We start from the raw sequence: 72,089 nt of genomic DNA, 5'->3' as shown, positions 1-72,089 counted from the left end.
ATGAAGAGCAGCACAACATTTAAATCATTCGCCGGGTTAGGAAACCAACCAAACGATAAATGCAACCCACATGAATATCCAAAGGACAAGCCCACTTAACAATGTTGTGTCGTTTTGTATTCACGCAGGTTAAACACACAATGGCAGGAATGTTACAGGAACTCGATTCGGACTCCTTTGCCACGGGTTTGGAAAGAATTCCACTGCGATGGTGATCAATTTTTAATTACACTTTCTGGCAGCGTAATAATATGGTGATTCGTTTTCCTGACAGGAACCTGGAAGATCATTATGCAGCATGAATAATTCAGAGAAGCAAAGTTCTTGTTGACAAGAATAGTAATAGTTTTTGCATTTTTCCCCCTCGCCCAAGGGGATCTTGTTGACACCCCTAGCTAGAGTTAAGACATGCCAAAAGACTTCAGCCACAGGCCATGGGTAGGTTGGAAAAAAACACACTTGGAATGGAGTTTGGAAAGTAGATTTGAAAATTTTGTTAGGGCAAGCAAAATAACGTTTGTCAGCTGAAATTTCTTTTAAAAGTTTGAATAAGCATTATTTATTTCATTAACATATTGTTCATATGGGTCTTTATAAAACAACAACACACAATTGTGCTGTGTGGATACATTCTCCATCAAGCTTATTGGTAAACGAAATACGACCTAATTTTCATGATGGAAATGTTGCCTTTGCTGATAATGTGCATTTTACAGCAGGCTGCACAGCGAAGTGGTGGTTTCTGCATTCCATTGTGCAGCAAGCAGGCTACATTTCCAACCCACAGGGAGGTGCATGGAAAAAGTTAACACTCTCCAGACTGATAATTGATCTGGCCGCAGCGTGGAGCCATCAGATGACCACTTCGCTGTACAACCCATGTGAATCCACCTCTATTTATAACCTATATATTTTAATCTTTTATACGTAGCTATATGGAAATATACTGGATTTTCTTTTACATAAATGGATAATTTGTTATTAATTTTGCAAAACTGCTTGCTTCTGCCATTAAACACACACACACACCTTTCCCTGCAGCAAAACTATGCGTTTCAAAGTTGCAGTGTTTTTGTCTATTATTGAAGAAGAAGAAGAGTTTGGATTTGATATCCCGCTTTATCACTACCCGAAGGAGTCTCAAAGCGGCTAACAATCTCCTTTCCCTTCCTCCCCCACAACAAACACTCTGTGAGGTGAGTGGGGCTGAGAGACTTCAAAGTGTGACTGGCCCAAGGTCACCCAGCAGCTGCATGTGGAGGAGCCGAGACGCGAACCCGGTTCCCCAGATTGCAAGACTACAACTCTTAACCACTACACCACACTGGCTCTCTGGCTATTGATTACTCACCTGCCCCCTCCACAATCAAGGATATTCCGTTAAAGGAGTCCGGGGGTTTGGATTTCGTCCGAAGCCCAAGGAGAGGTGAGGGCCATGCCATGACCCACCGGGAGCCCCGAGGTAGAGCGTGAGCCAATTGCTATCAACCAAGCTCCCTCTTTGTCTGGTTACCCTTACCAGACTCCCTGCAAGGCGGGCAGGAGTCAGTTATAGTTTTGGATTCCAATACCGCTCACATTCTGTATTCAGTAAAGTTGTGGCCAAAATTTGCCCATTAACATTCATGTGTCATTGTGTCTTTATTACCTGGGGGGTGGACTGTGGCCTTGACAGCCAACCTGGGGTCTGAGGGAATCAGAATGAGGGAGCCACTTTTGCATCTGGAGCCCTAGCTATGCCTGCTCCAGGTGGCATAGCTAGGGCTCCTGAGAGGTCCAGCCTGCCTCCACCAAAATGCTTCTCACATTAAACCACTGACAGGTGGAACACCCACAGAGGCTTACTACTTGCCTCATATAGATTGGGGTCTTTACCACAGGGAAGTCCCCCACCCATTGAGCCTCTTTGGCTTGCCGATCAGAAGATCGGCAGTTCAAATCCCTGCAACGGGCTGAGCTCCCATTGCTCTGTCCCAGCTCCAGTGCACTTTTACTGCTATTACTGCTATTAAAATTTGAATACTGCCCTTCATCCAAAGATCACAGGGCAGTTCACAACATTACAACATAAAAACACAAAATGTATGGGACTCTTAATTTCAGGGTCGTGGGTTTGAGCCCCACACTGGGCAAAAGATTCCTTGCATTGTAAGGGGTTGGGCTAGATGACCCTCATGGTCCCTCCCAAAGTTGATTCTGATTCTCTGAAACCTACATCCCTCCTCCCATGGGTTTCATCTATTCTTTCACACATCACGTTTGTGAACATGCAAATACCATTCTGCCTCAACCACATTTGAAACCTCCCATGTACTCACACAAACATATACCAGCCAACATCCAAAAAATGACATCCATTCATATTTGTGCCCTGACTTCAATCCACAAAGATCCACTGGCTTCTGTTGACTGGCTTCCAAAGGTGAACTTCCATCAGCCAACATCCACAAATATCAGTCTGCTTTAGCCTTGCAGCCTCCACCAACTTCTGAATCCAAATGCCACTGGCTTGCATCCACCAACATCTGTCAGCTTCTCTTAGGTCCATCATGAGACATCAGCCAAGCAAGCAAACTTGCCTTATTATCACTCCCTAGCACCCCACTGCCAGAGGATTGCCTCCTTCCATTCACCAGTTTGCCTCCTCCAAGTGGAAGAAACTTGGGCAGTGCTGAATATCACATCCATTGCCAGGTGTGTCCGGCTGGAAACAGAAAAGGGCTTTCCCCTTGGCCTGCCTTTATATCCACTCAGTTGCCAAGTGATTTTGTGACATCACAAGAAACCCACAGCCAATGGCAACAGCTGGGGAGGCATCATCTTCATTGCTTTGAGCCTCACAATGGCAGGTGGACCTATCAGCGATTGTGTGCTTGTTTATTTGGGACATGGGTGGTGCTGTGGTCTAAACCACCAAACTTCTTGGGCGTCCCAGTCAGAAGATTGGTGGCTTGAATCCCCGCAACGGGGTTAGCTCCTGTTGCTCTGTCCCAGCTCCTGCCAACCTAGCTTTTCAAAAGCATGCCAGTGCAAGTGGATAAATAGGTACCACTGTTGCGGGAAGGTAAACGATGTTTCCATGTGCTCTGGTTTCCATCACGGTGTCCCGTTGTGCCAGAAGTAGTTTAGTCCTGCTGGCCACATGACCCGGAAAGCTATCAGTGAACAAACACTGGCTTCCTTGGCCTGGAAGCTGATATGAGTGCCACAACCCTTTGACTGGACTTAACCGTCCAGGGGCTCTTTACCTTTTACCTTTTTCCTTATCCCCTCTAATTACTACTTCAATGGAAATGTGAAAGAACTGCAGTCTTAGTCTTCCCCACAACTTAGAAGTCTGGGTCCTTATATGAAAACCCCCAAAATAATAAAGCTAAAACAGGTATTCCATTACTGGTCGGCTTACTCAAACAGGACTCTGGGATTTCTGACATCTGGAATTCCTAGGTTGTCCATGTGTCCTACTTTGCAGATGAACTGAAGGAATATTCTGTTCAAAGGCCTGTGCGAACCAAGCTCAATTCAAAGATAAAGAACTATAAGAAGGGAATGGACCTTGAAGTTGTCTGAAAGTTGGCACCCAGACAGCAGACCAAGGAGGCATACAGAGCACCCAATTGCAGCCTTCCCTGCTAAGGTGAGATATCTTGTTTCTATTTAAACTATAGTAATTATTTCCAACTGTTTATATGCATTAATTAATACATGCAGATTATATGCAAATCCATGTCTCTTTTTTGGTATTGCATAACTGGCCACTCTGAAGATTTTGCATTTTCAGTGTCCCAGGCAATAGGAAGAGGAATACCTCCCAGTTGTTGCTACTTCTTCTCCCACCACTGCTAATTTAGATTTCCATACCCTGGGGAGGTTTTGATCCTGCTTCAGTCCTGCTGATGTTATCAGGTACATAACAGGTTTCTAAATTATGGGATCAGGAGGTGGAGAAAGCTTTTTTGAGGGGAAGGGGGACAATTCATTTGCTGAGCCCAATTCCAAATGCAACTGAAAAAGTTCACCATAACAAACATGCACTACAAAATCTACCGTACACGCACGACTCATATATTTTCCTTTGCTATTGTTGTCATTGGTAAAACTTTGTGGCCCAGCAGTCAAGGGTTGCTTCAGATTGAAAAGATGGATGAAGCCCAAAAGGGTTGCTAATGGAGCACAGATACCCAGATGTCTGCAGAATTTGAAGATGCAAGGGGTGAGAATTATTTCACATTGTGTTGATGAGATATGGATTGCCAGCAATTAAAAATCAATTATCCCCAAGCAGCTGCGTTCATATTTCAGCAGAAATGGGGAAGCAGAGATTGGGGCTTCCCAGGGAAGCATTTCCTCCTCCCCCATGTTATATTAGCTCCATCCTTGATCCACTGCTACTCATGAAAATGAGAAGGGCTGCTCCTTGTTCTTTCTCACAGAAAGCTGCAGTCGTTCTTCACCCAAGTAGAGTTACTGGCAATAAAGGGATTCAACTCTGGCCTCTTGCATGTCCTCTCTTACAAGTAGATACACTGGCAGAGAATAGCACTAGTCAAGGCTTTCCCCCTCTGCTGGAACTTGCTGTAATGGCATTCCAGTACCTCTCAGCTGGGTCCCAGTTATGAGGGAGAGACCCAACAATGAGGAGACTTTCCCAGGAACCTGAAGAGGACATCCTCTATGGCAGGGGTCAGCAAACCTTTTCAGCAGGGGGCCAGTTCATTTTAATGTTCCCCCCCAAAATATAGTCCGGCCCCCCACAAGGTCTGAGGGACAGTGGGCCAGCCTCCTGCTGAAAAATCTTGCTGACCCCTGTGGTAGACTCTTATATTTGTTCTGCGGGGGAAAGCAGTTTTATTCTGTTTAGCAAGCAGAACGCTGAAGCACATAGAATATTCATTCAAGGACCTTGGAAGAAAAACAGAGTGAACATCTGAATTGATGTCCTCCTGCACCTCACTGTCAACTCTCCACAATAGAAACTATGACTAATGCTTCCAGCAATATTCCTGTTGCCGCCATGAACGTGTGTTTTTATAAACAGAGACTATTATTACAAAAACAGGAAGTGAAAAAGAAAGAACGAGAATGCAGTAACGGTAGCATTATCTCTCTTTGTTAAACTGTACAGATAAGAAGGGCAGGATTCACCAGTACAGTGGTACCTCGGGTTACATGCACTTCAGGTTACAGACTCCGCTAACCCAGAAATAGTACCTCGGTTTAAGAAATTTGCTTCAGGATGAGAACAGAAATCGTGCTCTGGCGGTGCGGCGGCAGCAGGAGGCCCCATTAGCTAAAGTGGTGCTTCAGGTTAAGAACAGTTTCAGGTTAAGAACGGACCTCTGGAATGAATTAAGTACTTAACCTGAGGTACCACTGTACAGGGCACAAGATGGTTGCTGAGAAAAGCAAACACTTTAGGTACAACTGATATAGCGGATTTTACCAGCAACGCCTTAACAAACACAGGGGTGCCCTGGTTGTAGGAATGGGGAGAATTCAAATCAGATTGCATTTAAACATGAATTTACCCATTTTACGCTTGATAAGATAATATGTGGACTGAAACACCACCACCCTTTGAAATTCGTACTTCTCTAAATTTTGCAATTCAGTTCTCCAGCCCAGCAATATGCACAAAAATGCATATACTAAAGTAAAGTGTGCGTGAAAATGCACATATTAGTGAAAATAACAGGGGGGAAATGCATTAGATTAGGGAAAATACAATGATGGGATAAAATATAAGGTACTTTGCGAAAATGTGTAAGGCAAAATTGCATACAAAAATGTGCACATATTAGAAATGCTGATGAATTTTCAGGATGACGATTTTTTATTATTTTATTATTATTTTTAAAAGGTGAATTCAGAAGCTGATGTGGAAATGTGGAGAATTGAAGACTGGCGACATGAGCAACCAAAATTGACAGGTTTGCCCAACCCTACCTGGTCAAAACATGTCTGAAAATGGAAAAAAAAATGTGCATGTTTTGGCAGCAGCGGCTGGTGAGCCAACACAATGGGAAGATGCTGCTATTGCCAAGTACAGCCAGTGGGTAGGGAAGTCTCCACACCCTTACTGGTGGGAACAAGGGTGGCAGAAGGCCACTGTAGTCAACACCATGAAAGGTGCAGGGCTGCTGGTGTATCTTATGTGTTCCTGGTGTGGCCAGTCAGTAGCTGCCAACCTACACAGCTTTGACTCTACAATTCCTGTTGCTGACAAGTCTGCTACCAAAAAGGGTGGGAATGGGGGTGGGCTTTCTTACCCTTGCTCACTTCTGAGCATCAATGGCCTCTTTCCAGTCCTTCCCATCCATCTGCTACCTCACTGGACGCTGGTGGTTCTAGGAATTAAACCTCAGTGTGTCATTGTGGCTAATACCCAACCAGAGTGGTGCACGCTCCAGTTATCTCCCACTTAGACTACTGCAATGCACTCTACGTGAGGCTACCTTTGAAGGTGAACTACAACTAATCCAGAATGCAGCAGCTAGACTGGTGACTGGAAGAGACCGCCAAGATCATATAACACCGGTCCTGAAAGACCTTCATTGGCTCCTAGTACGTTTCCAAGCACAATTCAAAGTGTTGGTGCTGACCTTTAACGCCCTAAATGGCCGCAGCCCAGTAGACCTGAAGGAGCGTCTCCCCCCCCCCCCCATTGTTCAGCCCGGACACTTAGGTCCAGTGCCGAGAGTCTTCTGGCAGTTCCCTCATTGAGAGAAGTGAGGTTACAGGGAACCAGGCAGAGGGCCTTCTCGGTGGTGGTGCCCGCCCTGTGGAACACCCTCCCACTCAATGTCAAAGAAATATACAACTATCTGACTTTTAGAAGACATCTGAAGGCAGCCCTGTTTAGGGAAGTTTTTAATGTCTGATGTTTTAATGTATTTTTAATCTTTTGTTGGAAGCCGCCCAGAGTGGCTGGGGAAACCCAGCCAGATGTGTAGAGTATAAATTATTATTATTAAGCAGGGAACCAATATTTCCTTCCTTCTTGCTTCTGTCATGTATTCATGATGTGATCTGCCTTGCACCCCTTGTTCCTCAGTTTCTTACCAGGTTTTTGATTGGGGAATCATAGAATATGTGAAGCCCTTTTTTATTTGGACAGCAAACAGGGAGCAGATAATGTTGCAGTTCTTACCGAGCGGCTAGACCAGAAAAGATGAATGAAGTGGTCCAACAGCACAGGAGCTCTCCAGAGTCACATGATAGGAAGCATATGATTATCTGAGCTGTACCAGGCTAAGTGGCAGGCATGGGTAGCAGAGGATACTTGAGAGCACTACTGAGCTACTGCCAATGGTGGTTCTAACTAAGGAAGCAGGGAGATGAGAGCTGGAAATGGAAGAGTGTGGGCAGCTTCCTTGTTCTGGATGCAGGTCCTGCAATCTAGGAGGCAAGCAGAAATGGAAGGGACACCAAGTTCCTCACCAGTGGAACTGGTCTTACCTATAGGCTTAGAGTGGTGTGGTTGTCTCAGGCAGATGTTTTTGGATATTATAAGGAAGTAGCTTTTGTCTTCAAGGAGAGAGAGTCCGCCCCTCTCTTTCCAGTCAGCTAATGTCACACCCAATCCACACTTTTACGTAAGTCAGCCTTCAGCTTTAATAATAACTTGAACAAAACTTGAACACCACACTACTCAGCTGCAGGAGAAGGATTCATGAATGGTTGGATCTGACTAAGATAAAAGAGATGTGGCGGTATTCAACTAAGTTTTACTCAAGAGCAGACCTATTGAAATCGATGCACCTGACTTGGTTGAATGCCATCCATGATATATGGCTGAGGTGAAAATGTAACCACAGACTTTAATAAGTCTGCAGAGAGGGAGTGGCAATTTGGAATAAATGTGATATATGTATACAGTGGTACCTTGGGTTAAGTACTTAATTTGTTCCAGAGGTCTGTTCTTAACCTGAAACTGTTCTTAACCTGAAGCACCACTTTAGCTAATGGGGCCTCCTGCTGCCGCCACGCCTCCGGAGCACAATTTCTGTTCTCATCCTGAAGCAAAGTTCTTAACCTGAAGCACTATTTCTGGGTTAGCGGAGTCTGTAACCTGAAGCGCATGTAACCTGAAGCCTATGTAACCTGAGGTACCATTGTATACATAAACATCTGAAATGCTTGTCTACAGAGCTTTATGTATTTATATTATATTGCTTAAACATAGAATTTAAAAATTCTTAAATCTGCAATCCCAGGCTTAATTACTTGGGAGTAAGTGTCATTGAATATTGCAAGACTTAACTTCAGAGTAAACATGCAAAGGATTATACTGTTAGACCATGCCTGCATACAAAGAATTGAGCTTGTTTGCAGCACAGTTTTATATTTAGCTTTGTCCCTATATGGGAGGTCAAAAATCATGTCACATAATATGCATGAGTGAATTCTAAAACTGCATCATGGAAATCGGTGACCTTTCGGAGAACCTCCTCTAGAATCACAAAAGTAATCTGAAAACTATAATGCAGTGTTAAGGAAACATGTTTAAAAATCCACCCCATTGTGGATAATTATGTGTTACTTTAGCTTATTTGCATAATATTGACGATAGACAAAGTCAACTTTGCAGCTGCCATAGCCTACTCTGTTTTGTTTCAGTGTATGAGCAAGATACTCATGGGGTCTAATGATAAATTTCTGCCCCTAAAAAGTGGTACTTAAGGCATAGCTACCCTTCCTAATTGTCATTCTTATACAATGGCTTCTATATTTTAGTTTTCTAAATTGAATTGGCATCTCCCACAATAGCACCAGCTAGGAGTGGAAGACAGGAGTGCCTGGCGTGCTCTGGTCCATGGGGTCACGAAGAGTCAGACACGACTAAACGACTAAACAACAGGAGTGGGAAAACACTTTCAGTTCCAGTAGAAAATATTATTGGTGTGTCAAATTATTTTGCCACTCGGATAATGTAGATCAGGGGTCAGCAAAGTTTTCCAGGAGGGGGCCGGTCCACTGTCCCTCAGACCTTGTGGAGGGCTGGACTATATTTTGGAAGGAAAAAAAATGAAAAATTCCTATGCCCCACAAATAACCTAGGCATTTAAAATGCATTTTAAATAAAAGCACACATTCTATTCATGTAAAAACATGCTGATTCCCAGACCATCCGTGGGCGGGATTTAGAAGGCAATTGGGCCAGATCCAGCCCCCGGGCCTTAGTTTGCCTACCCATGATGTAGATGCTTCAAGTCCTTTGTGAACTGATCTCCACCCCATTGATAGGCCTGGACAAACAGGACTCATGTAGTGGCCTGACATCATCACAGAAGGTCATCCACTGGAGTCATAGACACCAGTTCTACGGAGCTGAGGACAGCTCAACCTCCCCAAACAGAAAGTATGCAGGGATGAGGCTCAGCTCCCCTCCAATCTTGAGGGGCCAGGCCCCACTGGGCGTCCCTCTGGTGGCTGAGACCAAGCCTTCCTGCAGGGGTGGGGGACCTTGTTGGGCCTCTCCGTGGTGGTGGAAGGCTTCCCTGGGCTGATATAGATTAATTATACTGTTAACCTGTATTTAAGCACCATGCCTCAGTCAACGCCTAAGAATGCTCAACACAAGTTGATGGTGGGAAGCGACTTTCTGGATCTACTCAAAAACTTTTCCAGAGTTGAAAAGGACCTAAGTGTCTCAGAAAGAGCCTGAAGAATCTACACTGCAGAATTCAACCCTGAAAGCTGGTTAATTCTGTGGTTTGGTAGTGCCCTTCCCAGCTATACTATCAAGAGTGGATATTTCCACTACCCGGTGGGATTATGACTATTTTGAGTTCTTTAAATTAGTTCTTTCAATAATGATGAGTTCTTTAAAAGACTGAAATGGGCAGGCAATATAAGGCAGAATTTGTTGAATCTACAAGTCTTAAACGATTTTTAGTCAAATTTATGATTAACTAATAAAACCAGCAGAATGAGTACTTAATTTCCAATTATGGAAGCACTGATTGCTTCTAGATGTAGTGGCCAAAGAACTAATTTTTCAAGAAATAGCATTTTGCTTTTCTCTTTTTACAAAGAATGTAGGGAGATTAACAACCTATTGCATTGTTTGCATTTGTAGAACCATAGGGAGAATTTTAATATGTTGCCTCGTTCCTATTATTACATGAAAAAAAAACTCTCTGTGAAAACTGAGATTAAAAAGAGGTATAAAGAGAAAGAACTTTGAGAAATATAGCCTTTTCCCACAATAGCAGAGATTTTGAGATAACAATTTGTTTACTATCAGTAATTAGTAAGGTGTATACCACATATCTTAGTCTTCAGAAATTTGTACTTGTCAGATGTGGACCGTAAGGTCTGCTCTTAACATATATTGTTGCATCAAAATGTGTGTTCCAAGGGCATACTTTGGCTCCCAGTTTGTTTGATCTGTACTTGTATGACCTGTCATTCATGTTCAGTTCATCTAAGATTCATAATTCTAAATTGGAGAGCACAACAATTAGTATATTACTGTATGTAAATGGTGCTGTATTGTTATCTAAAGCTCTTGCGTATGATTGAACATGAGACCCTGTGCATACAATCACTGGAAATATGTATGAGATTTGAACCCCAAAATGCACAAACTCTCCAAGCATCCCTATTTTCCAGGGACAGTCCTGGATTTACAGAGGCCATCCCAATTTCTGATTTGATCCTGGAATGTCCCGCTTTTACTTAGGACATCCCTATCTTCATTGGAGAAATGTTGGGAGGATATGGATTGATCCAACCCCTGAGCCATCTGAAGGCAGCTCAGTATAGGCAGGGTTTGTTTAATGTATAATGTTTTATTATGTTTTTATATATGTTGGAAGTCACCCAGAGTGGCTGGGGCAACCCAGTCAGATGGGTGGGGTATAAATAGTAAAAAATATTATTTATGGAATAGGACGTCCCTATTTTCATCGCAGAAATGTTGGCGGGTATGCACTTAATATTTCACACGAGGAGTAAACATGGGTACATGAGTACTATGTTGCAACCAGGTCTGGAGTAGAGTATTCTTCCACATACCGTCAGCATGATCGAGTGGATATTGGGAATTATTGTACAAAGTCTTGCACAACTTTGTACCGTATTTCAGGACACAGCTTTGTGCACATCTGGTACAATGCTAAGTGCACAGTTAACAAGGCAGAGTGCTCACACATGACCAGAAAGCCCTCAGGCCTTTTAATTTAACTGAACACCCACAAAAAAACCCCAATTTTGGGTATTGCTGGGAGTGTACATTGTTTCCCAGCAGTGAAGCCTAGGTGGCACTATATGTTCATTGGTGGGTAGAGGAAACATGGCATGGCCTCATTCAACCCATCCAGTCTTTCGGAAAAGGTAAATACTGTCATTTGCTGAATTCCCTTCTGTACTGGAAAATGATTGTGCTCTAGAATGATATTAGATATTCCCATGTCTACTCAGAGGTCCCATTCAGTTCAACAGGGCTTCTACCCAGCAAGATGGGTATAGAATTTTGACATTATTCAGATGGAAAGACCACCTATCCTTTGACTTTTTAAAGATGTGTCTGTTAACAAACATAGCTTACAAATAGAAAAAAGAATGAAAAAACTGGGCGTAGAGAGAGGCTCAGAGTCAAAGATCTCCCATTCTCTTCCATTTCCTCCATCCCATCATCTCTTTCTTATCCAATTAATGCACCAACGTTCTCTCATCTACAATCACACATGTACCTACATATTGAACATTCACACATAATCAGATACACTAACATCTCGCGTTCTTGATCATGGTCCACATGATCAAATCTTTGTTTAATAAGCCAGGAAATGCACCCACAAGTAGCTTTGGAGCTTCACTCCTCCCTTGGGGCAATCAACAAAACAAAGCAAAAAGCTACTATTAACCATGGTTTCCTGTGACATGCAAACCACAGTTTAAAGATGGCTTGCAAACCTGGCTTGTTTGAAAGCATCACATGTAATGGGAAGCTGTGGTTAACTTGTTTTCTTCACCACCCATGCAGTGGAGGGGTGAATGTGTCCACATGCAGATGAAATGAGTGCTAATATATCCTAGTTATAATTATAATATAATATAATATAATATAATATAATATAATATAATATAACCAGGATCCAGTCATGCAAACATGGCAGCTGTGGAGGCAAGGAGACTGTCTTTCACTTTCTGCCCTACTGCCATTATCCATCATGATAACACATTCACACAAGTGTGGGTGTGGGTGTAGGTGGGTGTGGGTGTTGGGATCTCCTTAATTTATCCTCATATGTCTGGCAGATTCCTTGCCAGCCAGCAGAATCGATTCACACAGAGAGACCTACGGTTGTCAACATAGCTGTTCAGAGGTATCAGCTGTGCTGGCACCAGTGGCAGATAGAAGATTTCTAATCTGTTTCAGAATTGCCGTTCACTGCGTTCAGCGCAACCAGGTCCACCCACAAAGAGACCCTTCTTGTTGAGAGGTTCATTGGGTTGAGTGAATTGATTAGCTCCTGACCTCATCCCAAGGCCTGATTATGATTTTGGGATAAAGGCCAATAAGCAAACCTCTTCCTTGAAGCTATGATTGTGGGCTTAGGCAGGGAAGTTGTGCCCCCACCAGATGCTGCTGAACTACAGCTCCCATCACCCACCACCATTCAGCCAGAATGGTTGGGGCTGATGGGAGCTGGAGTGGAGGGTCACAGTTTCCCCATCCCTTAGGTGCTTCCTCTGAGTGCAGCCATAACCCATGGCAATCTCTTTGGAAGCAGATTTCAATTGATTCTGCTCCACCAAACTCTGCTGCCTCTTGAGATTCCAGGGAGCTTTTGTGAGGAAATGAGCAGCAGCAAGTAGTATGATTCCTTTTAGCATAGCAAAAGAGTGTTTTCCTGTAATTTGTGCCTTACATCTGGAATTTAGAAGAGGGGTTGGCTTACCTGTGGCCCTCCAGATGTTGGTCTCCCATCACTTCTAGTCAGCATGATCAATGACTGGGGTTGAGGACATCTGAAGGACCACATATTACCCAACATGGAAGTTTATCTGACATAGTAATAATAATAATAATAATAATAATAATAATAATAATTTATTATTTATACCCTGCCCAGCCACTCCTGGGCAGCTCCCAACAGAATATTAAAGACACAATAAAACATCAAACATTAAAAACTTCCCTAAACAGGGTTGCCTTCAGATGTCTTCTAAAAGTCAGGGAGCTGTTTATTTATTTGACATCTGGTGAGAAGGTTTTCCACAGGGTGGGTGCCACTACCGAGTAGGCTTTCCATAGGTGGAGCAAGAAGAGGAATGTTTTGGTGCCTGGGAGGTGTGGTAGGAGTGGCTTGGAATAGTGGCTGGAATTTGCGTGTGTAGACCCCCAAAACCACTCCCAAATGAAGACACAATAGACACAGATTTTAGTTTAAGGTTTTTGGCATTAAATTTTGGCCACAACTTTATTGATTACAGCATGTGAGTGGTTGTTTAGGCAATGGTTCCAGAATACCTGAACCTGCACAGTGGAAGGAACAGGACTGACACTGGGCACCACCATCCACAGGGCAAGCATCCTGGGGGAGCGAGAACTCCTTCGATCTCACAGCTCACCCCACATGCTCCTAGGGGCTCTGGCGTGGCCCTGGCCCCTTGACAGAGTTCGGACAAAAGCAAGGCGAGCTCCTGGATTCCTTTAACGGAATTCCCTAGCAGCAGCAATGGAGGGGCAGGCACAGCCAACCACATCCTCTCCCCAAAACATTGAACCAAATGCCTAGCCGCCAACCTTACAAAGTTGTGACAATTTGCTACACGGTAGGCAAAAACCACGTGGCACCAGCCAATCAGCCCAATGGCAAAATTTCTACCGGGCCCCTGCTCCAAAACAGAGACCCCTAGATAGGCATAGCAAGGCCATAAGAACAACCCTAAATATAGGGAGAGGAGGGTGGGTGATGCACTGCACGTCGCAAGAAAGTGAAACTCTCCAGCGACGTGCAGCAGCTTAAGTACCCCTCAGCAGCCAATAGTCAACCCAACTGACCAGATTTCTGCCCCAGCAACAGAGGGGCAACCAATGGGGTGTTGTGGCCATCCAAACAGTCCCGCCCCACAACACGGAGGCAGTTTCTGGTGATCTCACCGCAACACGTGCCCTCCATGATGGAGGACTGGTAGCAAGCTTCATTTTCTTCTCAAATCCTGAGTGAGAAACATCTATCTCAACATCTAAACCATTTTGTCTCAATCGTTTGTGTGTTAAAATAGCTTGCTTTTTAACAGGTATGCCGTCGACTTTGGCCAACACATAACTCTGTCTTGCGAACAGAACCACCATGACAGAAACGTTAAGGATGGATTTTTGTCTCCCAATTTCTCAGTATATGCAGCCAAACCTTTTAAAAGCCTTGCAAGCTGACTAACAACAGGAGTTCCCTTTCATGCCAGGAACAGCTTTTACTTAATTAAAGATGCATGCTAGAGAGCAAAGGAGGCCTGGGAACAAATCAAAGGAGAGAAGTCAAAGATGGTGGATCAAACAGTCTGGCAGTCCTTTGTGGGGAGAGGGGAGTGCCATGCTAATATCTTCTTTACTGACAGTTGAAATGCAGTGATGGAGAAAAGACGCAATGCAGGTCTCTGTGCCAACTAAATTCAACTTCAGGCATGATTTTTTTTAATAAAAAAAATTATGATAATTACAATAATAACCAGAGCTAGAGGAAATGTTGCACCCCAAAACTGAGGATGCAGGGGCAACTGCGTAAAACACTCACAACATAGTAAACCAGCATTTCTTTAAAAAGTGGACTGCGATCTACTAGTGGATCTCCGACCACTCAGGTGGGCCTCAGCACTACAACCCGTGGACTTTTGATTGGGCCAATGACGACACTAGAAGGTCCTTGTATAATAAGCATAGGTGGTTAAGTTTCAGAAAAACTCCTTCCACTGAGGCAAAAGGACTAGAGGAGATGTTGAAGGAAATTAGAAAGAGTTACTTTTTAAATATATGTATAGAAATTGGGAATAGAAAGGAACATAATAAGAGAGAGAAGCTATTACAGGAAGAAGTGAATTTAAAAGGAGGGATGGAAAAGACTGGTCGTTTGGGGGAGAAAGGAGAAGGTAAGTAGAAATTACAGGAGGTCAATAGAAACAGTTTGAGAAGCATTGGGGAGAAAAATATAAAATTAAATACTTTCTGTACTTTGAGCCTCTGGATCAGAAAATTATTCCTAAAATTTGGGAGGAGAGTCACAATTCTTTCTGAGCTAAAATTTGAGGAAAGCTGCATTATGAAACTCCTTGCTGTAAGGAAAATGCTACGGCAAAGTATTTAGCATTTGCCAAAGAAGGATCAGGTATCAGTAAGAAATTGCATCGGCAATTGCCGATGCTGAACTCCAATTCCACCTGCCATCATTTGTGACTGGTTCTACCCCTGTTGCACCATCTTGTGACTGGTGGATCTCAGTAATTTCCAGTCCACTCAACTGGAACCTGGGAGTAGAAAGTTTGAGAACTCCTCCAATAGCTAATAAAAACACAAGATGCTCATTTTGAGAGGTGCTTGAGGAGTTCCATATTTGTGAATTCCGATATGAATTGATCTGATTCACAGCTTCTGGCCAAATGTGCAGACTTACATTTTATTGTCCTTTTGCTTTCACACCTTCCAACTGTTCTGACACAGTTCCTGGAAGAATCAAAATATGTTTACAAATGTGTGATTTGAGAGAAAATATTATTTAAATACAGAAAGACTGCAAATTATGCACATTTAACTTGTGTGTGTTCAGCTTCATGTGTGCAGCAAGAAAATTTAAAAAGGGCGTGGAAAGGGGGAGGGGTTCTGGAAAAAACGGCTTTGGCAATCCCACCTGCCATTGAATCTAATGAGTTTTGACTATACATGATTTTGGCTTTAGGCACGATCCCTGGAACATCACCCTTGTGTAAGTTGCAGGTTTACTGTATATGTTTAAGTATTCATTTAAAAGTTAATTTCCATGCAACTTTTTTTGAAAACAGCAACAACAACAACAGAGTAATGTGGAAATGTGATGGAACATGCCAAAGCAATGACAATTGTTAATAGACTGTTCCTAGTGACAGCAGTCACAAAAACAAAAAGATTCCTGCTTCTTGGGAGAAAAGCGATGGCAAACCTAGACAGCATATTAAAAAGCAGAGACATCACCTTGCCAACATAGGTCCATATAGTTAAAGCTATGGTTTTCCCAGTAGTGGTGTATGGAAGTGAGAGCTGGACCATCAAGAAGGCTGATTGCTGAAGAATTGATGCTTTTGAATTATGGTGCTGGAGGAGACTCTTGAGAGTCCCATGGACTGCAAGAAGATCAAACCTATCCATTCTGAAGGAAATCAGCCCTGAGTGCTCACTGGAAGGACAGATCCTGAAGTTGAGGCTCCAATACTTTGGCCACCTCGTGAGAAGAGAAGACTCCCTGGAAAAGACCCTGATGTTGGGAAAGATGGAGGGCACAAGGAGAAGGGGACGACAGAGGACGAGATGGTTGGACAGTGTTCTGGAAGCTACCAACATGAGTTTGACCAAACTGTGGGAGGCAGTGGAAGACAGGAGTGCTTGGTGTTCTCTGGTCCATGGGGTCACGAAGAGTCAGGCACTACTAAATGACTAAACAACAACAACAAATGAAAACTCATTTTTCTCAATATTGCAGCTGTTCAGTGATCATGAAGCTTGTGGTAACCGATGGGATGTGATTAATGTTCAAGGCCGTATATAACAGGAGAGGGGCATGAAAGCTGCCTGGTGGAAAATGTATGAGGAGCATTTATTTCTCCTTTGTCATTAGAAACCAATAAATAGGACGAGGAAGCAGTTCTTTCTCCATTAAATTGTTTTAAGGAGGAAGAGTTTAACAAGGGCAATTAGGGAAAGTTCTTTCTTGGGAACATGGAAAAGCAAGGGTCATCAGCAGCTGTAGATAAGCGCGCTCCTTTCTGCTGCAGATAGAGATGAGTAAACCATTTTTAAAAGTGCCATGTTTTGTTTTTAATGTAATGTACATGAGTACTCATACATTAAGGAATATAAGTATTGGAATGTTATCCAAAGCAATAAAATCATAAAGGGATTATGGGGCTGCTATTTGAGAAATACAAGTCCACAGCCTTAGTAGACATGCAGAAGAAAGTGCATGCTGCCATGATCTGTGGCTAATATCATTCATTGAACCAAACGCAACATATTATAGCAACACTTTTGGAAACCCTCTCCACCACATTGTATTATCAAGGGGTTGGTTTTTTTGGGGGTAGGAAAAATAAATATAAATTATGAGTATGCTCATTTTTGCTTTCCATCTTGGCAAGAACGAGAGAGGCAGCTTTCCATTTGCACTAACTAAAAATAGGTCTTGAGTCATGCATCAGCTTTTGACACTGCAGTAAACTTATGCAAGCCTCACAAAAAAATAAAAATAAAGGTAGCCTCGTTGACCCAAAATAAAAATTCCAATGTCCATATTAAGGTAATAATATGTATCAGGCTAACTCAAATAGCACAAAATAATGTGCAAGTTCTCCAGAACTCAGGCAGGATGGTAAACAGCAATGAAGGGAGGAGGAATATTATTATGTTGAAACCATGGCATCTATATGTGGTCATGAGGCTATTTGAAACTCAAGTGCATTAGAGAACTAGAGGATAGAGGTATACAAGCTCATTTACAAGTTATGTCCTCGCCCAAACACCTATTCCATTTTTATATGCATTGTGGTCCTTTTGTCTTCTCAGCAAACGTTAGATTGTTGCCAGATCTCACTTGCTCAAGATTGTGATAAGTCACTTTGAATAGTTCCATGAAGGCATAAGTATAGAATGGGTTCAGGTGAGGTTCACCTTACCACGAACTGACACAAACCACCCTTTTTTATGCAGTAGATCCTAAAGAAGTGAGATTTCCCTTGCTCTCTGTCTTTGCTTGCTGTTCAAATGTGTGTTACTTAACTGTTTACGACATCCCACTCTACTGAAGAAGATCCTGTACCTTTGTAATAAAACCTTTCAGTATGCATGTGAAAGAGTTGTAAGGGACAATGATCAATCTTTAACAATGGTGAATTTAGAAACAAACAAAACAACAAAATAGGCTACTGTTAACTTTGGAAGACAAAAAGCAAAACCACTGCCACCCTCAAATCTCTATGATATATTGTAAAGAACTGCTAGATCCTGTTGAGGAACTCTGCTCAGTTAATCAAAACCCTTTTGCTTCATTATGTCATGTAATTTTTGTATTTATTTTGCAGGAATAGCAGTTCCACATTTGCCCTGAAAGCTTCACTTACGGAAAATTTTCATTCTGGACAAAAAAAGCAGGACTGTCAGGCAGTGGGGAAGCTGCATGCTCCGCTACCGGGGTGGAGAGCAGGTGGGGGCGTGGCTGGCACCCCTGGGGGGCATGTCACACATCCTGGGGGCATGTTACGCCGCCTGCGAGTGTGTGGCGTGCTGCCCACAGGGACATGGTGCATGTTCCGGGGGCATGGCACGCTGACTGTGGTGGCATGGCACCTGGCGCGTGGGGGGGGGTGCGTACCGCGATGGCACCCTACTGGAATAGTGGTGCCGGGGGCGGTCTGCTCCCTCTGCATTCCCGTTCCTCCGCCAGTGCTGTCAGGAATCATGCTGTGTCTTTGGAGCTGCAAAATATTTTCCATGCTCTTACCTTGAACACTGATTCTCAGCCAGAAGGGCAAAAACGGCAGTTGCAAACTCCAGAACACACTCTGATGGCAGCAGAAGGTAGTGTACAGAACAATTCCTTCTGCTTTCCAGAGATGTGTGGTGGTGGCACATCACTCCTTACTGGGGGAAACCGAGGCAGCAGTGTGTGGAAGAAAGGCTCATGGTTTCAGTTATCTCTATACTAATGCACAGCGTATGTGAAACAAGCAAGAAAACTAAACATCAACAACAACTTTTTGACATTAAGAGCTGTTTGACAGTAATGGACTATCCTTCCTTGTAGGCTTCAGAACAGAGGTTAGGTGACTATCTGTCATGTGCACTTTAGCTGAGATCCTTGCATTTCAGGGACTTGGACCTGATTCCAATTCTACAACTCTATGATTCTATAAAGAGCTGTCCATTTCAAGTCTGGTTTAAAGAGAAGGACTATTAAGCAGGAGAGAAGGAGCTTTGGAGTTGCCCATCAACAGTTAACAGCATCTGGTCAAAAGACACACAAGTCACCTGGTGTCTTTCCCACTGTCATGAGATGTATTCTATTTCTACTGAAATTTTTGTAATGATTTCTAAATTTGCACCTATACATCTAAATTACCATATGAAAACCGGTGTCCTCTTTTGTTCTCTCTTTTGTGTGACATGCAACCTCACTTTTTTGACAATGTGTAACTGGCCACACTAAGCAAATGACAAGTATAAAAGTTGACTACATGCACTAATACAGGTAGGTAATTTTAGATCACTGCCTTGTAGAGGCTCTTTGGGGTTTTAGGCAGGAGATATTCCCAGTCCTATCTGGAGAAACCAAGGACTGAACCTGAGACCTTCTGCATGCAAAGCAATTGCCCTTCCATCAAGCTTAATGCCACCATACTTTAAAAGTAAAAAAAATCTACAATATGGAATAACTGGGGGTTATTATCCCTGATGGGCCACTCTTGTGGACTTTTTGCCATTAAATCTACAAGAAGGAACACAATTGTCCTGGAAGCAAGAATTGATATTTCAAAGCTGTTTTACAGTGGCTCTTGTAATGTTTTATTATAGGTTTGAGGTTTGTGTTTCAAGTAGATTTACAATTCGCAAGATGAATGACGCTTCTTCCAGACTGAACTGGTGACCTACCTAACATAGTAGTCATTTTGGTTCAGCATCAAGCTAGAAGAAAAGCTCTGGTACGTTTTAAAAATAAAAAGGTTGATTCTTCTTTCAGAAAATATCTGCTGCTACTTCATGCTTAGGAACACAATGGAAAAGAAATGCGACCAGAACTAAAAAACTAGTTTGTTAGTGGAAAAGACTTGCTTGGCTGCTTTCTACTCTGAACCTTCGCCAATATTTTCTTTCTTGAAATTTTGTCTCTTTTTCACACATCACAGTGTGCCACTAATTTTGACTGCCTACAAGTTTAGATACATAGAAAGAGAACATGGCCTGATTTGGATGAAATGCTAAATAATGGTATATACATAGGTCTGCCCCTCTCCCATTTCTCCTCTGGTATGGATGTGAGGAGAAGGTTGAAAGCTGTTTTTCATTACCTGTAGTTTGTCATTATGTTTGAAAAGGGGGAAACTGTAGTTAAAACTATGTTTGTCCCAAACAAGCCAGGACAGATTGGACAAACCACAGTTTTAAAAAAAAAATGGGTTGTCCCATTTCAGACATCACTACAAACCTCAGTTACTTGAAAACAGAAGCAAATGCTTCCATCCCACCCCCCCACCCCCGGAACACATTAGAGGAAGAGAGGAGAGCAGGACACTGGAAACCAAGGATCATTCATGTAGCACTAAGCTATAGCTATCTGCTTTTCGAACGTAAGAGTTGGTACCCATGATGTTAACATATGAGAGTGCTGGAGGTAAAATAGTTAAACAGGTTACCCAATCAGAACTCAGGGGGTGGAGTTAGAGGGACTATAAAACCAGCTCTGGGAGGGGCGAAGGGAGGCGTTTGTTGGGAATTGGGTGGTTGGTTGGAGTGGGAGTGAATAGGGATAGATTTGGTGGGTAGGTTGAGTTAGTGTAGCAAAATAAGCTGAGTCAGGAACAGTTAGGGGCTAGGAAGACAAGTAAATATCTGAGAGGTGGTTTAGTGAGTGAGAGCAGGTAGCCGAAGTTATAGGTCTGGATAGGTACCCCATGATTGTAATTGACCGATACTGTTTATGAAACCACACGCTTGTTAAACTGCAATAAATAAACAGAAGTTTATGTTCCAATTTAACCCTGACTGGACTCAGTATTGTACCAGGTAGGGCCTGGGTGGTGGCAGCGAGAAATAAAGTGGCGGCACAGGGATCAATAGACAGTGAAACGTCCGGGGACCCTGTGTGATTGCCACAGTACCGTTTGCGCTATTTTTAATGAATCAAAATAATGCCTATCTACTAAAAACATGAATATGTGAAACGACTAGAAGACCCTTCAAATTGATTCTAGTGTCACTTATTATTTCTTCATGGCAACCAGCTTGGAACATATTTGGATATGTGATATTACCTGTGACAAGGTAATGGAGATAAGCACACATAAACAAACTCAGGCAGAGTGGTCTTAGAAATCCATGATGTAGGATTCCTGTTCTCTCTGAAATTTCCTGCCGTGTTCAGAGCAGCCTTCTTCTTGGCAGCGCTTTCACACACCAGGTACCACAGAACTGTTTTGAAAGTTGTGCTATAAAAGCTGACGTGAATCCGGAAACGATAGGTCAACTGGCAAGCTTCTTCCCATTTAATTAAGCAGATTGGATTAAACCGTTTTGACACTGAACATCAAGTGTTTGTCGTTAGATGTTAGTTTTCATGCGTTGACTCACTCTTCCCCAAAATGCCCACAAGCTGGAGTCCAGTTGTGCTGCTGCTAGGTTTGAGGCAATCAAAAACATTTTAGCGCTGTTGGTGGAGGACAAGTACCCAACTGCTAGGCCATTATGTTTTCAGTTAGCCTTTGTGAGGGGAAGCAAAAAGTCTTAACCAGTGGAATAAAAGCAAATAAGGAAGTAAACGAAAATGCTGCATGCGTGAGTCCCCTGCCAGAGCTTTCATCTGTTCCTATTGTGTGTACAAGAAATGCATACACAGAATTCTGATGATGTACATTCAGGCTAGATAGAACACAGTTTGCTTGACCATAATTGAATGTGTCACCACCCAGAGCAACTCCCTATGTGGATATGACTCGTTTTTTAAAAAAATAAAATACAAACGATTTTATTGACTCAGATGCTCCAGTTATTGTCTGAAGTGACATGATTTTAAATTTATTAGGTGATGCTCAGATGGTCCTTTGATTCCTTGTTTCTGAGGGTAGTGAATGACGCATTTTCCTTGCTGTACTTTTCAAGCACCCCTGCTGTTCCTCCCTCTTGCTTTAGATTGTGTTCTTGCCACCTGCTCCAGCAAAAACTCTTTCTCTCTTGACCTTATCGCCAATTGATCCCATGACTCACCGCAACAAAGAGGCAGTCTCTTTTTTAAAAAGAAAAGAACCCTACTACCAACAGCTATTTGTTAGAAACATAATACAACACGCTTCTAGCAGGCATCTCAGCGGAGGAAAGGGGCATGATAGCAGCCAGAATTCAGCGGGGATTTTATCAAAAAGTTCTTGGTGACCCCTCAAAGTGAGAAACCTGGAGTCCATGGCTTATTCTGTGCCACTTTTACATTCCTCTCAATGTATCAGTTGGGTAAGACCTAGAGAATTGGGGAGCCTATGCATATTCAGATAGCTAAAGGTAAAGGGACCCCTGACCATTAGGTCCAGTCGTGACCAACTCTGGGGTTGCGGCGCTCATCTCGCTTTATTGGCCGAGGGAGCCGGCGTATAGCTTCCGGGTCATGTGGCCAGCATGACTAAGCCACTTCTGGCGAACCAGAGCAGTGCACGGAAACGCCGTTTACCTTCCTGCCGGAGCGTCACCTATTTATCTACTTGCACTTGACGTGCTTCCGAACTTCTAGGTTGGCACGATCAGGGACCGAGCAACGGGAGCTCACCCCGTCACGGGGATTCGAACCGCCAACCTTCCGATCAGCAAGTCCTAGGCTCAGTGGTTTAACCCACAGCGCCACCCGTGTCCCATATACACATGTAAAAACAAGAATCAGAATTCCACCCACAGTCCCCTCCAGAATATCTGGTGAAACTCCCTCCTTCCTCAATAAATGTCATCACCTGCCTATGGGAGGTGAATACAGTTTTAATGCTGAATCATATAGCTTCCCCCACTGTTCCTTCTTGCCCTCCACTATTTTTATTTATTAGCCCATTGCTTTCTTCATTTACTAGACCATTCATTAATATGAGTCAACTATAATTTCACACAGCATTAACTGAGCTGAAATTTTCCAGGATAGGATATTTGGGGAGATTGATTTTTTTCCTGCCTGTGCACATACACATCCCTCATGAGATTGTTGGTGAATATTTGATTGAAATCTTTGCAGATAAGGTGGAGAATTTTGAGAGGCACCAGCTCAAATTGCCAAGGGATTTAATGGTCAAAACCAGCGCTTTAAGTTCAACTTTACAGCAGATTAGCAAGCAGGGAATGCAAGATAATATCAGTGCAATGTGATCAAAGCAGCAGGCCCCAATCAGTACCTAGGCTGCCACATTTTGTATCAGCTGAGCTACGAAAAACTTCTTTTTCCAGACTGCAATATGCATGTTGCCTACTACTTTCCAACGGATTACCTGAATTTGCAGTACAGTGGTGCCTCGCAAGACGAAATTAATCTGTTCCGCGAGTCTCTTCGTCTTGCGGTTTTTTCGTCTTGCGAAGCACGGCTATTAACGGCTTAGCGGCTTAGCGGCTTTAAGAAAAAGGAAACAAACTCGCAAGAACTCGCAAGACGTTTCGTCTTGCGAAGCAAGCCCATAGGGAAATTCGTCTTGCGGAACGACTCAAAAAACGGAAAACTCTTTCGTCTTGCGCGTTTTTCGTCTTGCGAGGCATTCGTCTTGCGAGGTACCACTGTATAGGTCTTTGTGGTAAACAACTTACCCCCATGTGTCTTGCTGCTAGAGAATCCAAACTGCATTATGTAGGCCCCAAATGTCTGAAAGACCATCTCTTTCCCTACAGACCCTCTCAGGTGTTAAGATTGGCAGAGGAAGCCATACTTTTTGGGGCTGATGAGAGTTGGAGTTCAGCAGTATCTGGAGGGCATCACATTGGCTATTGCTGCCCTAAATAATCCCTCTGTAACTTGGCTCATGTGGGGTGGAGCATGGGAATCTGGATTCCCTTGAACATTCCACTTTTGCCTAAGGAAATTCCTATAATGTTCCAAAAATAAGATACTTTCCCATTGCTAGTCCTGATCTTTTCTGCTTTGATGGGACAGGTATTTCAATAAAGCTGCAGCAAGTGTTGGTATTGTAATCTTTCACTTCCTCGCCACTTTGGGCTCCATTTTTGTTAATGATATGTAGGGGGAGAGTTTTCCCCTAAAAATAGAAGTGTTCCTAATCAGGTTTTCCTTGCGAAAAAGATGAGATGCAATTTAAAGATGTGCAGAAATCAGAACCTTGAGTAGCTGAACTCAGAAACAGTTCTCTGTCATTTCATTGTCTGCAATTTAATAGGAGAGAGAAACTTCTCAGGGCCTCTGACAAATGTTGAATGTAATGAAATGCAGAAAATCATAATTGTTGCTAGCTGGGTGGTCATTAAGTCAGTTTATATTTAGACAGGGGCCATCGTTTAAAATGCAGAAACTAGAGGGAAATTTGTATGCCTGAGAAGAGCTTACTGCTCACACAGCTGAACTTGCATCTGTTGAGTAGCAAATATATCCAATGGAGGTAATTCCACAAGGAACAAACCACAGGAATGTGGGAAGCCTGCCTGCCTGTGTGCCAGCGTGGGATTGTCTTCCACCTTCAAGTGATTGACATTCAGAAACTGAAAAGTCTAAGCAGCCAAAGTGCCAATCAAAATACATTGAAACATATCAATTAAATGAAAGCAGCTTGTGAAAGTATTTGGCTGGTTCAAAATAAGTCAACATGCAGCCTTATTCATCGGAGAATCCATAAAAGGTTCAAAACCTTTCTGATCCTTACTTTCAATAATCTTTATGAAGAACCTGTTCCACGTTTATCTCTTACAGTTCCTGCTGTCTGATAGTACAGGACTCAGCACTGGTCTGGCATGGTGCCTGGTTGAAGAGTATTTCCCCAAAGGAGAGCATCTTGGACTTGTCCTCCGGAGCCTAAATTGTGGTTGGAGTAGGGGCAAGAAGAAAGGGGCAATTGGGGTCAGGACCAAGAGAGAGGTCTAGCTGCTGGTATCAATCCTAACTGTGATAAACCACAGCTCCATTTATTTCAGTACAGTGCTACCTCGGGTTATGAACTTAATCCGTTCTGGAGGTCCGTTCTTAACCCAAAACCATTCTTAACCTGAGGTGCACTTTCGCTAATTGGGCCTCCCGCTGCCGCCGCGCAATTTGCGTTCTCATCCTGGGGCAAAGTTCGCAACCCGGGATAACTACTTCCGGGTTAGCGGAGTTTGCAACCCGAAGTGTTTGTAGCCCGAAGCATTTGTAACCTGAGGTACCACTGTATATCAGGACCTGGAAGCCTATAGGTAAAGGTAAAGGACCCCTGGACAGTTGTTGTTGTTGTTGTTGTTTAGTCGTTTAGTCGTGTCCGACTCTTTGTGACCCCATGGACCAGAGCACGCCAGGCACTCCTGTCTTCTACTGACTCCCGCAGTTTGGTCAGGCTCATGTTTGTAGCTTTGAGAACACTGTCCAACCATCTTGTCCTCTGTCGTCCCCTTCTCCTTGTGCCCTCCATCTTTCCCAACATCAGGGTCTTTTCCAGGGAGTCTTCTCTTCTCATGAGGTGGCCAAAGTATTGGCGCCTCAGCTTCAGGATCTGTCCTTCCAGTGAGCACTCAGGGCTGATTTCCTTAAGAATGGATACGTTTGATCTTCTTGCAGTCCATGGGACTCTCAAGAGTCTCCTCCAGCACCATAATTCAAAAGCATCAATTCTTCAGCGATCAGCCTTCTTGATGGTCCAGCTCTCACTTCCATACATCACTACTGGGAAAACCATGGCTTTAACTATACGGACCTTTGTTGGCAAGGTGATGTCTCTGCCTGGACAGTTAAGTCCAGTCAAAGGCAACTATGGGGTTGCGGCTCTCATCTTGCTTTCAGGCCAAGGGAGCTGGTGTTTGTCTGCAGACAGCTTTCTGGGTCATGTGACCAGCATGACTAACCGCTTCTGGCGCAACAGAACACCGTGACAGAAGCCTGAGCACACGGAAACACCATTTACCTTCCCACCGCAGCGGTACCTATTTATCTACTTGCACTGACGTGCTTTTGAACTGCTTGAATTGGCAGGAACTGGGACAGAGAAATGGGAGCTCACTCCATCACGGGGATTCGAACCGCTGACCTTCTGATTGGCAAGCCCAAAGCTCAGTGGTTTAGACCACAGCACCACCTGCATCCCTATAATCCTCAAATGTTGTTGTACTACATGTCCTTCATCCCTTCATCATGTAATGTGGGTAGCCAGTGCCCAGGGCAAGGCAAGAATTGCTCCCCCTAACCTTTGGACCATGTGCTACATGTACCCCTCAGAATGTGTTAAGAGAGCAGCCTGGGAGACGCCTCTCCACCACCCAAGAAGCAGCCCTACAGGCAGGTCTGCTCTGCCTAACAGGCCTCACGGTTGACCTCAGGCACAGTGGCGTGTGTGTGTGTGACCACCGTCCATCATCTCTCCCTCAGGGCCTCCCCGCACATTTACTTACATATTTGACCTTCGCTACGGCATCATTTAAATGGGGGCTCGGCAGAGAGAGGAAAAACAGACAGATTACACATTCACATTCAATTGTCTAATGGCGTCCGCATCACCCAGGAGAGCGCAGCTGCAGAGATAAGAAAAGAAGAATTGTTCCATTGTCTGGAGAGGTCACTTTCTGGTTCATATGAAGAAGCCGTTTTCAAGAGAGCCCAGCTACAGGAGCGCACAGCTGTATTGAGGCTGTGTAGAAGTTTTGCACCCCTAAGAATTTTGCACCTGGGGCAGCTGCCCCCTTGGTCCCCCCCCTCATGCTCTGACACGGCCTCATCCCTGACCATTGACCGCAGTGGCTGGGCCTGATGGGATATGGAATCTAGCAACATCTGAAACATGAGGAACTGCCTTAAAATGAGTCAGACAATTAGTCCATCTAGGGACTCAGCTCCATTGGTCAAAAAACAACATTTCGAATGCATTATAAACATGCAATACCACATGGCGCTGTAGAGTAATAAACTTTTCTATGAGATTTTATATAGCAGGTTTCTGCCCCTCTTTTGTTATAACAATTAAATTTCTGACATAGTGTTTTTCCCTGTGTGTAGATCCACCCTAATTCCTCTTCTTCTTCTTTTTTACATTAGTTCACTTTTTTGCTGGGCCTGATGGAAGATGGCCTGGCAACAGCTGGAACTTAGGAATCGGCCTTGTTCCCAGTCAGACCGCTGGTCCATTAGCTCATGACTGTCTACACATGACTGTCTCTGAGATTTCAGGCAGCGTTTTCCCCAAAACACTACATGAAGATGCCAGGAATTGAGCGTGGGAACTTGTGTATGCAAAGCAGATACTCTACCCCTAAACCACAACACTTCCCCTATAGTCATGGCTTTAGAAGGCCATGTTTTGTGTAGTTATATTAGCATTCCCCCTCATGTTTATTTGTTTAAACGCAATTAATTAGTGTACTTATTTAAAGCTATCTCAGAATCTAGAGAGTTACATTTCTTGTTTAATTCACTGTATTGCTGTAATTAACTTTAACAGGATTACAGGATCCATAGAGGCATGTGGGTGGCATTTGTCTGAGAACTCTAAAAATACCGTTTGAAAGAAATTACTTTGGGCTTCGGGCTTCCCATTGTATTCAGAATTTGGAGAATGTTTTTTCTGTTTTGCTCTTCTCTTGTCCCTCTCCTTACTTTCCCTTGCCTGAATCTAATCTCCATACAGAAGAGGAAGAAAGAGCATTTATCAAGATTTCTCTTTGCCTCGTGACATGCAGTTTAGAACGTTGCCTTAAAAAGCAGTTATCTTCATTGTTCACGAAAGGAATTCTTGGCTTGGACTGAAGGGCACCATTGGCAACTGTGCTATTTAGTGTCACACAGAAGCAAGCTGGTTCCAAGTGATACTACCATGAAAACAAAATGCAAAGCAGGGGGGACAAAGATGTAACACTGGCAGATCTGAAAATGTAATTAAAGTGCCCAGTCTTTTTCTCTTTACCTTTTGTCATCCTTTCCCCATTTGGGGCAAGTAAGAGCATCTTGAACAGGGTAAGAAGCTACAGTAAATGTAAGATGAACAATCTACTGCTTCCTTTATGTGCCTGTTGCTGTAAAAATAAGCCTTTTGCACAAATGTTAAAAATGATACTTGATTGAGTGATGAAGAACACAGAAATGAGAGATGAGGCTTTGCAGGCAAGCATGAAGATCTTATACTCCCCCCCCCCCTTCCTTAAATGTAATGACAGCAAACATGAGTCATGAGCAAATGATTTAAAGAACACTTCCCAAGTTGTTGGAACTTTTGCAATTCTGAGAAAGATGTTGAGAAAGTGCAGATTAAGAAGGCTTTTTACAAATAGAGCTTGTTTTTACAAACAAGGTTGTAGGAAAAGGCAATGGAAGCTGCTCTCGTCGTTGCAACAATGGAAGATATTTGCGTGGATTACAGTTTCAGATATTTATAATGTTCCCCCGTTGGACTATTAGGGTTCTTGTTTGAAAGCACCCCCGTATCAAGACTTTTCTCCGTGTGGAGAGCTAAGAGATCAGGGAGATTTGGCACCTTCTCATAGGACAGTCAGGCTTTTAAGTGCTCCTGCGACCGTATGTCGAATACTATTTGTATTTGTCATTTCAAAGGTATACTACGGCTGTTTCAGAATAAACATCACTCGGGGACAAACACCGAGTCAGTCTTTTAAAGTGAGAAGACGTACTGTTGCTGAAAGCGGGAGGTGTCATTTGTATTTTCGGATGTAATGTCAGATGTGGAGGTGGTGCAGTTCTTGTAAAGAAGGAAGGGTTATTTTTGTCATGCCACCATTTGGATGTCTGAGGAATGATGAGTAATTCTCATCTGTTACGGATGCTGCTTCTTCAATATATGCAATATTTTAGAGGCGCTATTTAAGTAGAATGGGACTTTTAGTCCCAGGTCAGTAAGTATGCAATTGCAGCCTAAATTGCTTAATAAGTTTGGGCTAAGGGCTCACCCAGACTTGAGTTGGAGCAGTTTTCTACTTGTTCCACACTTTCTAGGCACCAATCTGACTAGTTTTGCCCTTGGCCTGCCACTTTCCCCCTGGAAAACCTATTCTTTAGCAATAAATCAGAGTAAACGTCAATCCAGAGAAAGCCCGCTTGATGTTTGCTCCGATTCAGTGGTAAAAAACGAGTTACCTCTGGAGAAAGAGGTGGGATGAGGGAAATGGATGAACCTGAGTATTTCACTTCTATGCATGCACTGTTTAAAGACAGCTACAGTGTGGTAGGGGAAATAATTACAGAACTGATTTTTAAAAGATACTCCTATTCCTGTTGGGGAACTGTTACTTTTAGGAAAAAAATCCCTGCGGCATCCACCAAGCTAACAATACAGGTGCCTTTGCGACACTGCTTTTCTCATGCAGATAAAGTTCTTCTATAGCTACCGTATTTTTTGCACCATAACACTCACTTTTTTCCTCCTAGAAAGTAAGGGGAAATGTCTGTGCGTGTTATGGAGGGAATGCCTACGGGTGGCGGGGGGGATCTGCTGCAGTCGTGAGCAGAGGATCCATGGTTCCCCTTCCTTCCCTCTTCCGTGGCTTGTTTTGAAACAGCAAAGCAGGAGAAGAGCCGCTGGGTGGGGAGGAGAGAGGGACAGAGAGCCTGCTTCTTTAAAGGAGCAAAGCGGGAGAGGAGAGGAGCCACTTACACGAGTATAAGCAGCTCCTGTCTGGTTGGTTCCTTTAAAGCAAGCAGGCTCTCTGTCCCTCTCTCCTCCCCACTCAGCTCACTAAATAGCAGCAAAGTTTTTCAGCTCGTTTAGCTGGGGATGAGTGGGGAGGAGGGAGAAAAGCAGAGCCAGCTTGCTTTAAAGGAGCAAAGCAGGAGAGGAGAGGAGCCTTCTCCCCTTATACCCCTCTTCTTCATTATTAGCAGCATCCTTCTCCACCCACCTCACGCGTGCTCCTTGTCCCTTGAGTGCTTTTCCTTCCCTCCCCACTTAAAACATGGTTACAAAGCATGGATCCACATGGATCCTCAGGATTTTTGCATTGGGCTACCCCAAACTCACCGTCAGATCACATGTCTGTGGCCACAGCATGAACCACAAAAATCATACATCCACTGTTTCGTTTAGAATATTTTTTTTCTTGTTTTCCTCCTCTAAAAACTACGTGCGTGTTATGGTCGGGTGCGTGTTATAGAGCGAAAAATACAGTATATGTAAAAGTAAATGTAAATGTAAAGGACCCCTGGACAGTTAAGTTTAGTTGAAATTGACTTTGGGGTTGTGGTGCTCATCTCGCTTTCAGGCCAAGGAAGCCGGCGTTTGTCCACAGACAGCTTTCCGGGTCATGTGGCCAGCAGGACTAAACTGCTTCTGCCACAACAGAACACCGTGACAGAAACCAGAGTGCACAGAAACACCATTTACCTTCCCGCCACAGCGGTACCTGTTTATCTACTTGCACTGATGTGCTTTCAAACTGCTAGGTTGGCAAGAGCTGGGGCAGAGCAAACAGGAGCTCACCCTGTCGCAGGGATTCAAACCACCAACCTCCTGATTGGGAAGCCCAAAAGGTTTAGACCACAGCACCACCTGCTTCCTGAATAAACAAGCATACAATCACTGATAGGTCCCCCCCCCCCGCCATTGTGAGGCTCAAAGCAATGAAGACAATGCCTCCCCAGCTGTTGCCATTGGCTGTGGGTTTCTTGTGATGTCACAAAAGCCCTTGGCAACTGAGTGGATATAAAGGCAGGCCAAGGGGAAAGCCCTTTTCTGTTTCCAGCAGGACACACCTGGCAATGGATGTGACATTCAGCACTGCCCAGGTTTCTTCCACTTGGAGGAGGCAAAGTGGTGAATGGAAGGAGGCGATCCTCTTGCAGTGGGATGCTAAGGAGCAATAATAAGGCAAATTTGCTTGCTTGAAGGCTGCTGGTATCCGTGGTTGGAAGCTGGTGGATGTCTCATGATGGACCTAAAAGAAGCTGGCAGATGTTGGTGGATGGAAACCAGTGGCATTTGGATTTGGAAGTAGGTGGGGGCTACAAGGCTAAAGCAGACTGATGTTTGCGGATGTCGGCTGATGGAAGCTCACCTTTGGAAGACAGTCAACAGAAGCCAGTGGATATTTGTGGACTGAAACCCGGGCACAAACGTGAATGGATGTCATGTTTTTGGATGTCGGCTGGTATATGTTTGTGTGAGTACATGGGAGGTTTCAAATGTGGTTGATACAGAATGGTGTTTGCATGTTCGTGAATATGATGTGTGGAAGGTAGATATTCATGAATAGATGGAACCCGTGGGAGGGGGGATATTGGTTTCATGGAATCAGAGAATCAGGGAATCATGTTTGGGAGGGACCATGAGGGTTATCTAGCCCAACCCCTTACAATGCAGGAATCTTCTGCCAAATGTGGGGCTCAAACCCACTGGCGTGCTTCTGAACTGCTAGGTTGGCAGGAGCTGGGACAGAGCAACGGGAGTGTACCCCGTCGTGGGGATTTGAACTGCTGACCAGGGGTCTTTACCTTTACCTTACCTTACCAAGCACGAATGGTCAAGCTATGGGGCAAGGCCAATTCATATTTCCTTTTCTTCAATGTGTCTCCTGTGTAGCAGCAGCAGACTTTAAGCTTTCTAGCCAGACCACTACAGTTGCACACACATGTGTTTGCTTGAGGGCCCTTCCAAGCTGCCCCAGCCATCTGCCTGAACCTAAGAGAACAAGGGAGGTGGGGTGCATTTATTTGGCTTGCACCAGAACCAGAGGTGACCCCAAAATCAGCAAAGGACGCAGAGTGAATTAGTTTTTAGCACCTCCATGGGTGGTGAAAACAGCTGTTGTCAAACTGGGATCTGTTCAGCGCTGCCCCGAGTCGCCCAGCGACTTATTATAACAACTTCATGGTGAGTTTTGGCACCTACTTCTCTTCAAAAGAAAAGCACAGGATTAAACGCACCACTGTAAATTTACTTCCTATCCCAGATAACTCCCACCCCCCCAATAAATATTACTTGTGAAAATGTCATCTGCAGCTAAGACTTAGGCCACAATCCTAAACACACTTTCTAGGGAATAAGCCCTTACTGAACAGAATGGGATTTACTTCTAGGAAGACATGTGCAGTTAGGGAGCCGGATGCCCTGTGGATTTAATATTAAAACAAATCCCCAAGGTCTGTATATCAGTTTACAGCTTTTATCTGCATCAGCTAATTCTATATTAAGTATTCTCTTTCATGGAGGAGAGAATTATGTCACATATAATAAAAAGAAATCTTTTGGAGCCAGATCAGAACTTAGCATATTTTCCTTAATGATCTGCAGTGCAAATACAGTATTTTCATCTTGCACGTTTTTAGCTTTTAAAATGTATTTTTTATTTATTTACAATCTTTCTAAGCTGCCTTGGTATACAAAGATGATAAGATTAGTTGCAAAAAAAAAAAAAAAAATATTAACTGCACAGGTATAAAATAACTCCAGTTAAAAAGTGTGCAAAACAGTAATTTGAAGCTATATAAAAGCAACAGTAGCAATCTCCAACTAGTTCCCACATACAGAAGCAAAGATTCTTCACCAATTTCCAGAAACAGATCACAGAAGAACACATGTGGACTAACTCATAGGCCAATAGTCCTGATCTTGATAGATTGTAGTGATGGAACTGGAAATTAGGCTTCATTGGCAAATCTGAAAACCATCCTAGAGTGCCATTTCCTCACCATGAAATGGCAGGTTCATCCCACAACCATCCATGCTTGGAATCAGAAAGAAAATGCCAGTCAATTATTTGAGATTGAATGTATCTAGCTCTCTGGTTACCTCACTAGATGGCATAGTGGTTAAAGCAAGTAGGTCAAGTCCTTCTTCCCTTTTCACTTCATGTCATACAGTGGGCTTTAAGCTTTCCAGCCAGGCCTCTACTATTGTTGTTTATATATTTTATTTATTTATGATTTTCAGTTTTATACATTTCAATAATTTTACAATCATTTTAACATTTCAATAATCGACTTCGTTCCCCCTCTTTCTGCAACTCCTTAATTTTTTTTATATTTTCTGCATATCAAAATTAACTTAATTTGCTAATTTATTCATCTAAATTTGCTAATTTATTCATCTACTTTAATAGATATTCTCTTATAAAACTGCAGGTTATTACAATAATCCTGCCAATGTTCTTATCTGTTTACAATTTAAATATTCAATAAACCATTTCCATTTGTTTATAAAAAAAATGTTATCTTGATTTCTTATTTTTCCAGTAAGTTTCGCCATTTCTGCATATTCCATAAGTTTATGTATCCATTCTTTCTTTGCTGGGACTTCTTTCCATTTTTGGGCAAGTAACATTCTCACTGTAGTTGCATGCATGAATAAATTTCTATACCGTCTGGGTAGTTCTGTCCCTGTAATTCCCAAAAGGAAAGCTTCAGGTTGTTGTTTATTTTAAGAAACATTATTTAAAACATCTTTTTCAATTCATTATATATCATTTCCCCCCCCCCCACACATTTATGCAAAGGGTCCTTCTGAGCTATCCTAGCCATTTGTCTGAATCTAAGAGAATGAGGGAGGAGCAGAGCACATTTATTTGACTTGCACTAGAACCAGAGGTATCTGTTCAGAGCTGCCCCAAGTCACCCAGGGACTCACCTGTAACGACTTCATGGTGAAGTTCCGGCACCTATTTTTCGGCGGGGGGGAGCACTGTGTACAACTTACAGGCATCAACGTTAGTTTCTTGGAAGGAAGAGAGGGTTGTTCCAACCACTTTGCCTTTATTCCCTGGAAGACAAGAGTTCGCTACTATTTGTACTACAGAGATTCTCCCATGTACCATTCAGAAGCCCACCCCTCAACTATTGAGATGACATATGTCCACTTTAGGGCATGTTGTTGTTGTTGTTGTTTAGTCGTTTAGTCATGTCCAACTCTTTGTGACCCCATGGACCAGAGCACGCCAGGCACTCCTGTCTTCTACTGCCTCCCGCAGTTTGGTCAGACTCATGCTGGTAGCTTCGAGAACACTGTCCAACCATCTCGTCCTCTGTCGTCCCCTTCTCCCCTTCTCCTTTTGCCCTCAATCTTTCCCAACATCAGGGTCTTTTCCAGGGAGTCTTCTCTTCTCATGAGGTGGCCAAAGTATTGGAGCCTCAGCTTCAGGATCTGTCCTTCCAGTGAGCACTCAGGGCTGATTTCCTTCAGAATGGATGCGTTTGATCTTCTTGCAGTCCATGGGACTCTCAAGAGTCTCCTCCAGCACCATAATTCAAAAGCATCAATTCTTTGGTGATCAGCCTTATTTATGGTCCAGCTCTCACTTCCATACATCACTACTGGGAAAACCATAGCTTTAACTATATGGACTATACTATATGGCGTGATGACAAAAATACAAAACATGAAAGCATTGAAAGCACCTTCCTAGTCAATATTCCCGGAGGCAATAATATTACATAACATGTTTACAAAACCTTCCACAAAGCACAAATTCTTTACAAAAATGGAATGAGCATATTTCAGGGACAAAGCATTGAAGATACATGGCATATACATTCAGAAATGTGTAAGTCCTGTACAGCTGGTATTCAGTTTGACATCAATTTAGATCACAGGGGTGCGTGATTTATGATTTGCCTTTATGCACGTGTTATTTAAACTGTCCAGATAGTTGCATGAGCAGATATTTGAAATCATGAAAGTATATTAATGTTGGGTAAGATAAGCTTTAAAAGTGATTGGTCTTCTATGTGGATATCTTTACATGGTTTCATTCTGTTATGTAAAATGGCCACTGCACTTGAAGCATAAACATTGCAATGTTAATCTTCAAGAACAATGAAGTTTGTAATGAACATTTAACAGCCAGAATTTCCTTTGCAATAGATCGTGTTCATTCTTTCTTGTTCTAGGGAGAAGAATGAATTCCTCGTGCAATTTTCACTCGAAAAACAGCACATACTTCAGGCAAGGACCTGATTACAGCTGCTGCAGAACAGGATATTGCTTTCTCTAATCCTGTACCATATTTAAAGCTTAGCCATCAGTGCCTGCCTCTGTGTATCCAAGCACCAAGCATTTAAAACTACAGTAAATCTGAACGGATGTGAAATAGGTTGACCTTGGAAATCTCTGCTTAATCTCTTTTTCCAGCTTTCATCAACCAATAACAGTCACCCTTTTGAAAGCTTCACAAGCCATCAGCTGGGATTTCAGACAACTGCAGATATGTTATTTGGACAAAATGAGTTATTTCTTGCATAGGGCTTACCTCCTGTGTTATTTTATGTAGGTTACAAGTGTTTGCATCCCACCAGCACATCACATATGGGTTCACGACATTCCTCCCTGTCTTCAAAGTACATTTTTCTTACACCTCTTTGGTCAACCAATAATGACTGTTGAGAAGGCACTTTTACAAAGACTCAGTCAGAGAATACTGAAACAATTATGACAATTGAATAGATTAGCTTTACGTGTAGGAGATGTTGCAGATATTAATATTGTACAGTCTGAAGTGACTGGAAGCGTAAGAACGACTCCTTTTGGAAGAAAACATTGTCCAGGCCCATAAAAATATTATTCAAACTTTTACTGGGAGAACTCTTCAAAACCTAAGCATCAAAGATACTCCCCCAAAATCCATACAATATCTTGTTCTGTCCAGCACAGGCTCAGCATCTTAGAAAATATGAAATAATCCAAACAGACCTAGAATCAGCATCCATTTCCCTGGAACTTCATTTACATCTTCTGTTCCCTGTGGTGTTCAGAGAAGATGGCTCACCTTTTCCAGTGGACGGCATTGTGGCCAGGCATCCAGGACCCAACAGTGATCCAGCACGGGGGCAGAGATGGACTCCCCTTCCTCGTGTCGCCTTGGCTGTGTCACCAGCTCTGGGCGGGGCCATGACTAGAGTGTTCCCGCTGACCAATCAGCACTGGTATCGGGTGTTGCCACGGACGATTTAACCACAGTGTGGCCAGGGGCCTCCCTCTCTTGCCTCGTTTTGTTGGATCTAACAGCCACCACCCTTTCAAGATGGTGAATTAGCAACTCAATACCTTTGTCATCTGATCTAAGATTACAACAGTTTAGAGTAACAGAAAACAATCTGCAGGTAAAATAACATTAGCTAGTGACAGTTCAAGGTCCTTTAGAAACCTACTTTGGGGGGGGGAGACCCAGTGTTAGTAATAGAATTTCCCCATGTTAAGTCTTCAGCAGTACACACACATTTTCCATTTCTGTGTCAATTAAATTATTATACTTAACAGGAGAGAGTGGCTTGGATTCAGGTTTGCATGATCTGAGATGTAGTGAAAATCTGGAACTGGAGGCAACATAGATATGGTTCCCAGGCAGTCACACATCTAAGCACTTAACAGGATGTTTTCCACCTTTGCCTCAGGCAACGACATGTTTTTGACCAGCCCTCAAACCTTTGCGTGGACAGGCGGAGTCCCCAGATCCCGCGCGGTCCCCCCGTCATGTGGAATAATGACTCATGACAACGTGCTATGGGATTAAATTGGCCACAACTTTATTAAATTTCAAATGTGGGTAGACCTTGGCTCAGGCATTGGGTGTTCTCCCTCCCCAGTCCCCAGCCGGGGACCTAGGGAGCATCAGGGTTATCCAGTGTGTGGGGGGGGGGGATGGGCCGGCTCTGGAGAACATATGTTCAAGCAGAGATAGCCGCCCCCGTTACGCCGCTGCCGCAGGGGAGAGCAATGACGACCTTTCGGCGTACGGTCAAAGCCTCCCTTCAGAAACCCCTTTAACGGGGAACCGTGGTATCGCCGCCGCAAAGAGGAAGATGGACTAAAGGATTCCGCCCAAGGCCTGATACCGCCAAAGTTGTGACGTTTTGCTACGGGAAAGGCGAAACCTGCCAATGCAGGGAAATTCCTTTCCGGCCCTTTAACAGCGACCTTAACGTAGCAGTGCCCGCATACCTGCGAAGGAAAGTTAACCTGCAAAACCTGTGAAGAAAAGTTAACCTGCAAATAAGACATTAACTGAGGGTGGGTAGGGTGGGAGAAGCTCTGGAGCCAAGTGAGGATTCCCAGGTAAGATCCTCCCTCTATTGTGTGGGCAGGTAATCCCTCCCCTACCTGGCCTGGTCTCCTTGGCAACGCTTCCCCCAGGTGGGACTGGACAACTGACTGAGGTAGGCGGAGACCTCCAGGTATCCCACCTGAGGGAAGGCAAACCAAGCCTATGCTGTTTGAGCCGCTCCAGATCTAGGGGCTGCGCGCGTCCACGCAAAGGGCGCCCCCCGTTTTAAGCGGGGAGCGGTCATTGTGAGGGTCTCCTTAGCTACTATTTCAGAAGCTGTGATTCCCCTCAGGAGCATGCCCGAAAGGATTGTGATGCCAAGCAAAGACTTACCTGTTTGCCAAGGCTCCCTCCCCCCCCCCAGTAAATTAGGCCTAGATGTTTATGGAAAACCTGTAGTTTGGGCATTCCCAACTGTGAGCGTTTGCTAGCATTGGTCCATATTTTGATATCTTTAGATGGTGCTATTTTTGTCCTACGTTAACGTTTTGATTATTCTTATTTACAATTGCTTTGAGAAGTAGCGGTCTAGGAATTGATTAAATACCGTAAATAAATATAAAGGAGGAACCAGAGTTGACCTGCTTAGCTTCAACAAAGTGGGTCTGTGCCTTCAGACCATAATCTGCACGATCATCTTCAATGTAGGAGCCCGTGTGTGAACAAGTGCTCCCATGTCGCTTTCCACATAGTTGGGTGGGACATCTGATTGTGCTGGTGTCCCAGTATTCACACATAGGCTTCTACACTGCAGACAACCACACTAGTGTGTGACAGTCAAAAGATGGAGCATCAGCACACCTGAAGCCTTGTGTCAGGGCTCCACATCACTGAAGGCAACTTCAGGCTTTTGCTTTTTGAACTGTGTAAGGTGGAAAGAGGGAACTTATATTCTGCATTGTGAGATGGGGAAATTCTAAATACATAATAATAATAATAATAATAATAATAATAATAATAATAAATAATAATTTATTATTTATACCCCACCCATCTGGCTGAGTTTCCCCAGCCACTCTGGGCGGCTCCCAATCAAATGTTAAAAACAGTACAGCATTAAATATTAAAAACTTCCCTGAACAGGGCTGCCTTCAGATGTCTTTTAAAGATAGGATAGCTGCTTATTTCCTTCACATCTGAAGGGAGAGTGTTCCACAGGGTGGGCGCCACTACTGAGAAGGCCCTCTGTCTGGTTCCCTGTAACCTCACTTCTCGCAATGAGGGAACCGCCAGAAGGCCCTTGGAGCTGGACCTCAGTGTCCGGGCTGGACACTGTTTCTAAATACATCCTAAATATACATTCCAGGGAGATGTGCAAGCTCTTCCTTGTGTAATGTGCAGAAACACAAAATTCAGAACTAGAAATTACCCATACACCCTCTTTTATTGTTTGCGGGTCCATGAGCTAACCCTGTCCTTGGGGCCCTTCCCCCCCTTCAAAGGAAGAGACCAGACAACAAGGTATGGGTTCGAATTGGCCACAACTTTATTGAATTCAGATTTCAGATGTAGGCAACCGGGCCTTGGCCTTGGAAGGTATCCCTCTTAACCCCACGGGGTGGGCCGAGCCCGCAGTTTCCTGGTGGGTGGCACCTGGCCAGGTGGCTCCGCTCAGGGCCTCAAACTCTGCCCACCTGTTGGGAAGGGGTGAGCAGGTATTCATTCTCTCAGAACATATAACACCAACCTTAGTCCCATGATATTTTTTTCCACAGGGCAGACTACTTTATGTAGAACATCAGGAATTCCACTTTCAAATTAGACTTTTCTGCAGTAAGAATCGTAGAATCGTAGAACTGTTGAGTTGGAAGGGACCCGATGGTTATCTAGTCAAACCCCCTGCAACGAAGGAATATTTTGCCATATGTGAGGTGTGAAACCTGAGAATAAGAGTCTATTGCTCTACTAACTGAGCTATATTATCTCCAGGCTCAGAAGTACTTTAACCAAGGTGACCTCACACACACACATGCACACACACGCACAAAATCACCACAGGGAAATTTTATCATATTTTCCCCTGAATATAATGTGAGCAAGCCCCAAAATCCATGTCACATAATATTAGCACCAAGCACACTAAATATTATGTCAGCCAGCACACGAAGTTGCTGTCATGTCACCCAGGCTAATGTCATTTACTGTCCGTTCCTTTGGCAGAAGACGGAATGCAATGTGACACTGGGGATTCTGCACATAGAAAGCTGTTTGTCCATGCAGCCCAGTATTGTCAATTCTAATTGGAAGTGGCTCTCCAGGGTCTTGGGCAAAGGGTATTTCCCCATCACATGCTACCTGATATTTTTCTTCTTCTTTTTAACTGGCGATGGCAGGGACTGAACCTGGGACCTTTGGTACAAAATGCAAACACTCTGCAACTGAGCTGTGGTCCCTTCCAAAGCTATAGTCCTCTCAATATGCTCCACAATATAGTACCAACCAAGTTAAGCAGTGAGTTGGTGTAGCTTAAAGGAGAAACGTTTTCCACCTTAAACACCTTGGTACAAAGCCATAATATCTAATACCAGCCATCAGCACCCAGTCTAAACCACTGAGCCTCTTGGGCTTGCCAATCAGAAGGTTGGCGGTTCGAATCCCCACGACGGGGTGAGCTCCCGTTGCTCTGTCCCAGCTCCTGCTAACCTAGCAGTTCGAAAGCACGCCAGTGCAAGTAGATAAATAGGTACCTCTGCAATGGGAAGGTAAATGGCATTTCTGTCCGCTCTGGCTTCCGTCACGGTGTCCCGTTGTGCCAGAAGCAGTTTAGTTCTGCTGGCCATATGACCCAGAAAGCTGTCTGTGGATAAATGCCAGCTCCCTCAGTCTGAAAAGCGAGATGAGCGCCGCAACCCCATAGTCACATTTGACTGGACTTAACCATCCAGGGGTCCTTTACCTTACCTTTACCTATAACCCCTGGAGTGTGCAGAATTTCATACAAAAACACTCTAGCTATAACAGACAATAACAGCAACCCCAATGCAAGATATTTGCACATGTCCTTCTAGTCAGGCAACAACAAGGTGATAGGCACCATTAGTCATATTCAGACTAGACCAACTGAAATCAACAGAGACAATTACCTTAAGTCCATTGATTTTCATGGGTTTACTCCAAGTAGGACTAGCATTGGATTCCACTCATGGAATTTCAGTAACTGATACATTGCTTCCTTATTCATGGTTGTTATCTGATTCATTACTAAAGTTCTTGTGATATCTGAAACTTTCCAAAGTTTCATTTCTGGGTATGATGCCATAACAACTTTCTTAGTCTCCTGGAGCTGTGTTGCTCAGCTGAACAAACATTAAGGGAGCTTATGATGCAGAAAATATAAAGGACAAGGCAGGCTTTGCTTCATCTGTAATTTCCTGAATTTATTGGAGGTCTCTAAGAGCTCAGTAAATTAACAGCATATTACTCTGCAAATGGCTCCTTTGAAATGATGACAGCTGTCGCTGGATTTATGGCCTCCTTTTATAAACTTACTTTAAGCAGCTCATATTATTAAGCAGGCACCTTGACTATGCAAACAAACCAGAGCTGAATTGGAACCTACCACGCAAGCCTGGACAATTTGTGACAGACTGAAGCAAATTGGAGACTGCCTCATCTCTCTGCTCCTGTAGCATGGCAAGTGACAGGCAAGTTGACATAACCTAGATTTAGCATTAGGCACAGGTGATGACCATCAGGAATGGTCCTACACTGAAGCAGAATACTAGTGGCAGATACTAGGGGCAGAAAGCAGCAGGTTGCTTCATTATGCACTCACCTCCTGAAATTTCATGTGCTCACCTAACTTTCCACAAGCTTTGCAGCAATGTGGAAAATTAGGATCTGGGTAAGTGACAAAACAATCACATAGCCACTTTACCTCACATTCAAAGGAGGGTGGGAGCACTGGCGGAGGAAAGGGGGGGCGAGAGGAGTGTACCACTCCCAGTACCATCAGGGAGGGGGGTACCATCGTGGCTGTCCCCCAGACATGTGCCACGCACCCCCCCCACCGTGCCGGGCGCCATGCCTTCACGAGCGGCGTGCCACACCACGCTGGCATTGTGCCACACACCCCGGGGCACGCCCCACGCCTGTTCTCCACCCCCGGTGTCAGAGCATGCAGCTTCGCCACAGGGAGGGAGACACATCCACTTTTTTAGATAACGTTCAGGACCCTCCAGACTGTTTTTTTTTTTTTTTTGTGAGTGTGTTCTGCAAGTCTGCTCACCCCTTTAGTTGCGGCAGCATTGCAGGACAGCAGAGGCTCCACTGGGGCCCCGATGAGGAAACCATGATTTTGGTTCCCTTCCTGATAGGCGGCTGGGGCATAAGCCCCTACCGCCTATCAGGAGCAGGATCCTAGCCTACATCCTGCTTTGACGAATGGGGATGCAGGCTGGGACTTGGGCTGTGCCAGGGGGTGGAGCCCATGGAGTGGGAAGGCTTTCCTCGGGTCTGCCCCCTGGTCATTTCAGCAGCCTGCTCCAGGGGCACTACCTGCTTGTCCCTTTGTGGGTTTTTCCATCCCACCCCCTCGGTTTAAGCTGATAGTGAAGGACTTTGCTGTGGCTATGGTGGTCACTGTTCTTTATGGGGGTGGGGTAGGAATTTCTCCACTGGGCAAATTGGCTGTGACCCGGTGGTTTTTGCCTACCTCATAGCAATTGTCACAACTGGGTTGGGCATTTGGGCAATTCTTTGACTTGGATGGAGGGGGGGTTGTAGTCTCCGCCTGCCCCTTCAAACTCTGGGGTATCTCGTTAAAGGGATCTGGGGGGAGTGGCCATGTCTGAGTGCCAATGCTGGTCCCTGTGGGGGGTCACCCTATCTGATGTAAGTCTTAGGAACCCCCACCTGGATTGACCACACGTCACTTCCGGAGGGCAGGCCGGAAGTACAGTGGTACCTTGGGCTAAGTACTTAATTCATTCTGGAGGTCCGTTCTTAACCTGAAACTGCTCTTAACCTGAGGTACCACTTTAGCTAATGGGGCCTCCTGCTGCCGCCATGCTGCCGGAGCACGATTTCTGTTCTCATCCTGAAGCAAAGTTCTTAACCCGAGGTACTATTTCTGGGTTAGCGGAGTCTGTAACCTGAAGCGTATGTAGCCTGAAGTGTATGTAACATGAGGTACCACTGTATTTCAATTGCCCCATGCCCAAGCCAAATCTCTTTCATCTGTATTCAATAAAGCTGTGGCCTGTTTTGATCCAAACCAGTCTTATTGGTCTCTTATGTATCTGCATTGGAGACTGGGGAGCACAACCCCTGGACCTGCAACAGGTCATTGACAAAATAAAAGCGCATTTGCGGTGGATTTATACTGGAGTTTCCACACACCCAAGGACCAAGGAGGGCTAACCGGGCCCCGGTGCAGGGTGTCAGGGGCGGGGCAAACCACCTGGCGGTGCATGTGCGGTGGTTTGCCGACGGCGCCGCTCAAGCGCCGTACGGACAGCGGCGGGATCCTCTGCTCACAGCTGCAGTGGTGCGATGGCTTCTTGTCACCCCCCCCTCAGAGATGACACCCGAGGTGAACCGCCACCTTGCTCCACCACTGAACACACCATGTTGCCCTTGTTAGTTACTCTGTGATATTTCACCAATGTTACCGCATTAAAGGTAAAGGTAAAGGGACCCCTGACCATTAGGTCCAGTCATGGCCGACTGTGGTTGCGGCGCTCATCTCGCTTTAGTGGCCGAGGGAGCCGGAGTACAGCTTCCGGGTCATGTGGCCAGCATGACTAAGCCGCTTCTGGCGAAACAGAGCAGTGCACGGAAACGCCGTTTACCTTCCTGTCACATTACTGCTATCCAAAGGGGTCCTCTTGCACTGTAGAACAACAGAAACCGAACAATCTCCCCACTTCCCCACTCAGAACATTTTGTACTGTAAAAAGGTACAGGAATTTAGCAGGAATCTATGGGACATGCACTAACTGAAAATGAACCATGACGTCCACCCCAAAACAGTACTGAAAGTGGGATTGCATTTCGCTGCTCCAACATAATCATGAGCCCAAATAATCCTGAGTCCACAAGGTAAAGAGCAACCCAAACTGTTTGTGCAAGACAGCCAGTTGTACCTAGACACACACACACAAATGTTGTTGACGTGTTGCCATTTTTGGAATCATAACGAGACCAACCTGTAAGCTAAATGCCTGGACCTCTGAACAAGATACAAGCAGCATGTGGTAACAGCTGAAAGATTTGCTGACAGTTTGATTAAGGAGGGTAACCATTTTCAGCCCACAGAAAATGTACATGGGGAAAGAAAAGCGATATGATAACATTTCAGAACAAAAACACATTGCTATGGCAACTCCGTGTTTTCCCTGGGGGCTCTTTCTTCTAAGAAATGTTATAAGTGCACACTGCTAAATTGCAGGGTCTCTGTGCATACTTTGTCAGGAAGAGAAATGAATATTAATAAGGATTCACACAGAAAGGCAGCTTTGCAAATAAGCTTTGCCCAAAGATGTGGGCGGCTTTAAAATTGCTGCCTAATTTTCTGAAACAAACATGGGCAGAAATTTCTTTTTAAGGGTTCAAAAGACTCTGCCGTATTCCTCCGTAATCTTGTGGGCCGAAGTTAGTATTGCTAACTGTTCAGTATTTTCAGCATTCTTGCTTGCGTTGGGGTCAGGTATTTTGTCCCAGCAACTTGGAGCTATCTGTTTCATTTCCTGTTGACACCACACCCTTAACTAACAGAACCTACCTCTTGATATACTCAGATTCAATCAGAACCCTCAACCCTGAACCAACAAAGACGTAGTCAACTCTCACTGCTAACCCAGCCTTCCCTGACATGGTACCTTCCAGATGTTTTAGACAATTACGGCTCCAGCTAACATGGTAGGAGATGGTGGTAGTCCAAAATATTTTGAGTGCACCAAGTTAGGGAATGTCATACTCACAACCAGCATTGTTGTTTTTCTGGGGGGACGCATACTGTTAAGTTATGGGTGAACATATCAGACGACACAGCAGTTCTTCAAACAGCTCTTGTTTATTCACAGGCCAGAACTGAACTGAATAGTTCAGTCAGCCTGCTTATATAGAGCTCCAGTACAACGTAACTGTAACAATTTTCTAAAATTATCCAATCACTGAACGTCACTTTCAATCCCTTATTTGCATAACTATCTACAGTATCCCCCTGCTGGCCCAGGGTGAGAACTTCAGTACATAACACATACCCCTAAACATTTTGTGAATCTTTGTACTTTTGTCCATTTACTGCACCGTATTTTTCCGTGTATAACACGACCCCTATTTTGGAGGAATCAAATTTAAGAAAATGGGGGGAGATGGCCCAAAGTTGTCAAGCTTTTTTGGGGGGAGGGAATGCAAATGCTGGCAATCGCTCACATCACAGAAGCCAACAAGCGTCTGCCTGCTCACAAACAGCACCCGACAATCAAACGCCCAATTGCCACATCGCCAGCCAATCCGCAGCGGCACTTGCCGCAGCAACCAATCACCCACCCAATTACCACAGCAGCAGCCAATCCAAAGCAGCCCTTGTCACAGCCACCAATCACCCATCAAATCACCTCTGACAAGCTGCAGCTCGCGGCTGCAACCAATCACCCGTCCCCCTCTTTGCACTATTCATGTATAAGACGACCCCCGGTTTTTGACATAATTTTAGAGTAAAAAAACCTTGTCTTATACATGGAAAAGTACAGTATTTATTTTCCCCAATTTGAACTATAAAATGGTGGTTTTCTTGAGTCAAAATGAGAGTACCCCTAAACATTTTAAATAAAAAACGCACTTCTCACAACCCATTCCTGACTCTGTCTATTAGATTGGAGGTGTTGTTTTTTCTCACAAGCTGCCATTGGCCACCTTAGCTATAGTTCTTCAATGTTCTCCACAGGTCTTCTATTATGTGTCCTCTCCCAGTCATCAATGTGAGTAGATTGGCAAACCAGCCACAATATTTATATTCGTATATCTGTCTCTGCAAGTGCAGCAGTTCAAGTGTTTTCTGCTGAGCAATGCATTTTAATTTTTACTGGTGCAGCAAGTCAGTTGTGTTTTTCAAGTTTTTAATCTGCATGCCTCATGACAGGGTCATATGATCAGTATTATTTTCTGTGGCGGCCATAGTTTTCAGTCAGTCCCTAATGAGTTATGTCAGCCTATGCTGACACAGTTGTTTGCACAGGACCACGTTGTGATCTGTTGCTCCAGATCGGGTTTTCCAACCTAAATGTCGCTCAGCATGAATTCACCAAATCTTGTGTAGCCAGAAGCCATCATGAGCTGTCTAAAAACGGCAGCTCACATGGTTTACAAAACAGACATGTGAACAGTCATGTGTGAGAATCAGTTTCTGTTTCTCAACACAAGATAATGCATGGAACGGAGAGGCAAAAAGGCCCGAGAGTTTATGCTCACTTTATATGTATTTTAAATTAATTGTTAATTGTAGAATTGTCAGTGTTATTTTGCAGTAATATTGTACCCCATGATATATATAATAATTATTTGTTATTGATGCAAACTGCTTATTTTCTGTCATCTGCTTTGAGCACAAATATTTGTGGGAAATTTGGCATAGAAATAAATTACTATGACTAAGTTGATTATGCCTGGTGGTTGGTGACTTGGAGCGAGAAAGAGTGCAACCATAACTGAAAACGCATCAGACAAATAAGAGTGTACCGTATTTTTCGCTCTATAACACACACCCGACCATAACACGCACGTAGTTCTTAGAGGAGGAAAACAAGAAAAAAAATATTCTAAACGAAACAGTGGATGTATGATTTTTGTGGTTCATTCTGTGGCCACAGACATGTGATCTGATAGTGAGTTTGGAGTAGCCCAGTGCAAAAATCCTGAGGATCCATGTGGATCCATGCTTTGTAACCATGCTTTTGCACCACTGCGGCCCCAGACAACAGTGGGTGCGTGATTTTTTTGGTGCAAGATGTAGCCATGGACATGCTATGTGATCTGATGGTGAATTTGGGGTGACCCAGTGCAAAAATCCAGAGGATCCATGTGGATCCGTGCTTTGTAACCACGTTTTAAGTGGGGAGGGAAGGAAAAGCACTCAAGGGACAAGGAGCACACGTGGGGTGTGTGGAGAAGGATGTTGCTAATAATGCAGAAGAGGGGTTTAAGGGCAGAAGGAACATGCGTGGGGTGGGTGGAGAAGGATGCTGCTAATAATGAAGAAGAGGGGTATAAGGGGAGAAGGCTCCTCTCCCCTCCGCTTTGCTCCTTTAAAGCAAGCAGGCTCTGCTTTTCTCCCTCCTCCCCGCTCATCCCCGGCTTAGCGAGCTGAAAAACTTTGCTGCTATTTAGCGAGCTGAGTGGGGAGGAGAGAGGGACAGAGAGCCTGCTTGCTTTAAAGGAACCAACCAGACAGGAGCCACTTACACTCGTGTAAGTGGCTCCTCTCCTCTCCCGCTTTGCTCCTTTAAAGAAGCAGGCTCTCTCCTCCCCACTCAGCGGCTCTTCTCCCGCTTTGCTGTTTCAAAGTGAGCCACGGAGGAGGGAAGGAAGGGGAACCATGGATCCTCTGCTCACTGACTGCAGCAGATCCCCCCCGCCATCCGTAGGCATTCCCTCCATAACACGCACAGACATTTCCCCTTACTTTCTAGGAGGAAAAAAGTGAGTGTTATGGTGCAAAAAATACGGTATATTGATAAATGTGGGTGGGAATTGGATAGGAGTGACAGAGAAATTCTTCACTGACTTGGATAAAAATCGAATCCAGAGAAGAACTCAAGGCCATAATGAGCTTCACCTTTTTATTTTTTATTCTATCTATCTATCTATCTATCTATCTATCTATCTATCTATAACAGATCATAAAAGGGGAAGTGGGATAAGAGTAAAAGAACACAACACTGGTAAGATGATGATGATAAATTTATTATTATTATTATTATTATTATTATTATTATTACCACCACACCCATCTGGCTGGGTTTCCCCAGCCGCTCTGGGCGGCTCCCAACAGAATATTAAAAACACAATAAAACATCAAACATTAAAAACTTCCCTAAAGATAACAAGAAGCAGAAAACAATGTTCACTTTTAAAGAAGTTCATTGTAAAGTGATGCCTTTTTGTGTGTAAATATATTGGTACAAACTAGTCCTTATGTGTTTCCTTTTTCAAGTCTGAAAATATTTTATATTTTATATTCTCCAAGTTGGGGGTGTACAAGTTCCACGGACTTCGCTTCTCCCTCTCATCCCCACCATGACTGAAGCCAGCAAAATGCATTAAAAAGCTGCATGAGAACATAGCCTTGGAGCAAAATGCAGAAAGGCATGGCAAACTAGGAGAGAACTGAAGGCAAAGTATAATATATACAGTAAAGGGGGGGGGAGCTTTGTTAATACAGCTGCGGTTATTGAGAAATCAATGTTTGAACAGAAGTTGCGTTTATTCAGATGCATATATTTCAACAACAGTAATAACAGACTTTCATTTAAATACTCTCCACATTACTTAGGTAAACAGGCTGTGCAGCTGGTCTCTTATTTGTGCTGCATGGGATTAAATTTCAGTAAATCCCGCAAACAGCATTAGGCCCTCGAAGCTTTACAATCATACTAATAGCAAAATGATTATCTTCTGAGTTGCTGGGGTTCACATCTCTTCCTTCCCTCCCATCAACATATTAAATACGTTTTATTGTGCAACACGGTAAATATAATGAACAGCTGGATCAAGCATACCCGCCACCGACTTCCTAGATGTGGGGTTTTTTTCAGTGTTTTGTGTGTGGCGCATCCCAGATTAATGCTGCATGCATTTGTGTGTGTGGTGTGTTGGTGCTCCTGCTGGCAATCACACTTACCTGTGTGTCTCACTGATGTTTTGTGAAATGGGATGGGCAGTGACCATCTGTTACCTGGGCTCAGCATCAGAAAGAAATACTGTGGATGGACAGACTTGAGTCCTGTCCTTTTCCCTTTTCTCTCTTTTCTTTACAGATAATTCGGTAACAGTGCCCTAGAGATGTGGACCAATGAACTGGTAACAGACTGACAAGTCCTCAGAGATACTGAAAAAAAGAAAGAGCTTGAGGGGAACCACTCCCCCTGAAAAATTAGTGTCTACAGCAGTGGTTCTCAACCTTTTTTTGGCCATGCCCCACCTAAGCATCTCTAGAATCCTGATGCCCACACCACCAGCCCGTGACATATAATTCTTATTATTCAAAAAATGAAATCCTCTTCACATGAAGCAAGCCTAAAAGGCTGTTGTTGTTGTTTAGTCATGTCCAACTCTTCATGACCCTATGGACCATAGCACACTAGGCACTCCTGTCTTCCACTGCCAGGAGTGCCTGGCGTGCTCTGGTCCATGGGGCTCACAAAAGGCCATTAACTTGATCTAATTATTAATTATTAACGATGTCAATCAACATTTGATGATCTCCTTCTACCGCTCAACAATAGAAAGTGTCCTTTCATACTGCATCACGGTGTGGTACGCTGGTTCAACTGATAGGAAGTGCCTACAGAGGGTGCTGAATACAGCACAAGATATTATGGTCTGTCCCGTGAATCTGCTGGATGAAATAGCGGAAGAACGTTGCCTCAGGAGAGTGAGGAAAATTCTCAGGGATGACTCACACCCTGGCCGGCACTTTCTTGATCTCCTGCCCTCAGGCAGAAGATATAGAAGCACGATTAGTCACACCAACAGGGTAAAGAACAGCTTCTATCCGTGGGCTGTTAGGCTGCTGAATGAAAAGATAACAACAGGGCAACTGACTTTCAGGTTTGGTGTGTGTGTGTCAGTAAATCAGGGGAATTAAGACTAAGAGAGCTGAGTGGGGGGTGCTTGTGTAATCTCACTGTATACAAGTTGTACAAGTGTCAATGAAGTATTTCAAATCTAACTCATTATCAAGTTGCCCCCCTTAAAAATCAAATTGCCCCCCTGTGGGATGTGTGCCCCACGTTGGGAACCACGGGTCTAGAGTAAAGGAACTTCTTCCTAATTGCAGGACTAACATATCTAAGAAAGGAAGAGGGTCAGAACCAACATTTCCTCTCAAGAGTTTATCAGGCAAGGCAGACTCCCCATGTGGGGATGAGTTAAAACATGGTGTCTTCCTTCGACTGGAATGTGGATGCCCAGGAAGGCCACAGGGTGTGGCGCGCTGGTGAGATGATTTGTAGGATGAAAGAAAGAACACCTACAAACACCCCTTGCCCATCTCAAATGGAAGATGGGCACAACGAAAAAACAACCTGCACCTCATCTTAGATGAATATCTCATCTATTTTTCTCTTTCTTCCTGGATGTAATTTCTTTTCTCATTAATTTTTGAAGAATTTTTTTAAAAAGAAGAGTGGTAGAAAATTTCCGCACAAGACCAACAAATTTCATGCTTACCTCATGGTGCTGATCCAATACAATACCACCCAAAAGTCTTTATGCTGGTTCAGAGAGGCCATAAATTAGAGGGATATACTGAAATGGTATAAACCCTTCAGTTCACAGTTTCCCTCACTCTCTCAGCCCCGGAAACTCCTGAGTCCACATTTGTTGAACTAGTATTTGAATGGGTTAAATGAGAAAGAAGCCTGGAATTTATTCACACTCTGACCCTAGTCCTTATACTAATTATTTTATTGCACTCAACAGGAGTCCATCATTAGCAACGCAGAGCCCAACAAGATGGTACAAATTATTGTGCACTGGATCAGTTATTTTGGTGATATGGTGAACTAATAGGATTTGGGGGGGGGGGGGTTGTTATTCTGTATCATAGACAGCTCTTTCCAAAGTAAACATTAAAAGAGTTACCTAAAATTACTGCAGGCTGCTCTGAATAAGCTATAATTTTCTTCTTAATTAACGTTTTGGGGAAGGAAGCACAATGAAAGCAGTCGGAATGGAATTCTCTCCTCAGAGTTCTTTTCTTATTTCATGTGACACTGAAAACAAGGCAGAGGAAATTGCTATTTGGTAAACAGAGACATAACTGGTTTTTTTTAATTTTTAAAAAACCCTCCGATCACAAGAACAAAGAAACTCTTCAGAGCATGGATTTGGGAACTCTTTCAGCACTAAGGGCCACTTTCTATAAATGCCCATGTCAACTTTTTGAAGGAAGAGCAAGGCACATGAGAAAACAGGGAAGAGGTTAGAACAACTTCCTTGCATGCAGAAGGTCCCAGGTTCAGTTCCCAGCCTCTCCTGGGAAAGACTCACTCCATGAAACCCTGGACATCCACTGCCGGTCAGTGGTAATTCAGGTTACATACGCTTCAGGTTACAGACTCCGCTAACCAAGAAATATTACCTTGGGTTAAGAACTTTGCTTCAGGATTAGAACAGAAATTGTGCAGTGGCGGCGCAGTGGCAGCAGGAGGCACCATTAGCTAAAGTGGTGCTTCAGGTTAAGAACAGTTTCAGGTTAAGAATAGACCTCCGGAACGAATTAAGTACTTAACCCGAGGTACCACTGTACTATTGAGCCAGATGAACCAATGCCAGATGGAGCCAGTGTGGTATAGTGGTTAAGAGCAGTAGAATCGTAATCTGGTGAACCGGGTTCGTGTCTCCGCTCCTCCACATGCAGCTGCTGGGTGACCTTGGGCCAGTCACACTTCTTTGAAGTCTCTCAGCCTCACTCACCTCACAGAGTGTTTGTTGTGGGGGAGGAAGGGAAAAGAGAACATTTGCCACTTTGAGACTCCTTAGGGTAGTGATAAAGCGGGATATCAAATCTAAACTGTTCTTCTTCTTCTGACTTAATATAAGGCTGCTTCCTATTTCCCTCTCTGTGGATGAAATGATTTGGCAACACTGCCACTTATGCAAAGAGGATTGTAGTCAGGGGCATAGAATGGGGGAGCAGGGGGGGCCGTAGCCCCAGACACACCATTTTTAAGGGTTGCAAGCCAGGCACGCACCCCAACACACGGATCAGCATCCTGCCCTGCCTGCCACCAGGGGTCTCTAGGCCTCGGAGCCTGGCTGTCAGGAACCGTGCTGAAGAGGGCTGCACTGAGGCTAAATGGTGGGAGTCACTGAGAGGGGGTTAACAGGTTCACCGTTGTTGGACAGCATTCCCCCACCGCCCTCCCCAAGGTCGAGAAGAGCTCAGAAAGTCTCAGAACAGAAAGAGCAGAGGATACAAGCTCAGATTACAAAACGTGGGAGTGACGTAGATTAATAGGGATGGAGGGGGTAGCCTTAATTGGGAGCCCCGCCATTTCTAGGGAGATGTGTTAATTTGTCTCTCACTAATTAATGAATGCTAGAATGATGTCAGAATGAAGTTAAGTGGTTTTAGCAGCAATGTTATAAAGGTGTATGTAAAAATGGATTGTTAATAGGTGAGAATCCAAAACTATAATATATTAAGTTAAAGGATTAAGACAAAAACAAAGAGGGAAAGGAATTGCTGAATTAACCAATTGAACTGGAATACAAAAAAGGGAGGTGAGAGGAGGTCAGGGAAGCAAGGAAATGAAATGTAAGGTATGGAAAGATTGATTTGTTTTTAAGTGTTTTTTTATCTTTTTTCTGTATTTTGTATTTTTTCTCTTTTTTATTTTTCCTTTTGTTTCTTTTCTTTTTATCTATGTAATCTTTTGTTTTTGAAACCTTAATAAATATCATTTTAAAAAAAATAATTTGTCTCTCACTGTGGTTATTATCTAACTGGTAAGACGTTCCTTTTGTTTGATCTTCTTATTTACTGCTACGAGGGCGGAAGCTGATTGCCCAAAGCCTGACTCTGGCCCCCTCATTGAAAGGCCATCTGGCCAGCATTGGTGAGGAGATTTGCCCACCAAAGGCCATGTCAGTCAGCAGGGCTTCGCTGTGCACAGGTGGGCAGGGTGCCCCTCTTGGCTCCAGTGATGAGTGCTCAGCTGGAACGCGGGATCCATGAACCCTCCATGCCCCATGGTGGCAAGGACTGGCCTGGTGTGGTGGGTTCTGTTGACCCTCCATGCCCCAGTCCCAACTGGCACACACACACACGCGCACACACACCCCAGGTGCCAGAAAAGGACGCAACGCCACTGCCTGTAGTTTCATTCTTTTTATCTACTAAACCTTTCAGTAATGTTAGGCTTTCATTTCAGCGCCTTTGAATGGAGCAGGACTTGCAGAAGCACATGGAGGCATTAACTGAAAAGAAGTGACCGCACTTATTCAAACAATTAATCCTACTTCATTAATGTCAGCTCTTCCTCCTCAGTCACGGGTAGACTATTTTATAGCTGTTACGTAACTAACATGAAGCTACATCCACAGCAGATGCCAACAGTTCTTTTTCACATCCCAGATGGACATTTCTGTTATGCACTTTCCACTTGACCTGAAAAAGAGAGAGAGATTACAGAGAGTATAAGTACATAGGACAAGCTTGGGGGCTTTCATCTGGATAAACGCAGTGCAATAACTATCTTTGAGCCTGCGCGTTAGCTTACACATGAAATTTGCACGAAGTCACATGCCAATGGCTGACAACATGGCATGAGCATCTTTTGGACAATTTACACCATCCCTGCCAAATGATTCTTCTTTAAAAAAAAAAAATAATAATTGAATTTTCAAACATTTTACATCCCACTGAATATCCAACAACTTCCTTGGTTCATTTTATTTACCTTCTCTTCCTGCGTATTTTACTAAAACCATTTTTGTCAGTTCTCCATTTTTACATCCCTCAAACAATAATTACACTGTTGATTTTATCTTAATGCTACCAGTGTTTTTAAGTGGATGTGTTGTACTAGGATAGGGCTGGGGAGCCTTTTTGGCTCCAGGGGGCGGGGCAGATCTTGATGAGGCCCCATCCTGCAGGCCAAATTTTGACAGGTTGGCGGGGACCATCAAATGATTGGCTGATGGGTTGACACCCACAGGTTGACCCACCCACCCATCATGACATCAAATGATTGGTTGATGGCTTGCCCCACCCACCTGTCAGAATCCTTTGTGCCTGAAAAGCCTGTCCAGCCTGTCCTTTCAACCTCCAAATAGAATATTGTAAAGATCAGAGGAAGGTGGGCTTTCCAAGCCTCCCTCCTTCCAAGCTCCACAGCCAGAGTTTGAAAGGAGGGTTGGGAATTGGAGTAAACAATATCTGGAGGGCACTATATTGGCTACCCCTAGAAGAGGGTATGTGTGTCTTATACCAGGGTACAAGTACGCAAGGGTAACCTTATTTTTATCTGTGAAATATTGGAGAATGCCGTTGAATCAGGTTTTGTCGGAACGGTGTGTGCTGTAAAGGCTCATTGTAATGCTTCAGGCCCTGGCATCTTGAACTTCAAGCACTGCATATATTAGAAACGTAACCTTGAGTAATTAGCTGAAAATGAAGTCCCGAGAACTACCTGTGGAGAATACATGCCACTGCTTACATTTATAGCCCATCGTTCTGCTTCCCAGAGACAGAAATAAGAAGCTCAGAAATGTCAATCAGCAAACCACACAACTGGAAAAACAGTTCCCTACGCAATAAAACACAGGAACAGTAATTTCACACTCCAGAGAATGGGGTGAGGAGAAGCGTCTACAGGTGGACCACATTTTTAGAAAATTGCTTATCTCATTTTTATTTTCAGTTAATGGGCTCAGGTCTTTACAAGCTTTGTCCTATATATTTGGCAAAGTGCACTTGATACTGATTTGCTTTGCTCAAACTCAGAGATCATGAACCAGCCACTGAGTAATTACAGTTCTTCCTCTGATATATACCTATATATATCATTTGTGAATCCCCTTACACGTATATGTCCCAAGGCAATTTACAGACATAGCCTTAGAAACAACAAAAAATATTTTTAAAAGAGCACAATAACAACTGGATATACATTTTAAAACAACAAGAATGAACACCTAAACAGAGACCTTTTCATCTAACTCATAAAGGCTGAGTAGATCTGCTTCCATCTGCGACTGTTTAATTATCTATCTGTTCTAGGATGTTTCCTGATATCGACGTCAAGCTGACCGGTCAGTAGTTGCCTGCATTTCCTTTCCCCTTATTTCTGAAGATGGAAAAAGAACTTGCTTGCCTCCAGTCCACAGGGTCCTCACCTGTTCTCCAAGAATGCACAAAGATTATAGACAGAGGCTCTGAGGTTGCATCTGCAAGTTCCTTTAGTACACTTGGATGCAAAGCTTCAAATAGCCTCTGCCATCGTATGTAACATATGCCGCTGCTCATAAAGCAGCTGATTAATAGATTTAATTATCCTCCTCTAGCTTTTGCCCCGAAGCTCTGCAGTGTAATAGGATGCTAACACTGATATCATCAACAGAGAAGGAAAATGTTCGAGAAACTGGAAGACGTGTCGGCACAGCACTAGTTATAAGGGCTATAGCAGGGGTGGGGAACCTCTGCCCCCCTTCCTGATGTTGTGGGACTCCATCAGTCCCAGGGAGCTTAGTCAATGGTCAGGCATGATGGAAGCTGTAGTCTAACAAACCTCTTGCAGGCAAGAGATACCTCATCCCTGATCTATGGGCACCTGGCATGGGACAAGATGGGCCTTGTAGGCCAATATCAGCTGATATGGTGGCCTACATCCATCCTGTCTCTCTTTCCCCCTATATATATGTGTGTGGTAGAGACTGCAGTCTTGATTTCACATCCTTCAGGACCTAGAACTATTCTAAGGAAATGAAGGTTGTGACTGTTGCGGCTGCTTAGGATGGAGCTGAGCACCACCATCCATTTTCATGCTGCTGACCAACAACAGGGTGGTGTTGATGTGGGACACTTAGGGAACTTAGCCCAGGGCCCCCATCAGACCTGGTCCTGGCCAGAGTCCACGGCTCTTCCCTTGAGATGCTCAGAAGCATTCAGAATTGCACACACAAATATGAACTTTGCACAATCCCAGAAGCACCATGTATGTGTTATTTATTTCAATGGGAGTTGGGCTAAGATTGAGCACTCATACCATGGGTCTGCTGGTCCACAAATTGCTGGTGTGGAAATCATGGATAGCATCCAGCTCACTACATAATTTTGTCTAGGTTCCATGAGCCTTTCTGTTTCTGCCCAGTCTGCTGATTCCAAGATTTGTTCCCCTCTTCCACTCTTCCCCTCTTCCCCTCTGCCTCGAATGGATGCAGGTGGTGCTGTGGTGTAAACCACTGAGCCTTGAGCTTGCCAATCAGAAGGTCGGAGGTTTGAATCCCCGTGACAGGGTGAGCTCCCATTGTTCAGTCCCAGCTCCTGCCAACCTAGCAGTTCAAAAGCATGTCAAAGTGCAAGCAGATAAATAGGTACCACTCTGGCGGGAAGGTAAACGGCGTTTCCGTGCGCTGCTCTGGTTTCACCAGAAGCAGCTTAGTCATGCTGGCCACATGACCCGTAAAAACTGTCTGCGGACAAAGTTCGGCTCCCTCGGCCAGTAAAGCGAGATGAGCACCGCAACCCCAGAGTCGTTCGTGACTGGACTTAACTGTCAGGGGTCCTTTACCTTCACCTCCCCCCCCCCCGCCTCAGTGGTAGGAAATTGAGTTTATCATCCTTGAATTCTGAACATCAAATATTATCTAATTTTGGATATTAAATAACAAATGTTATCCAATACCACCGGATACCAAACTATAATACCCTAATTAGACATTCAGCATTTTCAGAGAGGAATTTCAAAACGTATTTAGGATGTGTACAGGTTTCAGTTCCACAATCAACAATGAATTGCTATTATTTTGTGACACGGGAACATCTTTCTGTACAAATTATGTACAGCAGCAATGTAGTCGGCGTTCACTTTCTCTGTGAAGCGTTCTTTAATTGTTGCAGGTTTTCATTCCCTGCGTCTCCAGGTCATCATGGAAAGCTATAGAAATGTACTAGAGAAATAATTAGTGCTGTTTTTTGCTTTCAACAGTTTCTGGGAATACTCTATAAATAGTGTTCAATCAACACCATCTCATCGCTCCAAGTTGGCTTCACACGTCGTCACGACGTCTGCCATGTAAAAAGTGTTTATGATAGCACAGGTGAAATAGTTCCACACAATAGTTGCTGGTTTCCCCCCTCCAATTTGAACACAGTATGTACAGCCCAGTTCACACCATGTGTTGATAGCCATGTTCAAATATATAAAAGGATGTCACATAGAGGAGGGAGAAAGGTTGTTTTCTGCTGCTCCAGAGAAGCGGACACGGAGCAATGGATCCAAACTACAAGAAAGAAGATTCCACCTAAACATTAGGAAGAACTTCCTGACAGTAAGAGCTGTTCGACAGTGGAATTTGCTGCCAAGGAGTGTGGTGGAGTCTCCTTCTTTGGAGGTCTTTAAGCAGAGGCTTGACAACCATATGTCAGGAGTGCTCTGATGGTGTTTCCTGCTTGGCAGGGGGTTGGACTCGATGGCCCTTGTGGTCTCTTCCAGCTCTATGATTCTATGAATCACCCAGGAAAGTTGGAACACTTAGATACACAGCCCAGTCCTACACACATTAGCTTGAAAGCAGTGATGCTAGAACTGCTCTCCACTCGAGCTGTATCTGGGCCACTAATTATGAGCTTCCTACACAAATAATAAAACACACACACGCCAAGAGTTCCAAAATGGCTCATTAACTTTTGACTCCCACATACTCTCACTTGGGAACTGTCGGGAGAAGGGCTGTCAAATATCAACATATTACCTAAACTCCTCTTCATTGTGCATCACAAGTCTGGTACCTCGGTTCCTAATTGGCTGCTGAACTGTGGAGGAGAAAGAAGAAACTCCATCAGCATCAGCCATGTTGGTTTTTCTTGGTAGACAGTGGGCTGCTGCTGAGACAGAGCAGGTGCCTTCTGCAACAGCAAATATCCTGCAGTCCCTTCAGGCCATGTGTAAGTGGAGCCTACTATGTAGACACAGGAACAGAGACAGTGGGTGGCAGGTCTGTATTTTTCAGGAGGGAGTAAAAAAAAATACATCTTGGAAATAATGGGGAAAGGCACAGAAAAGTGTGGGATGAGCAAATGACTACTGGGAAGATGTGCAAATACTCCACGAGGAAATCAGGAGCAATGCCTCATAGTAATACAACCACCCTGCAAACCATTAAGAATTAATGCTCAATAAAGGCAGTACATAATCTAAGCACTATGTAAGCTTTACAGCAAGCAAATCAGTATGAATGCTGAATAACTAGGCCAACTGGAGGAGTCCCAATATTTCAGGAAGAAACATCAAGATTGAATAAGAAAGCGTGGTCTAAGGAATGCCAGCCATGCAGGCACAGAAGAGAACTTCAGTTTGGGGGGGGAAATGCGTCTGAAAAATTACAAATGGAGTAAGAATTTCAGGACAAGAGTGCCAAGTATCATAAGCAGTGAAAATATGTGTTACAAGGCTGTTATTTGTTACCTTTGTCAGCAGTGATCCTTATAAGTAAAAGGTAAAGGTAAAGGGACCCCTGACCATTAGGTCCAGTCGTGACCGACTCTGGGGTTGCGGCGCTCATCTCTCTTTATTGGCCGAGGGAGCCGGCGTACAGCTTCCGGGTCATGTGGCCAGCATGACTAAGCCACTTCTGGCGAACCAGAGCAGCGCAAGGAAACGCCGTTTACCTTCCCGCCAGAGCGGTACCTATTTATCTACTTGCACTTTGACGGGCTTTCAAACTGCTAGGTTGGCAGGAGCTGGGACTGAACAACGGGAGCTCACCCCATTGCAGGGATTCGAACTCCCGACCTTCTGATCAGCAAGTCCTAGGCTCTGTGGTTTAACCCACAGCACCACCCGCATCCCCCTTGTAAGTAAGCCCCACAGTAAAATCAGAACATCTCCGAAACTGTAGGCAATGTTATAGTTTGTGATTTTATGTTGGAGTAATCATAAATGTACTTTATCCTAGGCAATTCTTCTTCTTTTTTACTGATGCAACAAATTTGGGGGTTGGATCAAAACCCCAAACTCCACAAATTTAAATGCAAAGTCCAATGGATGTTAAATTTGTTCCGCTTCCAAAATATTCTGTATTGGATTAAAAATATATAGTCGACAGTTTTCCAAATGATGATTGACCACTGTCATCACTGTATGTAGTCTTTGGGAAGTTTCACCAGATGTTGAGGAAGATTTTAGTGTACATGTACACCCAATCAGAAATCTGAGGGAAGCAGAGAAAAACTTTTCCTTACTACTAGGAAAATTGCTACCGGGCTGTCAAACACCATTGTCTCAGACAACGGGGCCCAATTCACATCAGTGGAATTGAGCATGTTCCTGGATAATGGACTAATTAAACATGTCATCCAGCAATGAATGGTTAGGCGGAGAGGATGGTGAGGATGACAAAGGATGCATTGACATGGATTGTTGAGAATGACTGGACCAAATGGCCACATGACGCGTCAACATGTGGACCAGATGAGAGGGCAAACTCCAGTTCCACTACTTCTCTCTTAGTGCAATGGGGATACTCAAGAGGAAAGAAACAATGAACCAATGGCTGTTCCAGAAGTCAGATAAGATCTTTTGTGTCTGGAGCCTGATAAGGACCAGCATGGTCCAGAACCAAATGAAGAAGAAGAAGAAGTGTTTGGATTTGATATCCTGCTTTATCACTACCCGAAGGAGTCTCAAAGCAGCTAACAATCTCCTTTCCCTTCCTCCCCTACAACAAACACTCTGTGAGGTGAGTGGGGCTGAGAGACTTCAGAGAGAAGTGTGACTAGCCCAAGGTCACCCAGCAGCTGCATGTGGAGGAGCGGGGAAGCGAACCCAGTTCCCCAGATTACGAATCTACCGCTCTTAACCACTACACTACACTGGCTGGGTGGCCCACTATCAGCACCAATGCATTTCAGCCATCTATAAAGAAGGGTCCTTATCTGCTCCATCATTTCTCTAAGCCCGCTTGTCACATATTCCCTGGAAGGAACGTGCAGTACCTGACCGGAAAGAGCCAAGGCCAAGCTTCCTTACCTCGTCTCTCCAGATGTTCTGAGACTACAATTCCCATCATCCCTGGCCATTGGTCCTGCTAGCTAGGGATCATGGGAGTTGTAGGCCAAAAACATCTGGAGGGCCGAGGTTGAGGAAGCCTGACCAAGGCTCTCCACTCCCATGAGATGGCTGAGCTGCCCTTGCAGCCCTGTTCCCTCACTGTCAGGAATGAGCCAGCTCCAAGAGAAGGCAGACAGGAACAGAGAGGCTTTGATGATAGTCAGGCAGGGGGGAGTTGGCAGCTGCAGAATTCAGCTCTTCCTGACCTTGATGGGGAAGCTGATAAGGCAGTAGCTGAGAGCAGACTAGAACGCAGTCAAAGCTCGCTAGAAGCACAATCAGGTGCGAAAGAACTCAGAGATAGCCTCTCAGAAAAGGAAGAGGTGGGGGCTAATCCACCAAGTCTGAGGAGTTGGTGAATGGGAGGGTTGCAAGACAGGAAGCAAAACAAGAGATGTAAGGTTCATAAGTTCAACTGCTTCTGGCCATGCCTGAAGACATATTCAGAAGAGTCATATTGAGTGATGATGCCGGAGCCTTTGTTAGAGCTGTCCGGAGCTATCTGTTTGTTTTTGTAATAAATCCTCCTTTTTAATTAGCTGCGCTTACTGTGTTATCAAGCTGGGAACCTGGACTCCTGACACTCACCACCAGTGTTCCAGACTGGAAGCTGACCAGCCCCACTGATTTATGTGAGTAAATTTGAACAATGAGTGTAGTGAATAGACTAATTTTAATTGAGTAACTCATGAGAGAAGCTTGAAAAGTAATTGCTTTAGTGCATCCCAGGCTCCCTCCCTGTGAGCTACAAAAGCAGTTGGGAGGGTGGTGGCAGCAACTACGGGAGAGTAAGAGCCACTGACAGCACTGCATGGTTTTTCTGTTGCAGTTGAGCAATGAAGAGCATGTGAGAAGCTTCTCTTGGGCTTTCCCCTTCATCACACCATCAACAGTAGAGCTCACCCCTGGTATCTTCAGGACTATGAGAGTTGCAGCAGAGAGGCATAGTTTATTGACTGCCCTGGCTTGCCATACTAGGAACGGCTGAGTTAGTTGTCAGATTGTGAGCAGTTTCAGTTTGCACTGAATGGTTTGTTCCATCCATAAATTGTTTTCTGTTACAGGGGTTGTTGTTTTACATCCTCCGGGTGACCTCCTCTTTGTGATATATTTCACATACATACACAAAGCAATGGCACGATGCTCTGTTCCTACCTTGTACTGGAACTTTCTGAAACCCGAACAGGAAAGTGCGTTTGTGGTTTGGGCATTATGTCATTTATAGCTAAAAAATGAAATTACATCTAATGGCTCTCTTCCAGGTGTGTGCTAGAGAAAGACAGAGAGGGAGAGTGCATGTGTGGGATTGGTTTTAAAATTACCAAATTGGTTGAAAGCTTCAAAGCATTCATTGTAGGCCCGTAATTCTTTAAATGTCAGTCATGCAAAAGCAACAGAGAATATTCTAATTTTAGAATCCTTTGTCACGTGGGAGATCAGCTCAAATAGAGCAAGAGAGCCATGAACAAGACTTGGAATTCTAAAAAGTGACCTGCGATTGCCTCCCAGCTATATATAACTAGAGATATTTGTCCCATAGCAATGGATGATTGTAAGTTGCCAGAAAGAATTTCCTTCTGCTTCCTGATGATTGATTCCATCTTCCTCTTTTCAGTCTCAGGGAACTGAGCCAAGTTTTTTTTAATTAATGATCATATATATATATATATATATATATATATATATATATATATGTACATCCTTGGATTTATGAAAATTAGCATCAAGGCTTTTGTGCCTCCGACAACTTCAGTGAATTTATGTGTCATCAAAACTAGGTATAGGGGGGAAATCATTTTTCAAATTGCTGTTGATTTCAATATGCCTTATCTATAATATGTGGATTGAGAATAGCATCTATAGCAGGACTGGGGGATCTGTGGCCTTCTAGATGTCGATGGATTACAATTTGCACACCTCCTGGCCATTTGCCATGTTGACTGGGATTGACAAGAGATCAAGTTTTGGGGAGATCAAGAACACCTGGAAGATCACCGATTCCTCATCCTTGACCTATATGCCGATCTTCCTTCCTTCCTGCAGAATTAACTGGATTCTGGAATATCTTTGTGAGATAAAAAGGGAACAAAAAAGCTTTCTAGGCAAAGCTGGAGCACAACTGAAGCAACACATATTTTTGTATTAAATATGAAATTGTCACAATACAGTGGTACCTAGGGTTAAGTACTTAATTCGTTCCGGAGGTCTGTACTTAACCTGAAACTGTTCTTAACCTGAAGCACCACTTTAGCTAATGGGGCCTCCTGCCGCCGCCACACCGCCGCAGCATGATTTCTGTTCTGTTCTCAACTTGAAGCAACCTGAAGCACTATTTCTGGATTAGCGGAGTCTGTAACCTGAAGCGTATGTAACCCGAGGTACCACTGTGCAGGAAAAAATATATGAACAAAACACTATCTCACATTGCCAGTTAATGAAATGGCAAAATGATCTTTTTTAAAATGGAATAAAGTACAGAAGTACTCTGAACCAGTGCAAAGTTGAAGGCTTGCTAAAGATTATTGAAGACATTTCCTACAGAAATAGTTTCTAGAGCATGTAGAGATGCAGAAGACATCCCTGTAAGCAAATTTTAAGCCCCTGAATTTGATGTCAAATCTACTTTTGTTTTTCAGTAAGCAATATAATACTAAGAAATGCTTGTGCTCTGCTGAGCCCTTTAAATCCTGTGTAGGAAACCTAACATTTAAGAGGAAAATATTTACTGAACCATCCGTGTGGAAATAAAAGATGCAAGGAATAAGTGTTCACAATAATGACGGTGGTTGTCTTTCCTATAATGACATTGGTTGTTTTTATTTATTTCTCTTACAAGCAAGTACTGTAAACCCGTAATACTTCAGTCACTTGGAGTAATAATAATAATTTAATAATAAACATTAACAACTTTCCAATACAGGGCTGCCTTCAGGTGTCTTCTAAAAGTTGTGTCATTCTTTATCTCCTTGACATATGATGGGAGGGCGTTCCACAGAGAGGGTGTCACTGTAACTTCACTGTAGTGAGGGAATTGCCAGAAGGTCCTCAGAGCTGGACCTCAGTGTCCGGGCTGGACGATGGGAGTGGAGACACTCCTTCAGGTACACTGTGCCAAGACCATTTGAGTATGCTGTTCAAGAGAGGGCTTTCATAAAATAAAATAAAGAGTGCTAATAGCATGTGTAAAGGTGCTCTTGTCTAATGGTAGATCCTAATGCATGGGTAGGCAAACTAAGGCCCGGGGGCCGGATCTGGCCCAATCACCTTCTAAATCCAGCCCACGTACAGTCTGGGAATCAGCATGTTTTTACTTGAGTAGAATGTGTCCTTTTATTTAAAATGCACCTCTGGGTTATTTGTGGGTCCTGCCTGGTGTTTTTACATGAGCAGAATGTGTGCTTTTATTTAAAATGCCTCTCTGGGTTATTTGTGGGGCATAGGAATTCTTTCATATATATTTTTCAAAATATAGTCCGGCCCCCCACAAGGTCTGAGGGACAGTGGACCGGCCCCCTGCTGAAAAAGTTTGCTGACCCCTGTCCTAATGGTTGAGCTTTAACAATGACTCTTAACAATATGCAACAGATTTAGTCAGGGTGAGTTCACATGTACATGTTCATCATCATCCACTGAATGCAACATCAAGTGAGGACCAAGCATGCGTGAAAAGGTCATCCTTGATCAGACACTAGTTGTTGTTGTTGTTTAGTCATTTAGTCGTGTCCGACTCTTCATGACCCCATGGACCAGAGCACGCCAGGCACTCCTGTCTTCCACTGCCTCCCACAGTTTGGTCAAACTCATGCTGGTAGCTTCAAGAACACTATACAACCATCTCGTCCTCTGTCGTCCCCTTCTCCTTGTGCCCTCAATCTTTCCCAACATCAGGGTCTTTTCCAGGGAGTCTTCTCTTCTCATGAGGTGACCAAAGTATTGGAGCCTCAGCTTCAGTATCTGTCCTTCCAGTGAGCACCCATGGCTGATTTCCTTAAGAATGGATAGGTTTGTTCTTCTTGCAGTCCATGGGACTCTCAAGAGTCTCCTCCAGCACCATAATTCAAAAGCATCAGTTCTTCGGCGATCAGCCTTCTTTATGGTCCAGCTCTCACTTCCATACATCACTACTGGGAAAACCATAGCTTTTACTATACGGACCTTACCTGGCAAGGTGATGTCTCTACTTTTTAAGTAGACACTAGACAGGACATTAAATCCAGACTACGCCATTTCCACTTGGTTCTTAATTATTTCACTAGGACATAAGATAAAGCATGACTAATGGTGCAATCCTAACCAAGTCTGCTCAGAAATATTCATTTGGCTTACTTACAGGTAAGTGGGGTCAGGCTTGCTGCCCAACTTTTCACAGTGATTGCACGTAACTTAGTTGGAGCAAAGTCAAGACCGTTAGATCAGATCAGTTCAGACACAGTGCTGTTAAATGGAGGCAGTTGACACATTCTGCTGCAATGTACCCCTGAGGAGGCATTAGCTAATGCTTCACTGGGTGGTGTTCATGTTTGTGTGAATCAGTCCCCAGGCATTCAGTTATTCTTGGATAGATACTTGGGTCAGGGCTTCTTGCAATTTCCTTCCTCCTCCTTCTGAAGTAAGGCATTTATTGCTGCCTCCTTGGGGTCCTCTCTGTGTTCACTGCTCTGTGTTCACTTCTAGAATCCATCACTACCATATCCTCAGTCCTCCGCTCCCCTAAGTCTCCTTCGCAACCATGCACCTACCATGCACTTTCAATCTTATAGATTTTGCGCATTGGTTACGTAGGGCCCAGAAAGTGGTGCATGGGCTCTATGCAGGAACTGGGTTGCATCTAACGATCTGTTTTAATGGACCTAAGCTGTGCATTAATTCTGGATACAATCCAAAGTGTGTCTGGGGGCCAGCACATCAGTTAAGACTCTTTAATAAAACACATTTAAAAATTAAACTCGGCTGTGCAATCATTACATCCCAAAATACCCAGTTGCTATATCTAGCTTGGAAACGAATTTGTGACCTGGCCAGATCCATTGGTGTACCCGAATAGAAGGGTGGCCAATTCCTGTACCATGTGCAGTTTATGATGGGTGTGGGTTACCCTGTCTTGCAGTGGCCCAAGGACCAGACTGCTAAGTGGTCTTTTGGTCTCTCCTCACTCTGTGACTTGACTTTGTTGTTGTTGTTTAGTCGTTCAGTCATGTCTGACTCTTCGTGACCCCATGGACCAGAGCACGCCAGGCACTCCTGTCTTCCACTGCCTCCCGCAGTTTGGTCAAACTCATGATGGTAGCTTCGAGAACACTGTCCAACCATCTCATCCTCTTTCGTCCCCTTCTTCTTGTGCCCTCCATCTTTCCCGACAGCAGGGTCTTTTCCAGGGAGTCTTCTCTTCTCATGAGGTGGCCAAAGTAAGGAGGAAGTATTGGAGCCTCAGCTTCAGGATTTGTCCTTCCAGTGACTTGACTTTAGACTAAGCAAACTTTCAGATTGTCTGCTACATCCCTGGTATATTCCTTGTTTGTTCACATTTCAGCCACTGCCCACAGCAAGAACTGAGCTGGGTTTTTTCTGCCATATGCTTCAAACTCCTCATCTTCCTCATTGCAGCAAGACATTCCGGCATGCATCACTTGTCTTGTTTATTCTACGGCACCTAAGCATATGTGGAGTGAAGGGCCATATGGAGCCACCGATAAACACAAATGTCATTTGTTTTCTTTGGGGAGTATGTGTCATATAGGAATTGCAGCGCTGACATTTACAAGGGGAAAGTCTTTTTTTGGGAGTATGCATGTTTTCCCTGCAGTGACATCAGGGAACTGGCATTTATTAGGGAGATTTCTATTCTGTGACTTGCCAATCTAAAATAGGATCATTCGCCTGTTTGGAGAGTTGTGAAACAAAAAACAAAAACAGGCTGTAAGCATTAGCAAACAAAAATAAGAACATTATGCCCCAAGCAATACCTGTGTGTATTGCAGCAAAAGCAACAGAGTGACACCTTAAAGACTAATTGATTTATTGTGGCATAAGCTTTCTGGTCAGCTTTGGCAGACACACAAAGGAGAGGCATCCTGAGTTGGCAGATTATATGGAAAAGGGGGCACAGAAGACAAAGAGTGATAGAGAGGAAGAGAAAGTAAACAATCAGGCAAACGGCTAAGAAACGGAAGAGGCACAAGGGCTGTTCACACACAACCTCACATGTTCACCAGGTGTCAGGGACTGGGTAGAGGGGGAATGGTGGAGACCGCTGTGGCAATCACACAGGGTCCCCGGACGTTTCACTGTCTATTGATCCCTGTGCCACCACTTTATTTCTCACTGCCACCACCCAGGCCCTACCTGGTACAATACTGAGTCCTGTCAGGGTTAAATTGGAACATAAACTTCTGTTTATTTATTGCAGTTTAACAAGCGTGTGGTTTCATAAACGGTATCAGTTAATTACAATCATGGGGTACCTATCCAGACCTATAACTTCTGCTACCTGCTCTCACTCACTAAACCACCTCTCAGATATTTGTCTTCCTAGCTCCTAACTGTTCCTGACTGAGCTTATTTCGCTAAACTAACTCAACCTACCCACAGACTCTATCCCCATTCACTCCCACTCCAACCAACCACCCAACTCCCAACAAACTTCTCCCTTCGCACACTCCCCCAAGCTGGTTTTATAGTCCCTCTGACTCCACCCCCTGGGTTCTGATTGGGTAACCTGTTTAACTATTTCACCTCCAGCAGTCTCATATGTTAACGTCACAACTGCCTCCCCAGCCTGACCCTTGCAGAGAAGAAGGAGACAGTTTAGAATTACAACAGGGATTTGAGGGAGGTCACAGTTCAGAGGCAGATGAGGGGGAAAGCTGGGAAATAATGGGAGAGGAGGAAGAGGAGGAGGAGGAGGAAGAAGAAGTAGTAGTAGCAGCACCAGGAGAGCAACAGCTGATGGACCTGGTGTCTTTAGAGTGCATTCCAGACCCTCCACCTCTCACAACACAGCGGACCTTGAAAGTAGGAGAGCAAAGAGCTCAAAGGCAGAGGGCGCGTCCCAGCACCCGTAATGATGACTCATAAGGAAGTGGGAGGGGTTAGAGATTCACTCGGAGCAACGCCATTATTCTGAGAGGCCACATTCCCAAGCCTCTCTCTCTGTGAATATTGAATAAAAGCAGATGGTGAGGACTTTCCCTTGTCTGGTCCATTCCTGGCAACCTGCTGTGGGGGTTGGTTCCTCTGCTGCCTGACACCGGGGGGAACAGGGTTGTGCTCCCATCTTCTGTTGCCCACTCCCTTCAGTATTTACACATCTGTACATGGATGGGCTCCCTTCAGACTGCTGCCAAATGCATGGTCCCTGGGGGATTGTGCCATCAGGTTCATCCGAATGGAGGCAAGCCCACATGATCCCACTGTTGGAAAACGCCCTGGGGGTGCCCCTGCAGCCCCCGAACTCTGAGCATCCTCCGGTATGCGCAGCTCTGGAAAAGGCATTTCCCTTCTTCTCCAGTGCGCTTCAGCGACATATATCAAATGGTATACGCACACTAATCTTCTAGCATAACACAGCAAGAAGCGTGAGACATCGTAGAGCTAATCTACGTATTTATTTACACACTATGTACAGACAAAGGAATCATGGCTTCCTCTTTCTCCAGCTCTGAGAGGAAAAAACAGGAACAAGTAAAAGCAAAAGTACAGCACAATAGTACATACAGCGGAAGAGATAAGACTGTCTTCCATTTCCACACTCTTCCCAGACAGGCATGTTATTTACACCACTCTCATCTGCAGCAACGGAGGTGTGAAATACTAACACACACCACTGTTCCTAGGGAACAAGCCAAAGGTCTGTAACACAGTTCTGCACCCATCTCAAAGGTATAGCATCAAATAAGCCAATGAATGTGCCAGCTGTATTAACTAGGGATAACCTTAGCGTTCCCATTCTTGTTATCACCTGTAGAGTGAGAGGGACCCGTTGTTCCAAAGAACCGCATGTTGTAGTATCTTTTTGTTTCACAACTAAATGCTGGTGTTTACCTTTGAAATTGCGTTGCCAACCAAATTCCTGCAAGAGATTAAATGGAGCCCATTCGTGTGCAAAGGTGAGGAGTAGGGAGTCACCTAAATAAAATATGGATGATGAACGGCAGTTTTGAGTGCAGTCCTACTCCAGCCCGTATGTTGATGGCTGGAGGTGTGAGGCAGAGTGTGGGAAGAGACAGCAAAGGCAATAGATTAAGCTCTCTTAGGTGCTTTAGCCTCTGTGCTAAAGATAAGGCTGATTTGCCCACCAGACTGACAGATTTCCCCATCCTCACACAACAGGAACCGCAGTCCATATTTCAACTCTTGCTGCTCCATCTTATCTAGCCTGCATCCTGTTGCTTACCCAATGGCCATTTCCACCGAAACTGATTTTCCAAGATAGCTAACTATGCTTTCAGACATTCTTTCTCTCTCTCTCCCATCTTGCTCCTTTGCAACCATCTACACCTCACCTGCCTCAACATTGCTCCAGCCTGACAAAACTTCACCCCAAGCCCAAGATCTCCATGTTGGGGGGCATTGTTTTAAAGTTATGCATACTTCCATTGCCTCGCTTTTAAGTTTCCTCCACTTGAAATTTTAAATAATTCAAAACAGCGAAAAGCTGCTCCCTCCTCCAGTTGCAGATGCATATTTGAGTCTAAAATGAGGACAGACGTGGGTGGAAGGGGGTGGTATACTTTAGCTGCTTGCCTCAGCCTGGAAGCTGGATTGATTTTTTTTTTCATATACAAAGCAACCTTCTTCCCCGCCCCCCTTCCTTTCCTCCGGCTCCTAGTGGATTATAACTTTTAAAAATGCAGTTTTCAGAAATAGCCAGATTCTGGCCTCATATCTTTGCCTTTAGGGGAACAATCCCTAGCGACACTACTGCGCAGTATAACTCACCTTAGTTCATTATCGTTGCATTTAAAAAGCTCTTTTAAAAGCGGTGCTTTGCTTAATGTGATACACCCAACAGGATGCTAATTAATTTTGACTAAAATTCCTGACTTGTTAATACAAAATGCCATTACATCTGTTGCACTCTTCAGATTTCATTTTCTCGTGGTGATTGCGCCGAGGAAAATAGCAAACATGACACTTGTCAGGGCCGGCGAGAAGAGAGGGCAGATCAGTACGGCCTCTTTGCCACGCAGACAATTTGTAGTCGTGTTTCCACGTCAAACATGGTCAATCTCCCTGAGCCCCAAAGAGCGGCTGCCAATCAGAATAGATAGCATGGGTCTACAGGGATGAATGGTGCAATTCAGAATGCAGTAGTTCCTTATAGTTTCAAGTCCACTTTCAGATCGCATGCCGGACAAGTGCAGTTTCTAGTTATAATATAAAACAATTTTGTTTGATTCATTTATTGTCAGGATGGTGTCATCGGCTCCCGGCTGGTTGCCCAGGAAAGTATAAAGACAAGGGAAAGTTTATTACCGTCCTTTTTATTTTTATTTTATTTCTTATTTCAGTGTTTACAGAGAGTGGCTATAGAACCCAGCCTCTTGGATAATGGTGTTGTCCTGAGTGAATCTCCAACCGCCATCTCTGCCACTTCCTCATTCATCACTTCTACAGGTGCTGCAACACGCCCTCCATCGCTCTTTGCTCTCCTACTTTTAAGGTTTGCCGGGTTCTGGGAGATGGAGGGTCTAGAATGCTTTCTAAAGACACCATGTCAGCCAGCTGCCATTCCTCCTCTCCCATTATTTCCCAGCTTTTCGCCTCATCTGCCTCTGAGCTGTGACCTTCCTCAAACCCCTGTTGTAAATCTATACTGTCTTCCTCTTCCTCCTCCCTGGAAGGGTTCAGGATGGGGAGGCGGTCTCCACCATTTATATACCAGTCCCTGACATTTATATACCACCTTTGATTGCAGCACTACCAATCAGTTCACAGCATCAGAAAACAGTTCAACAGGGAAGCTACATTTTAAAGGATTCTCCCTAATCTTAAAAGAAAAGGTTTTCATTGAGGGTATATTCCACATAGCACACCAGGACTCCATGATGCTACAGTGGTACCTCAGGTTACATACGCTTCAGGTTACATACACTTCAGGTTACAGACTCCGCTAACCCAGAAATAATGCTTCAGGTTAAGAACTTTGCTTCAGGATGAGAACAGAAATCGTGCTCTGGCAGCGCGGCGGCAGCAGGAGGCCCCATTAGCTAAAGTGGTGCTTCAGGTTAAGAACAGTTTCAGGTTAAGAACGGACCTCTGGAACGAATTAAGTACTTAACCCGAGGTACCACTGTAATTGTTGCTTTTGTAATTACTTCTCTTTTGGTCAAGTAAGAAATAATAGTCAAATGGTAGACAAAACGTAAATAATGGATATGCCAATAGTCAATATTTCACACCTCTTCTTTTTGAAAAAGCAGTTCCTGTCCAATTCGTTAATTACTTTTGTATAACTTTTGTTGTTAAAGCCAGTCTCATGGGAACTGCAGCCCATTTGCCAATCATTGCATTATGCTTGAGTGGCTCCATTTACTGCAACAGGAATGCACAGGAGAAATACTTCCCCCCTCTTCCGGCTCCTGTTACCTCACAAGCAACTGGAGCAATCCAAACTGGATTTAACTTTATTGGACAGACAAAATAAAAGATGTGCACATAATCAGAACACAATTCTAAACCTAAGGCCATGAAAACTAACTCATGCAGGAGCCTCATAAATATTAAACACTGGATTTCAAGGCATCCACAGAGTCTCTAGAATTATTTAGAAACAATGCTTTTCTTTAAAAAGGGGAGGGGGGACAGAATAGTTTGATTCAGGTGATCCTCCAAACCAGGGGCCAGCAAACTTTTTCAGCAGGGGGCCGGTCCACTGTCCCTCAGACCTTGTGGGGGGCTGGACTATATTTTTGGGGGGAAAGGAATAACAAATTCCAGTGTCCCACAAATAACCCAGAGATGCATTTTAAATAAAAGGGCACATTCTACTCATGTAAAAACACCAGGCAGGCCCCACAAATAACCCAGAGGTGCATTTTAAATAAAAGGGCACATTCTACTCATGTAAAAACACGCTGATTCCCAGATCGTCCGCAGGCCAGATTTAGAAGGTGATTGGGCCAGATCCGGCCCCTGGCCCCTAGTTTGCCTAATCATGCTCCAAACTGTGGCAGAAGAATCAGGAATGAGCCACAGGGTTGTGTGTCCCATCCTGTCTTCCCCTCTCAATGGTGCCATCAAGGAGGACTTGGGGGCAAAAGTCCAGTATTTTGGAGGTCCCCAGTTCCTTAGGATTTCTCCCTCAACATTTTAATATTTCTGCAAACCTGGGAGAATCCCCCAAGTCTGTTGCATAATTCCTCTTGCCTGTGCACGGGTACCACTTTGGCCACACAAACGTCACAGCTTGAACATCAGAAACTGATGGAATTGAAGTCCTATCCAGTTCAGAGGCACTTATTCCCAGGAGTTAGGATTGCAGCCTAATTTGATTTTGAATTGATTTTAAAACGAATTGATTTTAGAATGCTGTGTTACTTTTATTGTTGTTAGCTGCTCTGAGTCCGGCTTCGGCTGGGGAGGGCGGAATATAAATAAAATATTATTATTATTAGTAGTAGTAGTAGTAGTAGTAGTATTGAAGTACTGGACCAGTGCAAGACATTCACCAGAAGAACACAGTCCCATTTGGTCAGTGCGTCCTGGTGAGGGAAAATCACCATTTATCACCATTTATACAACAAGGGGATCTTGAGCATAACTTGATGAAAAGTCTCTCATGCTCTGTATTGAGGTTCTGCATGGGCTTCAGTGATCCATGAGCGGAAAGAGCTTGAGGCAAATTCCTGAACACGATTGTAGGAAGATCGTGGCCCTTAATGAACTGAGATGAGCTTAAGCACTAACCGTTGAATCAGCAGAAAACGTCCAGTCAGCTTGTCCCAGGGAATATTAAAATAAAGTACAGAGAGTACTTATCAACATCTTTATCAGTGACTTGGATGATGGACTCAAGGGCATCCTGATCAAATTTGCAGATGACACCAAACTGGGAGGGGTGGCTAACACCCCAGAGGACAGGATCACACTTCAAAACGACCTTGACAGATTAGAGAACTGGGCAAAAACAAACAAGATGAATTTTAACAGGGAGAAATGTAAAGTATTGCACTTGGGCAAAAAAAATGAGAGGCACAAATACAAGATGGGTGACACCTGGCTTGAGAGCAGTACATGTGAAAAGGATCTAGGAGTCTTGGTTGACCACAAACTTGACATGAGCCAACAGTGTGACGCGGCAGCTAAAAAAGCCAATGCAATTCTGGGCCACATCAATAGGAGTATAGCATCTAGATCAAGGGAAGTAATAGTGCCGCTGTATTCTGCTCTGGTCAGACCTCACCTGGAGTACTGTGTCCAGTTCTGGGCACCACAGTTCAAGAAGGACACTGACAAACTGGAATGTGTCCAGAGGAGGGCAACCAAAATGGTCAAAGGCCTGGAAACGATGCCTTATGAGGAACGGCTAAGGGAGCTGGGCATGTTTAGCCTGGAGAAGAGGAGGTTAAGGGGTGATATGATAGCCATGTTCAAATATATAAAAGGATGTCACATAGAGGAGGGAGAAAGGTTGTTTTCTGCTGCTCCAGAGAAGCGGACACGGAGCAATGGATCCAAACTACAAGAAAGAAGATTCCACCTAAACATTAGGAAGAACTTCCTGACAGTAAGAGCTGTTCGACAGTGGAATTTGCTGCCAAGGAGTGTGGTGGAGTCTCCTTCTTTGGAGGTCTTTAAGCAGAGGCTTGACAACCATATGTCAGGAGTGCTCTGATGGTGTTTCCTGCTTAGCAGGGGGTTGGACTCGATGGCCCTTGTGGTCTCTTCCAACTCTATGATTCTATGATTCTATGAGTACAAAGACTTGGTTAAAAGGCATGCCAATTGAGTGACGCACAGAGCCATATGATTTTTATTTTATTTATTTACTATTGATTGGTGAT

The 72,089-nt window shown here is 44.1% G+C and overlaps 2 long non-coding RNA genes across 2 annotated transcripts; both read left to right on the top strand.

Annotated features, from left to right (window-relative positions):
• The first annotated feature begins 2,915 nt into the window (after positions 1–2,915).
• On the top strand, positions 2,916–6,227 carry LOC308458495. Its single transcript, XR_013977483.1, has 4 exons — positions 2,916–3,064; positions 3,473–3,637; positions 4,116–4,213; positions 5,861–6,227. It is a non-coding gene; the product is annotated as an uncharacterized lncRNA (long non-coding RNA).
• A 29,791-nt stretch (positions 6,228–36,018) lies between these two features.
• LOC308458563 lies at positions 36,019–48,217 on the top strand. Its single transcript, XR_013977560.1, has 3 exons — positions 36,019–36,143; positions 46,924–46,968; positions 48,064–48,217. It is a non-coding gene; the product is annotated as an uncharacterized lncRNA (long non-coding RNA).
• The last annotated feature ends 23,872 nt before the right edge of the window (positions 48,218–72,089 follow it).

Source organism: Podarcis pityusensis, assembly GCF_964106645.2.
Source record: "Podarcis pityusensis genome assembly, chromosome: 11".
NCBI classification, from domain to species: Eukaryota; Metazoa; Chordata; class Lepidosauria; order Squamata; family Lacertidae; genus Podarcis; species Podarcis pityusensis.
Note: the sequence above shows the minus strand (reverse complement) of the source record. Positions and strands in the feature narration are given on the sequence as shown.